The sequence below is a fragment of the Engystomops pustulosus genome, chromosome 3 (genome assembly GCF_040894005.1).
Source record: "Engystomops pustulosus chromosome 3, aEngPut4.maternal, whole genome shotgun sequence".
NCBI lineage: Eukaryota > Metazoa > Chordata > Amphibia > Anura > Leptodactylidae > Engystomops > Engystomops pustulosus.
Genome location: NC_092413.1, coordinates 130,651,961 through 130,724,049, shown reverse-complemented (window position 1 = coordinate 130,724,049; position 72,089 = coordinate 130,651,961). Strand labels below are relative to the sequence as shown.

The 72,089-nt window shown below is 41.8% G+C and overlaps 1 protein-coding gene across 4 annotated transcripts; it reads right to left on the bottom strand.

Moving 5' to 3' along the window:
• Positions 1 to 34,678: 34,678 nt before the first annotated feature.
• On the bottom strand, positions 34,679 to 71,128 carry SLC17A5 (solute carrier family 17 member 5). Of its 4 annotated transcripts, none has more exons than XM_072142124.1 (11): positions 71,014 to 71,128; positions 58,062 to 58,258; positions 56,526 to 56,759; positions 53,547 to 53,634; positions 49,246 to 49,332; positions 48,713 to 48,831; positions 48,179 to 48,337; positions 46,229 to 46,361; positions 36,926 to 37,073; positions 36,106 to 36,196; positions 34,679 to 36,020 (listed from the first exon to the last, which is right to left on the bottom strand). In XM_072142124.1, the coding sequence occupies exons 2-11, from the start codon at positions 58,197 to 58,199 to the stop codon at positions 35,883 to 35,885; spliced, it is 1,335 nt and encodes a 444-aa protein (XP_071998225.1). In that variant the 5' UTR covers positions 58,200 to 58,258; positions 71,014 to 71,128; the 3' UTR covers positions 34,679 to 35,882. The 4 variants fall into 4 exon arrangements, with proteins under 4 accessions (XP_071998225.1, XP_071998222.1, XP_071998224.1 ...); XM_072142121.1 differs by lacking the exon at positions 71,014 to 71,128 and adding an exon at positions 70,626 to 70,969; XM_072142123.1 differs by lacking the exon at positions 71,014 to 71,128 and adding an exon at positions 70,338 to 70,440.
• Positions 71,129 to 72,089: the final 961 nt, after the last annotated feature.

Below are 72,089 nucleotides of genomic sequence, written 5' to 3'. Positions count from 1 at the left end.
AAATAAATACTTTTTAAAAAAATTGCTAATCTGTGATTCCATTTTTAATTGAAAAAATAATAAATCTGTGGAAAATAATTTGCTGTTGGGCTTTCCATGGCAGATTTTGACTGATATCTTCATTTTCTGGCTGAATGTGCTTGGAATATTGGCCATGAACTATATGCTGAAAAAGTCCCTATATGGTCTCCGTTTGATTTTGGCACAGAATTTTCCCCAGGATTCTTGCATCTGATTTTATCCTCACGCTGCATTCACATGTGGCGTTTTGAAAAGCTCCTCCCCTAATCACACATTGAGTTAACATTGTGTTTCCTGAGTGTTTGTGTTCACAATAGTATATAAGATTAGCACCTCTTCACAAAAGAGATGGAAACTTGCATGCTCCAACATTGTCTAATCTCACAATGTTCATGTTGGAATAATTCAGAGCTGCTCCTTCACCCCAGTAATGTGCAGGCAGGGTTATTGTCACTTGTATGACAATGGTTATCCCTGTTGTATTTGCTGTTTGGTTTCAGCATATGCGCATGTGCATATAATATGTGTCCCGCGTTAATAGCAGTGAACAGTGCTTAAGGTGTTGTCTGCCTCAGGGCAATTGTGGATCCTTTTTGAGCTTTGCTCTTATCCATTCAATTTATTAAAACAAAAAAGAATTGTTAATTAGAAACTCGTTAACATGCAGAGGTTACAATAGCAATGTAAATCTAGTCCTACAAAAGGTGGCTAGACATGGTATTTGATTACAACCTAACTAAACAGGGCTCAACATCCCCATCAAGCAGGAAGCTGGGGGGGGGGGAGGGGGTCTTATATTTATGGACAGATTTTGAAAATAATTATTATTAAAAGTTCAATAAATTGTATGTAATTCTCTATCTCCCTCCTCTCCACTGCGGCTCACGTATGCCCATACGTGTCGCTTTATACGGTTATTACTTTTGAACACTTTACTTATCTAAGCGATTTTAAGATTGTTTTTTCATCATATGTTGTACTTCATTTTAATGGTAAATTTAGGGTGATAAGTTTTGTGTTAATAAAAAAAAAGTAAATAAAAATCAGAAGAAAAAAAGTTGCCATTAGTTGCTGAATAACATTACCTGGATGTCTGCTTTACATTTTCATAATTTTTAAAATGTTTGGATTATTTATTTTGATGCCCGCAGCTTCCAAATCAAACATCGGTTTTCTGTAATTTCAAGAAGATTTTAGAATTGACCTTCTTGGGGATCATTACTGTTTTGAATTCATTTTGAAATATGTAATAATAGAAATCCCCTATATATAAACCCATTTTCAAATGTGCTCCCCTCAAACTATCAGAAACAGCTTTTAGGAAGATTGTTAACCCCTTGAGATCTCCATAGTAATTAAATCAAAATGAAGGTGAAATTTAGAATGGTCCGATTTTGACGGTAATACATTCATTGAGCCCTAAAATTTACATGTTCAAAAAAAAAAATCTTAAAATTAGTGTAATGTAATTTCTCCAAGTACCTAGACACCCCACATGTCTGAGTCATTTGTAGGGGTGTACAGTGAGGCGCAGAATGGAAGGAGGGTCATGCATCAGCCAGTTTTGCCTTATAGAATTTAGTGGTTTTTAGTTTGTTCATGGTACATTTTTTTGAGCTATAAAATATTTGTTTTTCCATTGATGTTGCCTTGCAAGGGCTTATTATTTGCCGGATGAGATGCATTTTTCAGTGGTACTATTTTGGGGTGGCTATGCCCTATTGCTGAAAATGTATTAACTTTTTTTGTGGGGGGGTAGTACAAAAAAACATCAATGCTGTAATTTATTGTTTATTTTGTTTGGGGGGGGTGGGGGTGTTCACCGTATACCTTAAGTAATATGTTAAGTGTATTCAAAGGGTCAGTATGACTACCACAGTACCAATTTTCTATATTTTTGCTTACGTTTTACTAATTTTGTGCTGTAAAACCACCTGTGGGGGAAAAAAATCACCATTTTCCAAGTAGCATAAGTCTTTAAATTTTTGGTCTATATAGCTCGATGAGAGCATGTTGTGCCATTTTTGTTTTGATAAGTTTTTTTGATCCTTTTTTATCGCATTTTATGTGGGACAAAATAGGCCAATTTACATTCTTCTTTTGTGGCGTTCGTTGTGCGGATATAATAATGATTTTGTTTTATTGTACGCGTCATTACAGACCTGACGAAACTACATATGTGGGGTTTGTATGGTGATTTTCAGTTTTTTTTATTGTATATGTAAGCATATGTCACAGACCTTTGGGGGCCTTTTTATTAATTTATTAGTTTATTTTTATTTAAAACTTCTTTTTTTTACTTTTTGACTTGTCCCACTATGTGAGGTGAACAAGCAATCTTTTGATTGCTTGTTAATTATAATATGGGTATGCTGATGCATAGGTTGATACTGTGCCTCCAAGGTCCAGTATGTAACAGGAACTTACAGACATTTACTATGGACAGCCCTGGGGTCTTGGTTCTGACCCTGGGGTTGCCATTGCAACAATTGGCGCCCATTCCCATCCCCCCGCCCCTCTGAAACGGCTGAATGAAGCAGGGAATCTCCCTGCAGACATTTAAATGCTGAGGTTGCACTGCGCCATTTAAAAGGTAAACACTTGCGATCGAAGCTCACTCATACCGCGGGTGTTACTCAGGGATGGCAGCGGTAGATTATAACTGACACCCCGCGATGGTGCATATTCAAAAAACATAAAGCCTCATGCACATGAAATTAGTTAAAGGACATGTTCTAGCAGTTGTATCAATAGGTAGCACAAGTCCATGTGAATTTCTATGGGGTCATACACATACCCGTATTTTCCACCCCCCTCAGTATTAGCGGACTGTCCGAGCTGAGAAAACTCAGAGCAGACCCTATGTCTGTGGACCTTACACGGCACTGGCACATGGGCCGCAAACAACGGATTGCATGAGGCCCAAATCCGTTAAAAAAACATGACCCATGAACAAGACAGAAGCATGGACTCACAATGCACTTTCATTATGGAAATGAATGGCTGGCTGAGATCACAGCCTTGGCTGGTATGATTATGTCACATATAATCATTTTACATTTCAGTGGAGCATGTTTATTTCCATTTGTACATTTATTACACTTTATGAATTAATGGGTAAATAAAGAATATGGTATATATATATATATATATATATATATATATATATATATATATATAGATACACATATAGATACACAAGCAGATCATTTAGCTGTAAATCCAGTTTTATATGATGGTGCATTCTACTACTTGTGCAATTGTTTCCATGGGAGGGGAATTATTATTCATTATCAGGACAACAGGTTTTTCTGGTATGAAGCTACAGTCTGAATATTACATATTAGCTTTCTGCCTGCAGAAGGACATGTTTATTTTTCACATTGTAAAAGGAGACATGTAGAATCGTCCTCTGACTGACCAGGCCCAGATAAATGTCAGAGGTCAACAGGGTTAAGAATATCTTATGTCAGTGAAAAAGCCACGTACCAACAAATACATACAAATAATATTCCTATAATATATCATAATAAGCTTCATCCTCCAAGAGTCATCTCATTTTGTGATTCATCAGTATATTCAACATTAGCAAATACAAGATACTAATTTAAAATATCTTATTGACGACATAATTAGTGTAAATGTTAATAACCCATATGCTGCACTCTTCATAGTCATCTAGTCTGATTTGTTGTAGTACATCAGCAATAAAAATCAATAGGAGGGTGACATTATTCAAAGAAATTGGGGCAGATTTATCAAGCTGTCTGAAAGTCAGAATATTTCTAGTTGTCCATGGCAACCAATCAGAGCTCAGGTTTAATTTTATCAGTGCTCATGAATATTTTAGAGGGGAGCTGTGATTGGTTGCCATGGGCAACTAGAAATATTCTGACTTTCAGACACTTGATAAATCTGCCCCATTGTGTGAGTAATGCATTATGTTCTTCTAGAAAATTATTTTACTATTTTAACACATACAGTATGCATGTAATGTCCATTTATGACAGTGTCCAGTCACCAAATATGCACCCAGATTATGAAATGTGAGGGAATATTCCTGATTAATTTACTTCTATTTATCTATCAACGTGTAACCAACTAGTGCTAGTAAAGTTTTATGTTTAATAGTGCTATATAACGGGAATAAAGGTGATGATTTTTACTAGAACTGAGGAGCATGCAGTAACAGATTGTCTTGTGTCGCCACACCATAAGAATAATAATCTTTATTTATATAGTGAGGGGGAAATATACAAATGAAATAAGACAATACAAAGTAAAAATATAGATGGAACAAAATGAGTACAGCCTATTTGGATGAAGGGGTGATTGTATCATGCTCCAGTCATTCTTTATAAAGGAACAGTGTAAAAATAATTTAATAAATAAAGATGCTGCTGCTTGAACCAGCCATCAGCCGCCATCTTATATACAAAGTCCAAGGTTAGTAGAATTGCATGGAAGCCTGTGTCTGGTGTTTGCCAGATAACAGGCAGGAGGAGGACACAGGATTGGTTAGTAAAAAAGAGAGTTGAAGTTTAAAGGGAACCTACCAGCACAGATCTACCTATTGAGGTAGATCGGGTGGTAGGTGCCTCTATTGTACATGAGGATAATCCTTACGTCCCCTGTATCTTTTTCTAACATTAATTGCCCTATGAATTGTGGTTTGAAAAATGTAAAAACTGAAAAGTGAAGCATGCATAAGCAATCATCACCCTGTACTCTAATAACCCTATATAAAATGTTGTGTTTCCAATTGTCTTTTGAGGTCACGTATTTCATTTATTCTCAATATAACTGCGGCTGTGTTGTGAAGGCCTCAGAGGTTTGTTAGAGAACATTAGTGGACAAATCAGGGGCGTAACTACAGCGGTAGCAGCCATAGCAGCCACCATGGGGCCCACAGTGTCAGGGGGCCCCGGCATCTGACCTGACACATTAAAGAATGGAAGACGTGCTCCATTATATACAGCTTATACATTATATACACAATTATACACATTGTACAGCATATTTATCAGTGCATAAATGTATAAATGTTATAAATGTTTGAGTATACAAATGTGTATTTTCTAAGGGTGAATGGGGCCCCATTCAAACATCTGCTATGGGGCCCTGCCTCTCCTAGTTACGCCCCTGGGACAAACCGCTACATAAAAACACACAAGACACAGGTTTAGGTAGCCAGAAATCTGAACATCTCATGGAGTACTCTTGAATCCATTACCTGTAAATAAAAGGAGGATGGTGGAACATGTTAGGGCTCTTTCATATTGGCATTGGTGTTCATCTTCAGTTGCACATCTGTTGCTTTTTGTCTCCGTATTTCTTGCATTTTATCTCCTTAATGCATCAGTTTAGTCCCCGTGTCTGTAAAAAAAAACAAGGTTTAATATTGATTTGAAAAAATAAAACCTGGTTTTTCATCCTTATGAGTGAAAAAACTGATATTTCATTGCCTTCTGTGAGCTGCATCAGTGATAAAAATAGGACGTGTACATCATTTCTTCAACGGACAACGGATCAGTGGAAATACAAGCCAATGTAAAAACACCCATAGTAATAAATAGCTTTGTGAGGAATCCATGGAAATCACTGAACCACAGACGAAAAACAATGTGAATGAGCCCTTAACTTACCAAAACGAACAGCCAAGACAACAAGAGCACTAATTACAAAACAAGAGCCCTAGGGTCACTCTGGAGGATTTGCAGAGATCCATATCTGAGGACGGAGAATCTGACAACTATTCTTCAAGTACTCGACAAATCTGGCCTTTATAAAAGATTGGCCAGAAGAATTACATTTATGAAAGCAAGCCATAAGAAGCCTGGCTTGTAGTTTGCAAAAACTATATTTTGGGCACAGCAAGCATATTGAAGAAAGTATGCTGGTCAGATGAGACCAACATTGAGCTGTTTGACCCCAATGTTGGCCGATAATGCACATCACTGTGAACACACCATCACAACTTTATTAGAGGCTGCAAACCCAATAGGTTTGTAGCTGGCACTGCCAAATATTTTAAAAGTTTGTGGCTGTAACTGTGTAAAATGAAGATAAATTCTAGAAGTAGAAATAATTTTGCAGCCCTCTGAATGTTCTTTGAATTGGTTTTAAACCTCTTTCACACAAACGGATGAAAATGGCCATATGCTAGCCGTACGGTAGCATTTTTATATAGGTAGCATAGAGCCTCATTCATTTACATTTTCAATACAGCCATCCATTTACATGGCCGTATTGTCCACAGTACTGTACCATACCATGAGCTAGACGTAAAAATATATAGTGCATGGCCAATTTCCGTTCTGTATGCCCCATAGAAGTCCCACTTCATATTCTCCCGTATGTACATGCAATATCCAGGAAGACCAGAACCAGTGGGCAGGGTCAGCTCCAGGTTTCAATAGGCCCCTGGACAACAGAGCTTCAGTGGGCCCCCTTACAGTGAACTTACATGGCGCAGTTCTGGCACCAGCCCTGCCAGTGTGAGGTGCCTTCTGTCAGCCAGCCAACAGTCAGCCATCCATGAGGCAGCCATTATTTCCAAGTCCTCTGTGTTGTATACGGATACGGTGCTGATACAGTGACATATGTGCACATACAGATGAAAAACGGCACATAAATACCTGACTGGGGAAAGCAAACATGTGAAATAGGCTTTAGTGTGTGTTTTCTAAAATACAATAAAGCTATGACTATTTTTCTACACATTAGTGTACAATGTATCTTGTTTTTGTTTCCCTATTACAGATGTGGTTTAGTAGCCTGTTGTATAACATGGAAACAAACTAACACTAAGCACTTATGCACTTAGACAATCTTTAATAGAGGTCTTGGTGGCTACATCTGTGTCACCCTATAAATTAGTCCAGGTGTCTGTGAAATGTAGACTAATATCTGATGGTAAAAATGCATAAAAAGGAAAGTCCACAGCAGCACGATGTCCAAAGTTCCCCTACAAGGGGGGTGCAGAAGCCTCATAGTTCGGGTGGGAACCCATGTATGCATAAAATCCAAAAAATGAAGCATCACTCAGAATCCAAGCAGGTAAAAGTGAAGAAGAGTTTATTCCAAAACTGGCGACGTTTCGGTGTGTTACCACCTTTCTCAAGCAATGTGCATTCCATAGTGAACAGGTTTGAATGGCAAATTTGATGGTAAAAATGGCTATAAAAAACATACAATCTTGCAGTGTAACAGAATTCAAGATTTTGCAGCTGTATAATAATCACAATGAGCTCTGTTCACTATCTTTTCCTTTCTTACTCAAAAATCATAGTAGTTGTTTATTTTATTTTTCCTGTTTCACATATATATATATATATATATGTAATAAAAGGGTAATAAAAATAATAAAAAAATGAAGAACACTTGTATGGAGTATTAAGTTGTTTTTATATAATCATTGTTATAGTGTCTGCATTAGTATCTACAGTTGTAACTTCACTTCTCAGAACTTGTTTTCCATGTGACAACAGGAGATTATGCTAATTCAGAATAAATAGAATGACAAGAGGCTTGCATTTGCTGGAAATGCTAATTATGCTAAAGACAATGAAGTGGTAAATGGATAAGTGAGTGGGCCATGGCGGAGGTGGAGTGGATAAAATGCAAATGTAGGTGGGTGAGATGTTCAATACAGATGTGGGATCACAATGTAACAAAAGTTTTTCACTGATTCAGCTGCAGTTGTAGACCATAGTTTTATCAGCTCTTAGGTTTACCATTATTGTCACAATTCTACCCCATGTAAAAAATTGGACACATAAGAGTGAAGAAAGGAGTTTTCTCCTAATTTCTAAAATATTCATTCACATCTCATGTACGGCTGTGACCTTTTGGAAACAACTCACCTGATAATTGTAGTGGACATGATATGGCACCAGAGGACGAGAGGGGAACCAGAAATATGCATGTATAAGTAAGAAGTACATATTAATTGCCATGTGATATTGCTCTGGCAGACTGCCAGGATAGGGGGAGCATAATTATTTATTTATGTATCATCAACCGAATTTGCAGCACACACATCATGGGTTACATATGTGAACAAAATAAAATATTACATATCAATAACCTGGTCAAATGAAACAAAAGGGGTGAGGCCCTGTTTACAACCTATGAGATGAAACTATATACATTATGTTGTCACTGGATCTCATAATATTTGGTGGATGTTGCTTGTGTGTATCAATTTAGTTGCTTCTTCTATGCATAAGGTAATTGCAATTATTCTTCCACTATGCAGTTTGCACATATTATTGAATAACTCGTATCCAAATTTGGACTGACATTATGTTATATTATTTATTCCTCTCTCTGTACAGACATGTGTCATATCTGGCTCTTTAGTTCAAAAGTAAATGTAGCTTCATCATTCTGCAGTTTGTAAAAAGTCCAGTATACTATCATTTGGCAACATATTATGAAAATAATAAAGCATTACTTCTAGGGAAGAATGATTCCTGTAAGGGCACATTCACATGGCTTTCTGCGGGGACGTACATGCGGCCGTCCCCATAGACGGCAATAGCGGCGCTGCACATCAGGCCCGCACACCGCAAAAAGATAGAGCATGCTCTATCTTTCGGCATGTGTGCGGCCGTGCGCCGCTATTCTCTATGGAGGGAGGAGGGGCCGCCTCCTCCTCCTCTCCAGCACACGGTGGTATGCCTGCACGGCGGGCATACCGCTGTGTGAATGTACCCTAAAAGTGTATGTAATGGAACATGGTGGAATTTTGTAAAGGTGTTGTATGTGACAAATTATCTATATATGGAAGATTTGGACTCATTATTATTACTATACAATCAGTATTTGTTGCTTGTTCATTTATGCAACATACATTTTTATAAGTTGAAAACATTTGTCCTTTGGTTTCTTCTAGAAGGTTAACATTTTTAAAATGAATGTAAAGGAAGATAAAACTTTATCAGGGTATTTGTTCATTGAGGAATGTCATGGGATAATAGACCTCTGGTTTTAAGACTTTTAAGACTCCGTCCCAAACAAATGGACTCTCTTGTCTGGTGTTTTGCCTTCCTGTGTTAGAATTACAGAAGATTGTATTGTGTATCTTAGTTGTCCATACATAATGCCTTGTAAATGAAGGGCTTGGAACGCTTTGATCTTCTAAAATGCTGGATCATGTTAGAAAATGCGCATGTTGACCATTATTTTCCAGGTGGCAATTGAGCTGCTTGTGGCATATACTCAAATTAAAGTATAAATTGGTTCATCTGTGATCCTGTACACCTAGTCAATATAGAATCCGAGATTTTCTTATTTATAATGGCCTCATGACTGTAAATTTGTAACTAAAGCATTGAATTGGTATTGGAATTTTATGTATGAATGGTTATCTTCTGCAATGTCTGGAAAGGCAATGCAGAATGTAAGTCTAAGGCTATATTCACATACATGTATGGGGGGCGTATATACGACCGACGCTCATCCCCTCCTCCTCTCCCCGGCGCCGACGTGTGCGGCCGGCACATGTCAGTGTGAATGTAGCCTAAGGCTGCATTCAAACAAATGTATGCGGGCATATGTTCGCCGCAATTTGAGAGGAGGAGGAGGGACCCCTCTCATAGCGATGCATGGGGCACGGCGCCGTAACACGGGGAAAGATAGGACATGTCCTATCTTTTTTACGTGTACAGAGCGGCGCCCTATCACTCCATGTGCCCATTGCTGTCTATGGGTATGACTGCAAGCTTGTGGCCGTACATATGTCCCCCTCCCCCCCGGAAGGTCATGTGAATGCAGCCTTAGTTAATAAGGATGGCAAACGATGAAATTCTATATGTATGGTCCTACTAGTAAAAATATTGTAAATAGAGCACAAATAGTTAATAGTAGTCTGCTGACTTATGAAACTTTATAGTTTGCAGTCAAAATATGTAAAAGATTTATCATTTGAAAAGCCACAACTGGAAAGTGAGATCAAGTACAAATATTACACAGGACCAGGGCCGCCGATAGGGCAGTACAACTGGTACTGCCCTATGGGGCCCGGACTCTAAGACACTAGGGGGGGGGGGGGCCCGGCCGGTGGGCCGCAGACTGTGCGGTCTGTGCTGCACACAGCGTCGGACTGGCCCACCGGAGTACCGGAGAATCCTCCGGTGGGCCCTGACGCGTGCCGAGTCCCGGTGCTCCGATGCGGTCGAGTTCCCAACTCTCCCATGACGGCGCGGCCCCCGGAGCTCTCACCTCTGCGCGGCCCCGGCGCTCTCACCCCTGCGCGGCCCCGGCGCTCTCACCCCTGCGCGGCCCCGGCGCTCTCACCCCTGCGCGGCCCCGGCTCTCTCACGCCTGCACGGCCCCGGAGCTCCCGGCGGTGGCCGCGTGGTCCCGGCGCCCGATGCCTGCTTCCTGCTCCTGTGCTCGCCTGCACCTGAGATGGCGCGTTCCCGCGGCTGCTGAACACGGTAAGGTCCTCTGTGTGTGTGTGTATGTCTGTCGGTCGGTACTGGGGTGGGGGTAGGCCCTATTTCTATCCTGGGGTGGGGGGTGAGGGAGGCCCTATTTCTATCCTGGGGTGGGGGGTGAGGCCCTATTTCTATCCTGGGGTGGGGGATGAGGCCCTATTTCTATCCTGGGGTGGGGGATGAGGCCCTATTTCTATCCTGGGGTGGGGGTAGGCCCTATTTCTATCCTGGGGTGGGGGGTGAGGCCCTATTTCTATCCTTGGGTGGGGGATGAGGCCCTATTTCTATCCTGGGGTGGGGGATGAGGCCCTATTTCTATCCTGGGGTGGGGGATGAGGCCCTATTTCTATCCTAGGGTGGGGGATGAGGCCCTATTTCTATCCTGGGGTGGGGGATGAGGCCCTATTTCTATCCTGGGGTGGGGGATGAGGCCCTATTTCTATCCTGGGGTGGGGGATGAGGCCCTATTTCTATCCTGGGGTGGGGGTAGGCCCTATTTCTATCCTGGGGTGGGGGGTGAGGCCCTATTTCTATCCTAGGGTGGGGGATGAGGCCCTATTTCTATCCTGGGGTGGGGGATGAGGCCCTATTTCTATCCTGGGGTGGGGGATGAGGCCCTATTTCTATCCTAGGGTGGGGGATGAGGCCCTATTTCTATCCTGGGGTGGGGGATGAGGCCCTATTTCTATCCTGGGGTGGGGGATGAGGCCCTATTTCTATCCTGGGGTGGGGGATGAGGCCCTATTTCTATCCTGGGGTGGGGGTAGGCCCTATTTCTATCCTGGGGTGGGGGATGAGGCCCTATTTCTATCCTGGGGTGGGGGATGAGGCCCTATTTCTATCCTGGGGTGGGGGATGAGGCCCTATTTCTATCCTGGGGTGGGGGTAGGCCCTATTTCTATCCTGGGGTGGGGGATGAGGCCCTATTTCTATCCTGGGGTGGGGGATGAGGCCCTATTTCTATCCTGGGGTGGGGGATGAGGCCCTATTTCTATCCTGGGGTGGGGGATGAGGCCCTATTTCTATCCTGGGGTGGGGGATGAGGCCCTTTTTCTATCCTGGGGTGGGGGATGAGGCCCTTTTTCTATCGTGGGGGTGGGGGATGAGGCCCTTTTTCTATCCTGGGGTGGGGGATGAGGCCCTATTTCTATCCTGGGGTGGGGGGGGGAGGCCCTGTCTCTATAGTATATAGTCTTTATACAGCGGCAGTACACAGCCATACATGGAGCTACAGTGTGGTACATGAGTATTTTGTCTTTATATATATCCCTTGTTTAAAGGGAATCGAGCACCAGGTGCACAGCATAGTACCTGAAGGTATCATGCTATGCACCTGATGACCCTGACTTCAGCACTGTAAGTTCCATCAAAATGGCCTCTATGGTTATCCTTTAATGCTTTTATAAAGAATTATGTTAATTACCAGCTTAGGAGCAGTGGGAGTGCTCCAGTGCACCTAAGGGCTCCTTATGTCACCCAGCGGCCAGTCCTGCGGTGATCCGAAATCCCGATACCTGTGCCTGCTCAGCAGCCTCTGTGAATCAGTGTGCAGGTGCAGGGACTTTAGGTTTCCTTGGGGCATGCAATGAACGCTCCTTCTTTTCCTTCCCATTGGTTCTGAGGAAATATGAAGTCCTGACCCTTATGCAGTGATTCACAGAGGTTGCTGAGCAGGCACAGGTACCAGGACTTCAGATTACCTCAGGACTGGTGGCAGGGTGACGTAAAGAGCCCTTAGGTGCACTGGAGCACCCCCACTGGTAATTAACACAATTCTTTATTAAAACATTAAAAGATAGTGGCGGCCCTAGCAATTGCACTTTATAATGTTATATTTGTTATATGTTGTCTGTTAAACACTTTTATATGTTTACTGTTCACCATGCTTTAGTTTTTGATGCCATATTTGCACTATAATAAATATACTTGACCAAAAGTATGACTCCTATTGGCAATCTACCAGAAGAGTGTGCCTTGTCGTAGCAACAGGCCTCAAACCCTGTTTGTGAAAGGTCACTGCGGGGGGCAGGAGGCTTGTTCGGTTTTGGGGTGTGTTGGGGCCCAGACAATTTTGCTGTATGGGGCCCCGAATTTCCTGATGGCTGCCCTGCACAGGACTGCAGCACTTTTAGCACAAAAGTGGCTTATCCGCTGTAAGGATTGTGGTAAAACTGTAGCAGCACCAGGTTATTATGTACAATATGAAGGTATCCTATGGCTTTGGCTTGTTTTGTTTTAATTTGACTAGTTTTTAAGAAGTAGAGCTAATCTGAGTGACATTTCAAATAAGACTAACCAGACTACATAGGAAACTGCCCTGAAGTGGTAAACTGTACTGTATGTCATTTTATTGGGGTTCAACATTGTAGCAAGGCAAACTGAACATATTAAAGGGGTTTTCCCATGAAGAAATGTTACGCCATATCCACAGGATAGGGCCTAACTTGCTCATCAGTGGGGGTCTCAGTGCTGAGACCCCCACAGATCACAAAAACGCGGAGGCCGATGGGGTCCCATATACCTCTGTCGGCCCTTGTCACTCCGTCAGACTAATGGAGCAGATGGCCGCGCATGACCATTTTGCTCCATTAATCTCTATGGAGCTGATGGAGCTGAAGCGGAGTAATTTCCGTCAGCTCCATAGAGATGAATGGAGCAGAACGGTCATGCACGGCCATCTGCGCCATTAGTCTGACGGAGCGACAAGGGGTCCAACGTAGGTACGTGGGACCCCATCAGACTCCTTGTTTTTGTGATCTGTAGGGTCTCAGCAAGTTAGGCTTTATCTTCATGGGAAAACCCCTTTAATTATTACATTTGTTTAATAATATTACAGATACCATTTTGAGATATGTGTTTATTAATCTGAAGAGCACAGAATTTTTTGTATGATTTCATGGACTTTACAAAGTGAACATGTTACAGTTATTTCATATATCCTTAACACAATACAACAGAAAATATACGTCACATTTTAATACATTAGTGTAGGGTAAATGACAATCCCCCCATGCAGTTACGGCAATCACTCCTTTCAGATAAATCAAAGTACAACATTTTGCAACAGTACATTTATTTTTCATTTGGAAACAGTTTTTAATAGTCCAACTTTAAAGGTAACACGTCTTAGTAACCCTTACTGTAGTGTGAGGTCACAACTCTCATTAGACACAATTTTCTACTAGCCAATAGGCGCTTCTGGCAGAGATTACACAAGTCATTGTCTAGCCCTGGCCTTCACTTTATTGCCAGTGTGTGCCCTTATCTAACAGAACAGTGCCTGCAAACTACATCAGCTCTTTACCAGATAACCGCAGTGTCTGTGTTGTTATATTTGCACATTTCTTTGAAAGGAAATCTACCAGCAGAATTAACAAATATAAAGCAGCGTCACTTACACGGTCCTGTGGGCATCCTCTGCCAGCATATACTTTTAATTATATTTTTATGGCTTAGTTTCCGAAAAAATGTGCATCCTGATGACAGGTTCCCTTTAAGGCTGCACTGAGTAGCTGGTGAATATTGTGTGCTTTCCATCCTCTGTAATGATTTCTCTAGCTTTCTTGTTAGCATGAATTATCACAGTCAACTGGGTGTTGGCCGCCCAGAGAACTTCAAGTAGGATGTAATATGAGAAGAACATTTGGAAATTACTCAAGTTTATCTGATGTCACTGGTATCTTTGAAGCATCAGAAATAATGGTACAGTGTTAGTGACCTAACAGCCAAAGCCATATTATCCCTATATAGGGACCTTTATGCCGTATATATGTGTACTGTTTGATACTGACATACTGACGTTTGATACTGTCAGGGATAACATTGTAAACCGTATTCCTTGCTCAATCCCAGATAGTTTATTGCTGTTGGTTTCAATTGAACCACACTGAGAGAATCTCTCTGGATATGGCATGTGTGGTTTTTTTCAACTTAGGGCTTTTACGTTTAACCTGTCAGTGCCTGACAGTGCCTCAATGAGGCCCTTCTGCACTATACATAGCATATTCAGAGATGCACACAAATAAAAGGAAACAAAAATACACCGTATGTGAGACAACATGTGTAATATAGTTATTTTTATATTCTCTCCTAAACATATCCACAGACCACACAACTGCCACGGGGCCTGTAGAACGACTTGAAGGATCAAGTTTCAAGAAGCTGCCATATTCAATTTTATTAACTTTTGAAATTCCAGCTTAAGGCTACATGCCAGGTGCAAAAGCAGGCGAGGGCACAGTGTGGTGAGGGTCACAGGGCTGTGTGCCATGGAGTGCTCACCACACTGTGCCCAGGTGCCGTGGACCACAATGGTGGTATGTCCAGATCATGCCCACCATTACAGTCATGTTCATTGGGTTTTACATTACTGGCTTTTACATGGACACTCTTTTATTTACAAAATTTGAGAAACACTTTCTGCATGTAAACATGTAAATTCCTTTACATACCTCCTCGGGGAGCCGGTGTCCAGCGCCTCTGTTAAGGCGGTCGCACTGGTTTTCGGACGCCATCTTGACTACTGTCCGCCATCTTAGATACAGCGGCCACCTTGGGGGGGGGGGTATGCTTCCCTCTTAGAAGCTATAGAGTTAAATGTTTTAATTCAGCTATTTTTCTCATTTAAACTGTTGTTTGCCTTTTCACAATATCCTTGGCATTTCTTACCGTCCTTCGGGCCTCTGTATTCTTGTTATTTATTTTGGTTATGAAGAAGCTTCTAGGAGCCATTGTGTAGATAAGCATGGCTGTAAACAAGGCCTAGTAATTTTTCCCAGAATGTGCTGGTAAAAAAACATAATGGCCAATAGAATCTAAGTGCCTTATCAACACCCCAAATGCTGATCTTCATGTGCTAAAATATAGCTGTATCTGTTTGAAATAAACAGTTTTGATTTGAGTGCATCGGAAGACCGACTGTGTCTTGCATTTACTCTGTCAGCTTGCTGCCGGCAGCTATCTCATCCTCCCTGAAAGGGTTAATTAGGACTCACCTTACAAAAGTCAAGAGGGCTGTTGGGGCCCTGCATAAAAATCCCTGACAGCCTCTATCCCTTTGTGCTGCACTCCTGTTTGTTTACAGTGCATGGCACCTCAGCACCGCCATCTTCTGGACTTGTCCCCAGTACCAGCGCTGTATCAGGCACTGGTACAAGGGACGGTGGGCACGTCAGGCAGACAGAAGTTGTCAGCACTGAGGTGGCGTGCCACTGTACACAAACAGAAGCATGGCACTGATGATTACCGGCACAGAGTTGGCGCAGGACATCGGCAGAGCCTGAGGAGGAAAGTAAAGAAAGTTTATTGTTTTGTCCAGCTCCCCCGAGCCACCACAAGATTTTGTCTAACCTCAGACAACCTCTTTAATAGCTAATATAATTACCTTGCTGCTTATAAAATACCAACAATAATAGGTAAAATGTAATCATTCAGTTTTCCAGTGTTTAAAGACAAATAGGCCTAATAAAACCTATGTACTAATAATAAATAAATAGTGCACATATGGAGATTGGCAGCTACCAGACACATCTGGCTTTTGAAATCAGATAATATTTTAGGTTTAACTTATTTTTTTTCCTGTTCTCAAAAAGGGGCCAGTACCACATTCTTTGCCGTTCCACAGTCCTGGGTCTGGCTCTGTGTACAGGAGGTTTGTATGTGTTGGTTTTATGTATAGAAAACAGGAAATGAAAGATTTTGTGTTCTGCCCTGGCTGACTGTGTCACTTGGACTTTGATTTTGCACAATGAGCTGTACTACAAAATTCCAACAGGCTTCATTCCAGCTCTGCTGCCATCTGGAGGCCTGAAGTTATGTTGCTGAGTCATAACTCACCATTGCAAAAACAAGTGCATATCAAACCATGAAAACTGAAGAGGCCTCATGTAGTCAGGATAGCTTTCTAGTATACCCTTATAAAGAATGGCTGGACCAGGGAAGATTGTAGCCTTTTTGCTACCTGAGGTGAAAAGGTAAATGCTTCCCTCTCACCCCTCAGTTCGATACATACAGTAGGTTCACCGAATTTATAGACAAGTTTTCAAAAAGCGTCTCCAACCTGATCTAAGTACTCTGGCAAAATTACTAACAATTGATTACTACAGCGGCACAAGCTCACAATCAGAAGGGAACAACTCCCTGGCTCTCTGTGGCTGACACTACACATGCTGAGAGCAGTGTCACACACTAGTAGTCAGTCATTAGACACAGACATTAGTGACATCTAGTACCTTACAGGTGATGATCTGCTCCATCAGAAAGAGAACTTCATTACGATTTCTTCCGGCCAGCTCCATACAGCACATCTTCACACTATGCCCTTAAAAATACCACAGTCACTTACAGTAGATCAATTAAATTAGTTATTGTACATCTTATACAGTATCCCTTATGGCTGGATTCAAATGATGCTTTTATTTTGTGTTTTCAAACACAGTACCAATGCATCAGGCAAAACTCAACAGACCCCTCCTGTAATTTATTTAACCCCTTACCGAATAGTACGGCTCGCGTCTGGTGCAGGTACATGGCATACTACGGCATGGGCACCCCCATCTTGCCGAGGATTGTCTCTCCCCGTGACGTCATCAGGGTCATGGCGATCTGTCGCCATGAGAGCCTCGGTTCTTCCGAAGAAACGAGGTTGTCTCATTTTAACTCTTTCATCACAATGTGCAATCAGCACATTGTACTGAATGAGGAGGATAATCCCCATATATTGCCATATATGGTTGGATTGGTGGTGGGATCGATCAGACAACCTAGGGTTAAAGTACCCTAGTGAGTCTGAAAAATAGTAAAAGTAAAAATAAGTGAAAAAAAAATTATAATGAAAAAAAACTAAATTTCCAAATCACCCCATTTCCCTAGAACTGATATAAATATGAATAAACAGTAAAATTAGGTATTGCTGCATCTGAAAATGTCCACTCTATCAAAATATAATAACGTTTTTTCACTGCATTAAAACCCGCAATGGAAAATAGCTCCCAAAGTCGAAAATGGCACTTTTTTGCCATTTTGCTAAATATAAAAAGTTCTATAAAAAGTTATCGAAAGTCGCCCAAAATGACACCACCCACAGCTCCTCACTCTGAAGTATGAAAAAGTTATTAGCGCCAGAATACAGCAAAATAAAAAATTTGTACAGGGTGTTTTCATTTTTGTAAATGTATGAAAACATTATAAAACCTACACAAATTTGGTATCACCGTGATCGCACCAACCCAAAGAATAAAGTAGACATGTAATTTGGGGCACAGAGGGAAAGCCATAAAATCCAAGCCCACAAGAAAATGACGCAAATGCTTTTTTTTCACCATTTTCACTTCATTTTTTATTCCCGCTTGTTTGCACTATGTGCAATTTGTTAATCAGAAGTCCAAGATGTTATCCTCGGGCTCCCAGGATGTCTCCTCTGACTCGAAGCCCATCCAGTCGACAAACAAATCCTGGGAACCAAGGGTGGTAGAGGTCCACTGGGGGGGGGGGGGGGATGAATTTCAATTGTAGCTTTAAGACACTGGTACAAATGATCACTTTCCAGCTCTTCTTGTTTTCTGCCTCTAGGCTGTGATCGTTGGGAGCGCAGCCAAGAGGCAGAATCCAAAACCAAAACTCACCTTTCCTTGCTCCCCCAAAGCTGCGCTCCCCGCTGTATGCGCAGGTTCCGAAGCCGGCACACATGCTGATGCCATCAGGTGCGATGGCTTCAGCGCCGGCATGTACAGCGGGCACATGACATAGAAAGAAGGCAGCTGCTCTTCAGGGGAGCGAGGAAAGCTGAGTAAATGTTTTTTTTTTCCCAGGGGGGTTTGGCTGAATGAGGACACTGTGGCTTATGGGGGGATGAGGACACTGTGGCTACTGGGGGGGGGGGGGGGGCGTGAGAACACTGTGGCTTCTGGGGGGATGGGGGACACTATGGCTACTGGGGGGCTTATTAGGAGACTGTGGCTACTGGGGGGGGGGGTGAAGTTACTGTGGCTACTGGGGGCACATGAGGGCAGTGTGGCTACCAGGAGGGGGGAGTGGGGGTAAGGAATAAGGGAACTGTGGCTTCCAGGGAGAGGGGACAGTGTGGCTACTGGGGAGGGGACAGTGTGGCTAATGGGGAGGGCAGTGTGGATTATGGGGGGCTGTGTGGTTACCGGGGGGGACGGAGTGCTTATGAGGACCCTTTGGCTACTGGGGGGGGGGTTGAGAACACTGTGGCTCAGTGGGGGATGGGGGACACTATGGCTACTGGGGGGGTGAAGACACTGTGGCTACTGGGGGCTTATGAGGGCAGGGTGGCTTCCGGGGAGAGGGGACAGTGTGGCTACTGGAGGAGGATAGTGTGGGTACTGGAGTAGGTGGGAAGGGACAGTGTGGCTACTGCGGTGGCAGGGGGCAGTGTGGCTACCTTGACAATGTGGCTTCTGGGAGGAGGCAGTGTGGAGCGGGAAGTCAGTTTACTGAAAAGGGCCCCACTAAGGCTCTGTCATCCATGACCTACTTAAACCTGGAGCCGGACCTGATTAGCAGTGTCCCTCGGTGCTGTGGATTCACAGTCTGTTTTACTGTCTCCTCCTTCCCCCTGCTCCCTCTGCACTTTTTTCTCCCACTGCCTGCTGTAGTCTGTTAAAGTGGGACGGGGAAGTGTTCCTGCACAGTGTAAAAGCCTGTGAATCCAGAGCATGAAGGGGCTATAATGACACCCCCAGATCCCCTCTATCTCAAAAGCATAATTTTAAAAGTTGATTTTAAAAGGAAGGGGGCCATCACTGACAAATATAAGAAGATTTACACGGTCACTGTATCTATGATGAAGTGTCGCTGGTTTACCATGCTTTTTTTTCACAATTGCGATTTATCCTGATCAGCAGAATGGGGTACAGGAATTTTCAGCACACCTTACAGGATCTTAATGGAATGTAATCCATGGCATGAAGAGAATCTTTAATAATTTGCTTAATCTGAAAATATACCTCCAGTAGATATTAGGTCATAAACACAGGACTTGTCTCTCTACTTCAGAATTGCCCCATTCACTCTAGTGACGAAAGAACACGCTCTTTTTATTCACAGCTGTCTGACTTGACTTGGATCTGTGAAACATAGTGGTGTATATATAGCCAAAGGCTGTGAAATCACACTCAAATCAAGCCAAAATTATATCTATTTATGAAAATGAGTTATCATCTGCACAGTCGGATCTGCTAATATGTAAGATTCTGCAATATTTACATATCCTTACATATGATGCACTACAGTACACTAGAATCTATAATTGATTGAAGACCATCACTATGAGTCTGAACTTATCTGTTGCTATAGTACTTGTTAGTAACCATCACTTAGTTACTGCAAAGTGAATATTAATGACCTGGTCCTGTATTGTGTGGTTAAAAAAAACTCAGGTCGGCACACTGATTTTCACTATTTTAATTCACAACATAAATTGCCTGCTTTTTTAAAGTCTTTTTTTTATTAATCTAATGCCAGTAATGTCAATAAAATCATAATTTGTGCAGTAGAAACTTGCGATGAAGGTTCCCTGCAACAAACTTTTTATTTGTGTGCTATCCATTGATTCAACGGATTGCATACAGACAATTTAATTTCTACATGTGTATGCACACTTGAGTGAGCCAGCTGCAACATCCCCCACCAGGGCCTAGCCTTTTTCTTGGGGCTTGGAGGCAGCCGGGGCCCAGAATACCGGAGTGGCTGGCGGTTGCGGCCTAGGCACGCTAGTGTCACGGTGCTTGGTATGGGGACCGGATGGATGTCCTACAGCCTGGCAGGTCTCCAGCAGGTGGTGTGTGCAAGAAATATGGAGGGAGAGGATGATGTACTAGTTCTCCCTGGGGCAACCCCTGCATGTCTGTAGTATGAGTCCCTGAAGGATAAATGGGATGCCCTTGATGGTGACAGCCGTAGCAGGGACCAGACGGAGTTAACGTTGTGCAAAAATAACTTACAGTTCTTTATTCGAACCAACAGCAGCAACAGGTCAACCGATTCTGTACAGAGGAAGATTTCTGGGAGTGATCTTGGAGAGGAACCTCAGGAGTTTGGTCACCAGCCTGGTTGCAGATGCAGGGTTGGATGAAGCTGTGTCCAATGCTGGAAGCTGCAGCTTTGTCCTGGATTGGTTGAGCATCAGCCCTGATGGTGGACTGACACAGTATCTCTCACTATGTGCTCTATAGAGGATCTAGATGCTCCTCTGTCAGGATTTGGGTCCCAAGAGCTTGAGCTCTAAGAAGTTTCTCCAACTCAAGATCTTGTGCTCGGTAGCAAAGCTCTGGCCTAAGAGAGCCTGTCTCTTCCTGTCCAGGGGTTTTGTTACTCCCTCTGGTCAGGTGGTGGCTTACTCTCCAATCACACTCCAGTTACAAAGATGGAACATTATTGGATGATAAACATTAACCAGTATTAACCCTTGCCTGTCTAGGCAGTATCTACCACTGCATAATTACCTCTAGGTGTACTGAATGGTACACGGGGTTTATTCGCAACTACTCCTCTGCCTTGCGCATTGGTATGGGTGTTGCACTGCAAAAATGACATGCCAAGAACACACCAGCCCAGGCCCGAGAATTTTTACATGCAGGTTGGGTATTACACTTAATAATTTTAATACAAAGTATTCACTGAGATGCTGATAATCTGATGACTTTGGTAAACAATCCTATATTCTGTATAAACTTGAGTATAAGCCAAATTTTTCAGCACAATTTATGTGGCTCATACTCGAGTCTACAACAAGATAAAGTTAGTACTAACCCTCCGGCACTGTCCCTGGCATCCCCTTCTTCCCGCAGCAGATTTTCAGGTTCTTGGGCGGGCCGGCAGATGCATGTCTACGCGATCTGCCAGCACAAGACTATAACGTGGTAGTGTCGCTGCCTGCTGACGTCATAGTTTCTCCTTGCCCCGCCCGGGCCTCTCTGCTGGCAATTTTATTAAGTGGGGCCTCTATGCTGGGCATTTTATTAAGTGGGGCCACTATGCTGGGCATTTTATTAAGTGGGGCCACACTGCTGGCCATTTTATTAAGGGGGCCACTCTGCTGCGCATTTTATTAAAGGCACCACTACTAGACTACTATTTTTTTAGAGACTAGAGGACACATTTCCCATTCTAAGCTTATACTCGAGTCAATAGGTTTTCCCAGTTTTTTTGTGGTAAAATAAGGTACCTCGGCTTATACACAAGTCGACTTATACTCAAGTTTAACTGTATCTTGGTTTTGGTCAAGTTTAAAAAGACAAAAATAAATATGTACTCAACTTACGGCACCCTCTGGATGCGCTGGATTCAGCTTTAGGCAGGCCCCGACACCCATCCGTACAGCATATACAATGCTGTGAATAGGGATGGGTGGGTGTGGCTGGCCATGGCCGTCCGAAAGATGGGTCCAGTGCTGCTCCTGCGGCACCGGGAGGTAAGTACATGTTTGTTTTTTAAGCAGCCCGCTCCCAGCCACCTTATGTTTTTTAAATAAGTCTCCGACAACCCCTTTAATAAGTACTTTTGGTCAACATTGTAATGCATTTGTCCTATTTATTTATTTGCCTCCTATCTTCTACCTCAGTGAGCTCTATTTCTGAAAGCCTTGTTTAGTCTGTACACAGCAGATAAACTACTTGCATACCTAGAGAATATTTTACTTGATAAATTAGCTCTTTAAAAAGATAAGATTAAGTACTCACTCAGGGTGTATTCAGATGTGGCATTTACGTTGCGTTCACAAACGCGGGGCTTGTTTTGCATGTTTTTGTGTACATGCAAAAGAACGGGAACTGGTTATTCGACTGCATGCATTTTACTGAAAACGCAGATTCAAGCGGTTTGAGTCCCATCCACAGGTGTGTGCATTCCATTTGTAAATGCATGTACCATACCGTGAAAATAATATGCTATTTTTATTCTATAGGTCGCAAAGTTTACTGCAATAACTATTATAACTATTGTAGTATTATACAGTGTCCCCATACTAATATAGGTTCACCTTACACTGTTTAAAATGTAATAGTATATTATCATATTATCCTTTTAAAGTCATTGTAATGCACACATTTAAGCCCCTTCTACACTGGCGTTTTTCACGCGCGAGTTCTGCGCGTGCATTTGACGCGCAGAACTTGCATTGCACTCTGTCCCATTGTATTCAATGGGTCTTTCTTCATTTGCGTTGTTTTGCACGCGCGTGCTTGCGTTCGTTTGCACGCGCGTCAAAATCGCAACATGCTCTATTTTTGCGTTTCACGCGCATTTTTCACGCCCCATTCAAGTCTATGGGGACGTATCAAAAACGCATTGCACTCGCAAACATTGCAAGTGCAATGCGAGTGCAATACGTTTTAAACGTAAGGGTTGCTAGGTGAACAGTATAACAGTATTTCCCCTGCTCGCGAACGATCATTTAATTAAAAAAACACAATGAAGAACAGTGAAGAATAGAATAAAAACAGTGAACACAGTGAACACAGTGACCACAGGATCATTTAAGAGAAAAACACAGTGCAGAACACAATGCAGAATAGATTACAGATGTTCGGCACATCTGCTTACTTGTCGGGAGATACGCGCGGAACGGTGCGAACAAAATAGCATGTGAAGAACAATATATATGTGTGAAGAACACATTGCAGATGTATTTAAACATCTGCAATTTGTTCTTCACACACATATATATTGTTCTTCACATGCTATTTTGTTCGCACCGTTCCGCGCGTATCTCCCGACAAGTAAGCAGATGTGCCGAACATCTGTAATCTATTCTGCACTGTGTTCTGCACTGTGTTTTTCTCTTAAATGATCCTGTGTTCACTGTGTTCACTGTGTTCACTGTTTTTATTCTATTCTTCACTGTTCTTCACATCTGCTAACTTGTCGGGAGATAATATACACGGGGAACAGTGAAGAATAGATCGCAGATGTTTGCAATTTATCAGAAGACATTATTTTTCAATTAAATAACCCATTTTAATCCAAAACCATGGTCCCTTTGAAAAATGCTCGATTCTCCCATTGACTCGCGCGTGAAAAATGCGCCGAAAACGCAAAAAAAACGCTAACAACACGCGCGTGAAAAACGCAAAAACGCTAATTACTCCAAGGAAAAATGGAACAAAAACGCAGCCAAAAACGTCAGTTTTTCACGCATTGCACCCTGACGTGAAACGCAACGCTAGTGTGGAAGAGGCCTTAGAGTTTTGTATATGTACCTTAATAATTATTTATCTACTCTTAGGACATCATTCACATAGCAGACAAGACAAATCAAATAGTGGGCAACCCATAGTACCACAGCTGTTTTTAGTTGTATGCTAGATGTGTCATCTACATATGAGATGTCAGTAACATAAGTGCAGTTGTCCTAGGCAGGGGTGTGAGTCTCTCCATCTGCTGCTCTGGTTCAGATATGTTGTGGTCCCTCATTGTTCCCGAAACATGTAAAAGCTCAGCACAGTGTACTCAGACATCCTTAATCGCTTTTTGTTTCAATGAGCTGAGGGCAGCTGCTCTGGTTCTATGAGGGACAGAATTCTGGTTTGCTACCCAGGGAACAGGAGTTAACTCTTTGTTGCTATTTATTTAGCTGGGTTCTAGATAACTTAACTTGAAATAATTACAGACATATAAAAAACTGCTGCACTCTTAGCCAGCGGAGTACACCTTGGCTTCATTGCGCATACCTCATATCTTTGGTGCATGCACAGTGAAATTGGGTTGCAATACACCAACTTTCTGTAATACCCCATCTAAATTGCCCCCTTTCTTGTTACATTCCCCACCTACAATCATTCTTTCTCTCTAGCTGTAAATACATAAAAAGGTACTCAGCTTTCCCATTCTCCTGAAGTATTCTTCCTCTATAAAGACTGATGGAGAAATGAGGTCATCAAATTGGGTCTGTCAACTTCTGAATTCAACTTCTTTGGGCTCCACCTGCAGCAAGCAGTTAGGTTGCTATGATTGATTGACTGATTATTATTATTATTATTATTATTATTATAGAAGTAGAACTGCAGGCTGCATATGGTTCTTTTTTTGACCACAGTTCAGGCCACCCTACATCCCCTGACTTGGTCACAGTCCCTTAGTCCTGCAGTTAAGGCCTAGTTGATCTACATCCTAGTGGTTGGAGACTTTTGCTTTAGGGGACCCATCCACTGCCTTTACTTGGTATAAGAATTCATTGGGGCACTTATATCTGGCTTTGTCCCTCTGTTTTGTGGGACTTTTCTTGGCTTTCCTGCTGGTCAAATGTATCTTAGCATTTTTTTTAATTGATCCATGTGGAGTTAACTGTTTTATGAATTTGTGACTTTTTAAAACAAAAGATGCAAAATCTCTCCAAAAGTTGCAATCAGTTCCAAGATAATGGGGGTCATTTACTAAGGGCCTGAATCGCATTTTTACGCCGGGTTACCCGAATATTACCGTTTTGCACTGATTTTCCCTGAATTGCCCCGGGATTTTGGCGCACGTGATCGGATTGTGGCACATCAGCGCCGGAATGCACGCGACGGAAATCGGGGGCGTGGCTGTAAGAAAACCTGTCGGATTCGGAGAAACCGCCTTATTTTTTTTAAAAAATGTGTTGCTTGACACGCACTTACCTGCACCCGGCCTGGCTTGGTGAACTTCAGTGCACTCCGATGGAATTCAGCGCAGCAGCGACACCTAGTGGACATGGGGGGAACTACCTTAGTGAATCGCCGGAAGACCCGAATCCTCCACAGAGAATGCGCCGCTGGATCGCGACAGGACTGGGTAGGTAAATCTGCCCCAATGTCTACACCTTGTCAGGGGCAACCTTAGATCTGCTCCAAAATGTGCCACTTTTTTGGCGACTTTTTGAAGAGTTGCATCTTTTACATCTGGACAATGTCGAATTTTGAAGGGTGGCTGTTTTAGGCGCAAAAATAGTCACAAATGAGCACAGGCCCCATGAAAAGTCTCAAAAATTTAAGAAAAAGGCAAGCCAAAAGTATGATACCCTGTCCCATTATGTCATAATTATGTCTCTAATTGCTGGTAGAGATGCTCTGCATATAAATATGCCCAATGGCAGTGCTCCTATGAAGACAATTCCATGTATACTTGCATTATACAGAAATGATGATGTCTTTACAGCTGTGCAGTACCTTTATTTGTATAGACAAGAAAAGATTTAGAAAGAAAGATATATCATCTAGTTTATTTTCAGATGATGGCATCTGCTTATGTTTTCTTGGTACATTTCATATTAAATTGCTTTCCATAACCATGTTATTTATTTAGCCTGTTTAATGATCTTCTTGCTTATTTTATTTGGGAACTTGTCTGCTATGTTGACAGACACTTGACTAATGGTGCAAGTGTCATGGAGTGTTGAATGGTAAGAATGAGGCATGTGGCAGGGGTAGTTGGCCCAGATGGACACATCCCCTCCAACTTCTGGGGGATTTGGCTGTATGCAACGGTGGATAACAAAGTTGATTTTATGGGGAAACAACTGTGAGGGAAACAACTTTTAGCTAAAGTAAAGGAGGTATATAGCTAATAGGGCTCCATGGGAACCTGTCAATAGCTATATTTGTAAAAAATGTGGTGTCAGGTTCCCTTTAAAGGAGTATTCCCATTTCAGCAAATAAATGCTATTGTTTGTTTAAGGAAAAGTTATACAATTCTCCAATATACCTTCTGTATCAATTCCTCAAGTTTTTTTTAGATCTCTGCTTGCTGTTCTTCTATAGAAAGCCCCTATGTTTCCCTGTGGAAAGAAATATGACCATAGTCACACAGGTGCATGGCTTGTTATGACACAGCTCTGATTACTCTCTATGATACTAATGAGTTGTGCACCTGTGTCCACTGGAAGTAAACAATTAAAGGGAACCTGTCACCAGGAGACCCATTTTAGCACTCCCCCAGTCCCCACAGAGCATAGTACATACACAGTGTTTTTGCATAAAAAATATGTTTTACAGAAAAAAAGATATGTTATATAGCACCTTTCAATGCCATGTGCTGTGTGACTAGGCACTCGCCACCCAGGAGTGGCTGGAAAGGAGCAGTCCCCCCCCCACCCTTGGGAAATCACTCCTTCATGTGTCTTTTTCAAATATATCAAAACACCCATCACTTGGCTTAGCGACGCCCCTTGCTCCTCTACAGCCAATCCCGAGTGAGGGGAGTTATTCATTTATATGAAAAGGACACATGGAGGAGCAGTTTCCCAAGGGTGGGGGGGGGGGGGAAAGTGCTTGCTTCCAGCCACTACCAGGGGACAAATGCCTCGTCACACAGCAAATGCTAAATGCTAATGAAAGGTACAATATAACATATCTTTTTTTCTGTAAAACCTAAACACTTTGGCAGTGTATGTACTATGCATTGTGGGGACTGGGGAAGTGCTAAAAATGGGTCTCCTGGTGACAGATTCCCTTTAAGTTTTCTATAGAAGGACAGCAAGCAGAGATCTAGAAAACCATAAGTAATTGATACAAAAAGTATATTGGAGAAACAAATAATTTTTCATCATGCAAACAATAACATTAATTTGTCGAAATCAGAATACCCCTTTAACGGCTTATACCAGATCTTCACAGACTGGGCATTCCTTATTGAAACCTTGGGCTAGGAAAACAATGGAGAGATTCTGGATGCCTGACTATTCACTGACTTTCATGATAATACTACCCATCCCCTTTAAAAATGTCTATTTATTACTAGAAAGAGAAAACAGAGATTCCAAACGGTGTTGGGCAGTTGGCTTGGGTTGCCATTCGCTGCTGTTCCTCAACACCCTGCTTAGTTACATGACTGTGGAGTGGGAATGTTTTAGTTAGTTTTGTTTTGGCTTACTGCTTACTTTTATTTTATCTCTGAATCCTGTTGCCTTATTTGCTCTTGCACTACTCATGTACTATGATGACACCATATACAGTACAAGCCAAAAGTTTGGACACACCTTTTCATTCCGAGTTTTCTGTATTTTCATTACTATAAAAATTGTAGATTTACACTGAAGGCATCAAAACTGTGAATTAACACATGTGGAATTATATACAAGGCGGTCCCCTACTTAAGAACACTCGACTTACATACGAGCCCTAGTTACAAACGGACCTCTGGATATTGGTAATTTATTGTACTTTAGTCCTAGGCTACAATAAACAGCTATAACAGTTATCACAGGTATCTGTAATGAAGCTTTAGTGTTAATATTGATTCTTATGACAACCCAACATTTTTAAAATCCAATTGTCACAGAGACCAAAAAAATTCTGTCTGGGATTACAATGAAAAAAAATTTACAGTTCCGACTTACATACAAATTCAACTTAAGAACAAACCTACAGACCCTATCTTGTATGTAACCCAGGGACAGGCAGTCCCCAGGCTACGTACAAGATTGGTTCTGTAGGTTTGTTCTTAAGTTGAATTCGTGTGTAAGTCAGAACTGTAAATTTTATCATTGTAAGTCCAACTAAAATTTTTTTGGTCTCTGTGACAATTGGATTTTAAAAATGTTGGGTTTATATAAGAACCAGGATTAAAGCTTCATTGCAAACCCCTTTGCTAACTGTTACAGATGATCATTGGAGCCTAAGGCTAAAGTACATTAAATTACTAACATCCGTTTGTAACTTGGGGTCGTCTGTAAGTCAAGTGTTCTTAAGTAGGGGACTGCCTGTATGTCTTATATTCTATGCTCTTCAAAGTTGCCACCTTTTGTTTTGATTACTGCTTTGCACACGCTTGGCATTCTCTTGATCATATTCATGAGGCAGTCTCCTGAAATGGTCTTCCAACAGTGTTATAGGAGTTCCCAGAGATGCTTACCACTTGTTAGCCCTTTTGCCTTCACTCTGCGGTCCAGCTCACCCCAAACCATCTCGATTGGGTTCAGGTCTGGTGACTGTGGAGACCAGGTCATCTTTCATAGCACTCTCCTTCTTGGTCATATAGCCTTTACGCAGCCTGGTGGTGTGTTTGGGGTCATTGTCAAGTCGAAAAATAAATGATGGTCCAACTAAACGCAAACCGGATTGAAAATCATTCTGCTGAAAGATGCTGTGGTAACCATGCTGGTTGAGTATACCTCAATTTTGAATAAATCCCCAACTATGTCACCAGTAAAGCACCCCCAAACCATCACACCTCCTCGTCCATGCCTCACTGTGGGAACCAGGCATGTAGAGTCCATTTGTTCACTTTTTCTGTGTTGCACAAAGACACGGTGGTTGGAACCAAAGATCTCAAGTTTGGACTCATCAGACCAAAGCACAGATTTCAACTGGTCTAATGTCTATTACTTGTGTTCTTTGGCACAAACAAGTCTCTTCTGCTTGTTGCCTGTCCTTAGCAGTGCTTTCCCATGAAGTAAAATACTCACAAAGGCCTTTCCACACATTGAGGAGTTCAATGGTACCCTCCTACCCTGCAGACGTCGACCCCAGAATCTGAGGGACAAATTAATAAAGGCAGATATCGGCTAAAACCTAAAACTGCTCAGACAGCAATTCCTGAGGTCCCCTTGCAGAGGCACATTCCCATGCCTCAATGGTGTACAATGCACGAATGTCCAGGGCTTCTTCCATCCTCATACAGGGAAGGGATTCCCAATTAAGGACTATTTTACATGCCATACCAACTTTGTAGTCTACATTATAAAATGCCCATTTGGACTCTTGTATGTGGGAGAAACCACTCAGAGCATCAAGGAGCGGATAAGACAACACAAGTCCACCATAAGAAATAACAACTTGCTATTACCTTTACCAGCACACTTTCACTTAATGCATCATAACCTGACTTTTGTCTTTTTTTTTCTACAGAGACAATAGAACACCTTTCAAAGTGATGGGTAAGATTCCACACATAGTCCTAGTAGCATTGTAAAGACGATCATGTCCAGTTTTATAATTTTACATACATCTTGCATGCACTACTGAGGTTCCCTCTGGGAACCACATTATTCTCTATACCTAAAAGTGTTTAAACAGTGTATAAGCTGGCCCATAGCGTCATCTAGTCTATGTACGCCTGCACTCTATCTACCTCAGTAGCTTACTACCTTTCCAGGGCGCGTGCTCACAAACATGACGTGCGCCTAATTTGTTGCACTATCCCCCCTCCTTTGCCATTGAGCGTCCGCATAAAATGAGAGCTGCGCCTTTTTCACTCCTCCCCGCCTCCATGGGGAGTGACTTGCAGCTTAAATAGCTGACCCACAGCAGGAGACGCTAGCGCAGCCCTATATCAGACATCTAGCCTTGGTAAGCACTCATCTGTACTTTTTTCTTTTCAGAAACTGCTGTATGCCGCTTCCATGTATGTACCTGCACTACCCTGGACCTATACCTGTTGTACATATACTACTGCTAGGCTATTGGTGTATTTTGTTATACTTGCTGCATCTGATCTACATTTCACAGGACCACTATACTTATGTAGTTACTATATCATCGCTAGTTATCTTGTATATTTTATTTATCATAGCCTCATTCTCTTTCTGTATATACAGTGCCTACAAGTAATATTCAACCCCCTGCACATTTAGCAGGTTTGATAAGAAGCAAATAAGTTAGAGCCTTCAAACAAGAGCAGGATTTATTAACAGATGCATAAATCTTACAAACCAAAAAGTTATGTTGCTCAGTTAAATTTTAATAAATTTTAAACATAAAAGTGTGGGTCAATTATTATTCAACCCCTAGGTTTAATATTTTGTGGAATAACCCTTGTTTGAAATTACAGCTAATAATCGTCTTTTATAAGACCTGATCAGGCCGGCACAGGTCTCTGGAGTTATCTTGGCCCACTCCTCCATGCAGATATTCTCCAAGTTATCTAGGTTCTTTGGGTGTCTCATGTAGACTTTAATCTTGAGCTCCTTCCACAAGTTTTCAATTGGGTTAAGGTCAGGAGACTGACTAGGCCACTGCAACACCTTGATTTTTTTCCCTCTTGAACCAGGCCTTGGTTTTCTTGGCTGTGTGCTCTGGGTCGTTGTCTTGTTGGAAGATGAAATGACAACGCATCTTAAGATCCTTGATGGAGGAGCGGAGGTTCTTGGCCAAAATCTCCAAGTAGGCCGTGCTATCCACCTTCCCATGGATACCGACCAGATGGCCAGGCCCTTGGCTGAGAAGCGGCCCCACAGCATGATGCTGCCACCACCATGCTTAACTGCAGGGATGGTATTCTTGGGGTCGTATGCTGTGCCATCCAGTCTCCAAACGTCACGTGTGTGGGATTCACTGGGATTGGATCCCTGAATCAACAGCACCAACGCAACTAGGTTGTGCAGACTGAACACATTATCCACTGTCTGATACTGAGACAGCACATGCTAATTTTTATCAAGTATTAGTGTCTGATATGGATGATAAATCTGGTAATCGTTCACACTGTTTATGCTACATTTACCTCCTATATAAGTTAGCTTAACCACAAAAAAGTAGCCAAATTTCTTGGGGCATTGCCTTGTTTTGCAAACTACGACCCTTGACTCAACAAAGCACCAAAATTGTCAAAAACAGTAAATGTAACAGTCTTGTAAAGCAAGTAATATAATAGTATTTACCAGTACTGTATAGCAGGTACTCTGGAAGGCTGTAGCACAGCAGAATTTAGCAGTTAATGTGCCTCAATGTTTTATGGATTCAGTTACTATTTAGGTATATTAATACACTGCTAGAAAAGACAGGTATGTGTGCCCTTCCTACTACCAATCTACACTTACCAGCAGAGGTCCTTCTGAGAGAAACAAGGCTGTGATTTACTGTGTAATAATGCTTTAAAGCCGCATTCATTGCACATTCCGATACACGCTAAATAGGCTCTTTGATAGATGCTGCCTAGGGAGTGACTTCTACAGAGGAACAAGTTGTGAGTTTGTAGAATTCCATGTGCAGAAAATGCTTTAGCCTAGAAGAGAGCCTTGTGATAACTATACATACCGTACAGAACACTCAGGTCCCTGTTTCAGAACACCGTGGAACAGTAGTTGTACAATTGCAAATCCATTTAGAAGTCTTCTATGCAATACTATCATATTTTATACTTACGATGCTTCTATGAAAAATATTTCTTAGCCAAAATCAAGAATGCAATAAAGTACTGTATAATGGAAAAATAGGTGTCTCTTGTATTTTTGATACACACCTGTTTTTTTTTTTTTGCTTCTACTTAATACTGAGCAGAAAATTCTATGTATATGTTATAATGTCCCATCCTGTGGTGCTAGGCTGTTCTCTGTAAGTAGCTCCCATATAAATCAATGTACCCTTTGTTTATAGCACATTCATTTCTATGGGAGTTAGGGCAAGCTTGGAAAAAAAAAAGAATACAGTATATCAGCACAAAAAAATGAATTCCAATTGTGAAACATAGTGGTGAAGGGGGAAGTAATTTGGAGAAGAGTTGGGTCATCCGTTTGTTTGCATGCCATAAGAACGCTTTGTATTGGGCATCCGTTAAACAGCTAATGAGGTAGATGATCCCAAATACAACAACAAATCTCCAACAGAATGGCTGAAAAATAAAAGAATCAAAGTGCAATAGCCTAGTCAAAGTCCACGCCTAACCCTAATTGAAATGCTGTGGCGGGACCTTGAAAAGGACCTTCACCAACTATTTCCACCCCATTGATAGGCATTGTTCCAGTGATTCTAACGTAGTTGCAATTGTTCTAATTTCATATAAATATTTTCAGCTCTCTACTGTCCGATGGGTGGAGTCATGTTGCAGGATTCTGGTCAGGACCACCCATTTGACAGTAAACTACTTAGCATAGTTTTAGGGTAGTTTAAGTACCATATTTGATTAGTTACTCTACAGCAAAAGCGTCAAACACAAGTTCGCGGGCCAAATCAGTGTCCATGCACCTATGCTCTGCTTGTCGGGGACACAGCATAGTGGCAGGGCAACTCCGTTACTCACGGTGTTGTGTTTTGACACCCCTTCTCTACAGTGAGTAGTCCTGGGGAAAAGCAGACTGGAACTGCTCACCTGAGCTGATCCAACAAAAATGACAATGATTTCTTAGAAATGGTGGAGGCTAGAGAGAAATTTGACATGGATTATTCTGTTGGTCAGTACTAAGCTAACTAACTTATTTTCAATTATTTCCAGTACATAGCACAGAATATTAAATTGTGCCATAGGGAAAGCAATATGTTGTGCAGAAAACATTTTGCTTTTGAAAGGAAAATGAATATTGAATTCCAGTTCCAACAGGTTATCCTGTATAACTTGCCAATTGGTAGGGATACAGCAGTGGATCCCACACAGAGAATGGCGTTTGTTGTACCCCAAATGAATTGAGTGTGCTGCCACTCCATGGCACCGATGGAAGTAGCCACCAGTTCCATGGATATGAATAAAGCACCAAGATGCAAGTGCAATAATTTGCTCTACAAATTTGGGCATACACCGGACCCATATTCTGGTGATCCATTGATGTACCACCAGGGCCGCTTCTGCCATGAGGCGGGGTTAGGTCCCCGCCTCAGGTGGCAAATTGCGGACCCTTTAAGAGGTGGCATTTTACCACCGGTAGTACGACTCGCCAAGTGCTGGAAAGTCCGTAATACCCGAAAAATCAATTACACTGGCGCCGCACCTGCAAGACACATGCCACATTGTTACACACGCCGGCCTGTATTACTATACACATTCAGCTGCTGGCTGAAGAGGAGCTGCAGGGGAGAACCTGGCTGGAGGTAAGTATTTTTTTATTTTTAAAAGGCGTCAGCTATATATAATAGTACTGTATGTATTTACTGGGGGGGCAGGCTGTATATACTGGGAGGAGAGGCTAACAGTGTGGGCGCCCAGGACATCTCCCCAGCAGAGGTCACCAGAAAGGACTCAAGTCCTCCTGTTCTTCCAGGTCAGTCAAGTCATTCCAAGTTCAGTGCTAAAGTAGAAGTGAGAAGGTGTGGACAGAGCTGAATTATCATTGGAGGTCCTGTTCAGGGAACCATGGAATCTACAATAATCATCAAAATTTCTGGGTGAGGGCTGGCTAGCCGCTGATATTATCGGACAAGTGCTGCACTAGTGCCTTGCTGTTATCTTGTTCTAATTATCCGGAACCCTCATGGAATCAAGACAAAATTCTTTATCAACTAAGGGACAAGTGTGGCAGATGTGGTATGGGTCCTTCCAAAGCGTCGCCTGCCTCCAATAAGCTAGAGGGATTTGCCTGCAGCTCTGCTGTGTCCCCAGAACCCAGAAAACGAGGCATCACATCCCTGACTACCAATATTGATGAAGTAAGAGTTGATGTTGGGTTTCTCTAAAAAGACCTCGAGAATCTCAGTAAGAGGGTATACCATGAATTCCTCTTCCAGTTCCCAATACCCTTAGAGAGCTTTCACTCAAGGTAGATCTTTTTGTGCCTAAAAGCAGACGACTAGAAAACAGGTTTCTGTGTAATAACCTGCACATAGTGGGTCTCCCTGGGTGGGCAGAGGGCCAGTGTCCAGTGGAGTTCATAGAGTGTCAGATTATAGTTTTTGCAGGTTGCCTTGTACTCCTCAGCTTATGCCTTTAACTCTGCACTGGTCGACTCTGCAATACTCCCCAGTCTTAAAATTGCCACTGTTCTGCGGACTCAAAAACAGCAGTCTTCGAGGAGCTTCATTGCAGAGGTTTCTGCGCAGTTGTATGCAATGATTTAATCACCATGCATAATGTTAAGCATTGGATAGAGTGGTGTGAAGCATGAACTGTATAGTGACGAAAAAGGATTTTGAATAAGGAAGGCTATCATTCCATTTTGCAATGCCACGCAATACCCTGTGGACAGCTCTTGATTGGAGCCAATTTCATCAGAACAATGACCTAAAGCACACCTCCAAATTATACATGAACTATTTTAGCTGTTGTGGGAGCAGCTTGACCCTATGGTATGCAAAAAGTGCCCATCAAGCCAATCCAGGGGCTTCTGGAAGCATGGGGTGAAATTTCTCCAGATTACCTCAGCAAATGAACAGCTAGAGGCCAAGGGTCTACAATGCTGGAACTACAGCAAGGGAGCGTTCTCTGATGAAAAAAGTTTGAAGGAGAAAATTATTTCTTCAAATGAGAAAAAGGAATCTCTATTTTCTATTCGTTTTGCAACTCATTTGGAAAATAAAGCGTTAGTGGATATGTGTTTCAAAACCTTTGTCCTTATAAAACCTATTGTCGTATAAAAAAATACGAATGCAAAATGCATCTTTGGAATGTGTTTATTTAACATAGTTTACAAACTGATCAATAGTCAAAAGTAGTTTTTTTCTACATACATGCACCTTTACGAATTCAACAAGGAAGGCACTGATAAGCATGTACGTAGGAAGCGCTGGTTTATACTGCCACCTACTGGTGCTCTGTATAGCTCTTAGCATTACATGTGCCAGATGGAAAGTAGGCACGTCTTGCTAAAGAATTACATGTTTTTAGTATAAATAAGCACAGAATTTTATGTTCACACCATAAATTACTTTACTGTATGAATAATAGTTATGGTGGGATAATTAGGGATTGGTCAATATTATACATTTGTGACTAGTGAACTTTATTGGTTATTTAGATCAAGACAATTTTCTCCAGCCAATGCAGCCTGCTCATAGGTCATCTCCACGTTCACCCAGTAAGTATCTAGTTGCTGTAAAAGACTGACATTGGAAGTATTAATTTCTCTTATCTATTGTTGCTAATATTTGCATAAATTATTCCCCAAAACATGTATATATTATTAAGTCCCTTTTTCCATCATATGATCCATCCAGTGAGTAATGTGACTTCCTCTACATATAAAGTATCTAGCTCATAGTCCAATGCACACAAAAAGTTTTTTCCTAAAGCCACTTTTAACTGAAAGTATGTGTGTGCATGGAATTCCCTTTATTTCAGAAATCCATCCAAGGTCCTTTTACCCAGAAGGATTTTCTGTCTAAGCACCATCAACACCAGTTTGTGTTTAAAACATATTCCCATGTGCAACAGGGATGTGTCGCTGTAAAATGTGTTCAGCGTCTGCAGATCGCAGACGTATTTTAAAAGACAAAACCTCAGGAATTGAAGCTCGCAGAAGCACAATATTACCAAATAATAAATTAGGATTTCATACTTAAGGCACTTAATTTCTACATTAAATACTATATGAGCAAATGCTGTGCTGCAAAGTCATATGTACGTAGTCACAATTCAAACTGACTTAAACTGAGGTGAGGCATCATGTGGCAACAAAGTGAGGTATGAGGCGTCATGCTGAGCACTAGCAGCTTCCCTTATGTACAGTGGTAGTGCTCAGGACAAGCATGTATACATCAAAGTCTTATCCATTCTTTTTGTGGATCAATACAGGCTTTATAGGGTGTTGTCTGAGACAATTGAAGAGGATAATGGTGTATTTGACGGATTCAGCAGCCCTTAGCTTCTCTGGGCTTTCTTGGTTCCTACTGCCCAGTCTTGAACTGAACCACTGGCAAATATTGCAAAGAAGATGGCTCCAAATATATTAATGGCAGCTGCAATGTAGAAGACGACTTGCCATTGTGCCACTGTGTTCTGCAAGAAGAGAACAAGGAGAATAAAATAGTTATATTGTAATACTTTCCCATATTCTAACATTGATTCTATAAAAAACACTTACATCATGAGTTAACGCTTTGCCAATAACTGGCCCAACCATTCCAGGGATTGTACCAAAAGTGTTTGTGATTCCAAGTAGAAGACCAGCAAAACTGTAAATCAAGAAAGGGAAGTTTAAGATGTAAACATTACGGAAACAGCATAGCAAATAAGCCACACTGTTTCTCCTATTTCTCCTCTATGGTAGTTATAGAAATAGTATAGAACAGTTCCATATCACTACTAAATCTATTGCAGGTGGCCACAGACAGACAAGCCCCATCCACATGCAAACCTGCAGAACACCAGAGGCCCGGTCTTACTACTGTAGATCCACACTGGTGGTTTTGGAAAAAAGTTTAGAAGGAAGGGTTCTATATAAACTCCCCAATCCTCTGTGTGCACAAGCTCATATGACTCAATTCAGCTCAATCTACAGGCAGAACGTTATCCAACAAAGTGAACAAAACAGATAGATAAAATGATTTGTAGAAAACATCTGTTAAACTTGTCATTAACTGAACTTTAAAAACTGCTCATTCTGGGTTTAAGGACTTGTACACACAGGCTTGTCTGTTCAAAAAATGGATCAGTTTTGTTACAGTTTATGTCTACACGTGTTTTTTTTTTTTTTTTTTCGTTTTTAGGACAGGCTCTAAATTGTTTTGAACAGACAATGGATCAATTGAAAAACACAGACATGTGAAAAACATTAAAAATCTATTTACCGTAAACTTGATAATTAACCATGCAATGAGATGTTAGAAAACATAGGTATAATTAAAGTTGTTTGTTTTATTGCTGGTAAAAAATTTTTTATTCATACTGGTTACAGTACTTACGATGGTGCAATATCTAGATGATTGATGTTGTATCCAGACATGCTGAACCCTCCTATGGTGGTTGATAGTGTAAGAAATACTACAGCAAGAGTATAGTTGCAACCTGTGTATCCGGCTGCCAACAGAAACACGGCAGGACCAACCATTCCTACAGACGATGGAAGGAAAGACACAGCTTGTTAGAACCAGGCTTCACACAACAAGTCTGGGATGGCAGAAATACTATTTCCAGAAATTGATACTGCAAATCTTCGTGACGTAAAGGCTTGTTTATCACTACAGTGGACCACAACACTTTCCTCAAAGCTTACAAAGACCAATTATACATGGCCATGTGCTTCCGTGACTGGATCCCAGGCACAGCACACAGCCTGGTGGAGAAGGGAGGGGAAATGAGCACTCCTCACCACTCCCCTCTCCATTGAAGGTGAGCGGGCATACCGTAAAACCAGGTAAATATAGGACATTTCCTATATTTTGTGGCGCAACAAGACGCTGTGTGCTCATAGAACCATAACCAAATGCCATAGATTCTTCTGGTATTTGATACGGCCGCAAATTGTGTACCTGTATCAGAGGCCCCCATATGGTCGTGTGCATGAGGCCTTACTAACCATACAATCATAGATAGAGTTCTATGTTTCGTACTTTAGCCTGCAGTATGTGTCATATTGTAATCTAAGCAACTTCATGAAGTCATAACACTAGATTATAATCTGTTCTGCCAGCTTTACGGAGTTTGTTCTGACAAGATTTACCAGACCAAAACTGATGAACTAAATTTGAATATTGGGAGGAATTTATGGTATAATGATATACCGATCCGCTTTGGCAATACAAAAAAAAAATTACAACAATCTGTGTTTGTATAAATTTGTTAAAGGTATTTTGTAGGTTTTTGTAAATTCGTGTATATCAGGGGTAAATATATTTTAAAAAAATAGGTATATGTGGGTGGGTGTGCCTAAGTATGAGAGTTTTATCATTTTTATAGCTCATGCCACGTATACTAATTTTTTTAAAATCCTGGACAATCCCTTTAAGCCAGGCCCCAGACAGGCCACAAACAATGTATTTTTTGTGTCACAGGGCCACAGTTAGTTAGTGTTCCCTCTGGACTGAATGGACTTTATTTGGCAAATAGTTTTATTTTAATCTTCTTTTACAATTTTGGTAGATTACAATAATGAGATTATATTGTTTATTTTGCATTTACCCCTTAAGGACGCAGCCTGTTTGCAGGTTAAGGCTCGCAACTTTTTTTGGAAATTTGACCAGTGTCTCTTCCTGTGGTAATAACTTTTCAACGCTTTAAGATATCTCTGTGATTTTGAGATTGTTTTCTCGTGAGACATTGTAGTTTATGTTAGTAGTGTCATTTCGGTGATCCGTTCCTTTTTTGGGGGGTAAAAATTCAAAAATTTAGGAAAAATTTGAAAAAAATAACTATTTTCAAAGTTTCAAATGTTATAATTTTTAGACAAAAAGTGATACCACAATTTTTTTTTGATAGAAACCTTTTGCCATTGGTCTTCTTTTTATATCCATAATTTGTTTTACGTTTCCATTATTTTTATGGATGTGAGAAGGTTTGAAGTTTTAGTAGCAACTTCTCAGATTTTCTTGAAATTTGAAAAATGCGAACTTTTTGGTGATCAATTCAGTTTGGAAGTGCCCTATAAAGACTTATGTACTATATACCCCCACAAGTAACACCATTTTATGAAACTAACATCTCAACCTATTCAAATCAGCATTTAAGAAGTCTGTTAACCCTTTAATTATTTTTCCGGAAGCATATGAAAATGGAGTGGAAATTTTGAAATTTCAATTTTTGATTTCAATCTTTCCAATTTAGCACTAAAATGGATACATTCAGAAGGAATTTGAGGTAAATATATATTCCTAATTTCTTGCCCTGCTTCTTCCGAGTACGGCAATACCAGACATGTGGATGTCAGCTGCTGTTTCCCCGCACAGCGATGTCCAGAACAGAGTTAGCGATACTGGGAATTTGGAAGGCCAATTTGGCTGCAAATATTTTGTGGTGCCACAGTGTAATTGAAGAGCCCCTGAAGTAAAGTACAATAGAAAACCCCCCAAAATGTCACCATTTCGGAAACTAGACCCCTCAAAGAATTTATCGGTGGTTGTGGTGAGCATTTTAACCCCCGACACGCTGGTCAAAATTGAATGCAAAGTAAATGGTGCAGAGTAAAAATTGCGTTTTTATCTCAAAAATGTCATTTTAGTGCCTCATATACTGTGCCCAACCCATGCCACTTTAGACAAACACCCCAAAAATCATTCTGTGGGTTGTCCCGAGTACGGCAATACCACACATGTGCCAATAATTTACAGACTGGGCACACGGCAGGGGTCAGGAAGAAAGAAGCACAATTTAGGTTTTCAAGCTTCGTTTTCACTAGATTGGTAATGGGGGGTACCCCCGAGGTACCAGTACAATAGAAACCCCCAAGTAGTGAACCCATTTTGGAAAGGGCACCCCTCAAAGAATGTATGTAGGCTTGTATGAGCATTTTAACCCCTAAGGTGCTGGCTCAAATGTAATACAAAGTGAGTAGTGCAGAGAAACAATTGTATTGCAATTTATCAAATATGCCATTGAAGTGACAAAAGTATTTTGCCCAACTCATGCCACTGGGGAAAAACACATCAAAGATCATTCTGCGGGTTACCCCGGTTAGGGCAATACCCCATAGGAGGCAATAATCTGTAGAATGGAGACACGGCAGGGCTCAAAAGGGAATAACTTGTTGGATCACAGACATTGTACTTTTTTTTTTTCTTTTTGGCATCATGAAAGATTTGTAGATGCCAATAGGGGCCAGTACAGTAGAAACCCCTAAGAACTGACCCTATTTTGGAAACTACACCCCTCCATGAATTAATCTAGGGGTATAGTTAGCATTTTAACCCCACAGGTGGACCCCTGAAAAAGTGCATAATGGATAATGCATAATAAAAAATATCCATTATGTCATTTTTTGCCCAGCTGCTGCCATGGGAGACAAACACCCTAAAAATCATGATGCATGTTTTCCCGGGTAAAGCATACGGGGCAGTAATCTACAGGCTGGGCACATGGCAGGGCTTAGAAGGGAAGGTGCGGCATGCGGCATGATGTATAAGCTGTGCGTCAAGGTAACAACAGGGTACTCTAAAAATCCAGGGATGTATGATAAATTCGGAAGCAATCTTTCATACATAACCCTGGTTTTTCTGGGCATGTCTCACAGTGATGAATGGTGTCCTTCCGAATGCCATTTTTGGAGCACACCCTGCACCTCTTTTGTGACCTTCCCTTGCTGGCTGTTTGGGGAACTACTCCTGGAAAGTGCTGCCCTGGTACAATACGTGATGTGGCCTCACTTCCAGATGTGCTAGCACTCCCCCCTTCCTGGTCTCCAAAAAGAAAGTACTTTATTACCTCCTCTTGAAATTCCAGGAAAGTTCCCCTCTGGCCGGCATATCGATGCAGCACATAAGCATTATACAATGCCATCTGCATGATGTGCACGGCCAGCTTCTTGTACCACACCCTCGACTTCCGCATGGCATTGTACGGCTGAAGCACCTGGTCAGACAAGTCCACCCCTCCCATGTATTTATTATAATCTAAAATACAGTCTGGCTTGGGGGTTTCTGTACTGGCACCTCGTACTGGGACAGGGGTGGTGGTGTGCTCATGTATTGTGGTTAATACAAGGACCTCTCACTTGTCCTTGTACTTAACACACAATACAGAGTCGCTGCATAGTGCCCTGCTTTCGTGCCTTTTAAGTTTTTGCCCAAGCAGCGACTTAGGGAGACCTTTCTGATTTCTGCGAACAGTGCCGCATGCCGCAGTATTTCTGGAAGTGAGGCACTTGAACAGGGTGGTGCTGGTGTAGAAATTGTCCAGGTAGAGGTGGTAGCCCTGGTCCAGCAGTGGGTGCACTAAATCCCACACTATCTTCCCTGTAACACCCAGGAAGGGGGGGCATTCTGGGGGCACTATAGTGGAGTCCTTCCCTTCATATACCCTGAACTTGTATGTGTACCCTGATGAACTTTCGCACAGCTTATACATCTTCACACCATACCTTGCCCTCTTATTGGGCAGGTACTGGCGGAAGTGAAGTCTCCCTTTGAATTGTACCAGGGACTCGTCTATGCTCACATGTTTGGCGGGGGTATATGCCTGGGCAAACTTGGCACTAAAATGATCTAATATGGGCCTGACCTTAAATAACCGATCATAACTGGGGTCACCTCTGGGTGGGCACTGTGTGTTGTCAGTGTAGTGCAAAAACTTATGGATGGCTTCAAAGCGCATCCTGCTCATTGCCATGCGGAACATGGGGGTGTGGTACAGTATGTCTGTGCTCCAGTAGTCCCTGATTGAAGGCTTCTTTACTATCCCCATAAGGAGTATTATGCCCCAATACTTGTGCATCTCTGCTGCAGTGACAGGGGTCCACCTGTAGGGTTGTGCATAAAAGGATGTGGGGTTTTGGGCAATATGTTGTGCAGCGTAGAGATTTGTCTGAAATATAATAATATTCAGCAGCTCCTCATCAAAAAGAAACTTAAAAAAGTCCACAGCTCTGAGCCCTGTCGTGTCAAAGTTAATTCCAGGATGGCCCAAAAAGTCAGGGACCTGAGGGGTATAATTATCTGGGGCTACCCATGTGGGTCAGTGGAAGCCCCAGGCGCTTCTCCTGCAGAAGTCCCAGGCACTTCTCCTGCAGAAGTCCCAGGCACTTCTCCTGCAGAAGTCCCAGGCACTTCTCCTGCAGAAGTCCCAGGCACTTCTCCTGCAGAAGTCCCAGGCACTTCTCCTGCAGAAGTCCCAGGCACTTCTCCTGCAGAAGTCCCAGGCACTTCTCCTGCAGAAGTCCCAGGCACTTCTCCTGCAGAAGTCCCAGGCACTTCTCCTGCAGAAGTCCCAGGCACTTCTCCTGCAGAAGTCCCTGGAACCCTACGGCGCCTTCTTGGGGGTCCTTCCAGGTCACTGGAAGATGAGCAGGAGGATGATGATAAGTAAAAGGGACCATCATCCCCACTAGCTGACTCGGTGTCAGAGGCAAGCATGTTATATGCCTCCAACACGGTGTACGTCTTCTGAGACATTGCACACAAAAAAAATATAGAACTAGAAAAATTAGATAATGTGCACCAAACTACACGGATAAACCATCTAGCAGGCACACAAAAAAAAAAATATAATGCACACCAAACTACACGGACAAGCCGCACAGATGGCACACACAAAAAATAATGTGCACTAAACTACACGGACAAGCCGCACAGATAGCACACAAAAAAAAAAAAAAGATAATGCGCACCAAACTACACGGACAAGCCGCACAGATGGCACACACAAAAAATAATGCGCACTAAGCTACACGGACAAGCCGCACAGATAGCACACAAAAAAAAAGATAATGCACACCAAACCACACGGACCAGCCGCACAGATGGCACACAAAAAATAATGCGCACTAAACTACACGGACAAGCCGCACAGATAGCTCACAAAAAAAATAATGCGCACTAAACTACACGGACAAGCCGCACAGATAGCACACACAAAAAAAAAGGTAATGCACACCAAACTACACGGACAAGCCGCACAGATGGCACACACAAAAAATAATGCGCACTAAACTACACGGACAAGCCGCACAGATAGCACACAAAAAAAATAATGCGCACTAAACTACACGGACAAGCCGCACAGATAACACACAAAAAAAAAGATAATGCACACCAAACCACACGGACCAGCCGCACAGATGGCACACACAAAAAGTAGCTACGGGTACACCTACGGCGCTAAAAAAACCTATGTGCACCGCGCAAAAAGGCGCTACAAATGAACCTAGCTTGCCCTAAGACAAACTAACTACCGCTAAGACTGCTAAAAGATTCTGTGCAGCGCTATTCACATGGCGCACTGAAAAGTGCGTCCAGTGAAGAACAACGCTAACACAGCGCACTGAAAAGTGCGTTTGGGTTCAGAAGGGACAGACAGGGAAAAACGGAAGACACGTGGGATCACACAAGGCGATCACACAGGGAACACACAGGACACAGGAAAAAACAGATAGGGATGGGAATTTGTAGGGAACAATAGGGATCAGATAAGGATCAGAACACTATTTATAGTGTAAAAGTGTATTTTGGTGCACACAGTAACGCTCTCTCCTCTCTCCAGCGATACCAAACCAAAATGGTGCCGCTGGAGGAAGAGGAAAGGGCTAAAACCACGTTTTTTAGCCTAAAATCGCCGTAATTGGCCAGTCAGGTTTGACTGGCCAATCACGGCGATCGGCGGGCGGGACCGATTTGATTGGTCGGGTGACAGAGACAGGAACTCCTCCTGCCTCTGTCACCCAAATCTCATCCCGATGTCACCACGTCTCGCGACGTGGTGACAATTCTAAAATAGTATGCGCTCGCGCAGTAGCTGTACTGCGCTGAGCGCTAATCGTCGGAAGCCGCGCAGTACAGCTACGGCGCGGAGCGCTAAGGGGTTAAAGGAAACCTACCATTTGTTTTAATTCATTGTAAACCAAATATACCTCGAGAATGATGTAGCTACACTAATGCAGAAATATATGTTGTTTAATCCCTAAACTGAGTGGTTTTGCGAAAAAAACAATTATAAAAATTATGATAATTAGGCTTTGTCACTCCTGTGGCTGCCCCAGCGCTCTCCTCACCCTAATTATGCACTGCTCCTTGTCCTGCCCATAATAAGTGGAGAATACATCATAACTATGTTGTCCATGGCAGGCAGAAGTAATCTATCGCTGCACCATCCCCTAAACAGCTGTGTGCGAGTCATCCAGCTCTGGTTGATTAGTCCTGCCTGGAAGGTTCAGGAAGCTCATTGTGTAACACGTTTATGGAGGCACTCCAGGTCCTGAATTTTATAATTGTTATTTGAGCAAAACCACTAGGGTCAGGGATTAAACAAGATATGTTTACGCATCAGTGTAGCTACAGCATTCCCAAGGCATTTTTGGTTCACAATGCATAAAATGCATTTCCTTTAATATGACTGCTATATAATATTAAAATTTAATACAGACTAAGTCCTCTCGGATTTACAATGTTGACCCCTTTCTGAATAGCCCGTTTTAGGCTGAAATGTTAAAGAAATTAATTTTTTTTCACCATCCCCCTCTAAAAGCATACATTTATTTAATTTCCGTTATTGTTTTTTGTGGCAGATTGTATTTTAATGGGGCTGTTCTGATGAATTTTACATTTACATGGTTCATTGATCAGTAAAAGGAAAACAATACCTGTACTAGCAGGGGGTAAGGAGCTGGTAAGCAGAAGATTTACACCTAGAGTAGGGTGAACTTAACACTGCTATTTCAGATTCTAAATGGTCTTTTGGCATGTTATTGAGAATGTGAAGAGACAGTTGAGCCAAGTGGTTACTTACCTAATAAATACCGGTAGGTAAGTGTCACTGATATTATGCTACATGCACAAGAAACCTTTTCAAAAGAGAGAAACGTTCATCTAAATGTTTTCCCTGGAAGATTTAAACCTAGGATACCATTGTTTCACCCCTACACACACCAGTACTCAATAGTACATCCTCGTGGGAAGATACTTCCCGCACGGGGACGTACTATAGCATTCCGCTTCTGGCACCGGCTCACGAACGGAGAAGCAGCTATTACAGCTGACACCGCGCTGTAACACCCGTGATCTGAGCCGATCAAGCATGACTGCGGTGTGGATGGGTCTTCCCCCTATGGATCAGATCCCCTGTGACGCTTACCAGGGGATCCAATTCACTTCTGGACAGCCCCGAGGTCTGCCGATTGCCCCGGGGCTGCCCAATCTCCCAGAAGTCAGACCCTTCCGGGTCTGACTGTAAACTGTCTGCACATGCGTCTGAATGCTCAGATAGTTTACACTGCTCTACAATGAATAGGTATTGTAGACTAGTGTATTGTACTTGAATCAGTGATCAGAGCATCGCTGATTCAAGTTGAAGTTTGTAGAAGTTAAAAAAGTAAAAAAAAAAAAAGTAAAGTTTAAACATTAGAATAAATAAAAAATAAATACATAAAATATAAAAGCCCCTAAAATGTCACTTTCCCATAAAACACTTAAAGTATAAAAAACACAAATACACAATACCCCCCACATATTTGGTATTGCCGCGTCCGTAACAATCTGTATCTGTAGAATGGCCGTGTGCCCATACAGCAGTCACCACCACATATAGGGTATCAGTATACTCAGGAGAAATTGGGTATCAAACTTTGTGCAGCCTTTTTTCATTTAATCAATTTCAAATGTTTAATTTTCCACCCAAAATGAGTGTATTGTGAAAAAAATATTACAATTTGTAGACTGCACCTCCATTTTGTTTCTACCCCTAAAAGAAAACCTAAAGGGTTAAAGAAATTTCTTAAAAGTGCTTTCATAATTTGAGGGGTGTAGTTTCCATAATGGAGTAATGTATGAGTCTAGCTATTATTTAGGCCTCTCAGTGTCAATTAGAAGTTGAGCAGGTCCATCTAAATTCGGATTTTACAAAAAATGTGAAAAATGGCACTTAAATGCTAAGCCTCATAACATCCTAGTAAAATATGTGGAATCTTAAAAAACCATGGCAACATAAAGCAGACATTTGGTAAATGTTAGTTATGAATTTATTTGGCTTCTATGACTATCTGCTTCAAAAGTAGAGAATTTAGATTGTTGAAAATAAAGAATTTTTTAAAAATGTTTGCCAAATTTGTTTTTTCATAACTAAACAAAAGATCTCATCCAAATTTTTGAAACTAATTTGAAGTACAATGTGTATCTCCTGGATATCTCATAGCGTTCCAAAGCTATAACCACTTTTAGTGAAAAAGGGCAGATTTGAAAAATGGGACCGGGTCCTAAAGGCCAAAATAGTCCCGAAGGGGTTAAAAAGGCAGAAATGCTAACCAGACACTATACAATAACCACAACCACAATTTGAAGCGGACTTGTCACTAAGAAAATGCTTGGTTTTCTTTGCTGTGAAGAAATGGGGATGGTCCTTCCAGTGACTAGCAACCATCTCTATATACACAACGATACATCGAGGGATGTCAATCACTAAAAAGAAAGACCCCACAACTTTACCCAAATTCAAAAGAAGAAGTTTGATCGTATGAAATATAAGTTTTACATTTCTTTCCACAAACTATATATCAATCTTCCCCTGCTCTATAACATGCAAGCAGATCAGATTGAGGTTTAATGACAGGTTAACATTAAGAAGGAAGTTACCAAAAGTGTTAAATATCTTCCGGACAGCAACAGTCGAGAAATTAAACTTTTCCCTCATGAGATCTGCAACATAACCTGTAATGATCATACAAAGCCAACATCCAAAGTAAGGAAGAGCAGAAAGGAAGCCGTTCTGAAAGTAAACAGAGAAGAGAATAGTTAAACCGTCATGAAACTGGTTGAGAATAAGATGTATACATTATTTCAGGACTTTACAGAGCAGCATATATCAAGGTGACTATAGAGTTAGTATCCAATAGCTCACATGAGATGTTTTCTATGGCTAATGTTGTAGACCGCATTATAAACATTTGTGGCAAATTTGTTGTGCTATAATGTCCAGTAAAATGTTGGTGCATTGTTTTAGATAATGGAAGTAATACTAGGCATGCTTAAACCACAGGTTTATCAAAAAGCATTACAAACTTTGATGAATCTGACGCAGTGCCCAACGCGAACGTATGAAAACAGGCGTATAAACGCGTAGCATACAGCCCTATTCGTTTCAATGGGAAATATGGCAATACATTTCAATTGCTGTACTGTGCTCCGTACCGTTTGAGATGCAAAAAAAAAAAAAAATTATAGATCATGTCCTATTTTCTCATGCATTTCCATTCCGTCTGGAATGTATAAAATAAAGGTTGCATACATGCTGCATATGGCTGTGATCCCATCCAAGGATCTTGGGGTTGAGCACCCACTGTTTTTTTATACAGATACGCTGACATATGTGCACATATGTGATGTCCTACCAGCTATTGACTGCCAAGATCATTGCGGGCACATTTGCAGGAGATAACTGACTAGGATCTGTGGATGAGGGGCAGGAACGCCATGCACCAGCCTAATCTGATGCTGGTTGTGCCCTCCTTCACACCCACATGGTGCGGAGTTGACGTAAAGGAATTGCAATAGGAAATAGCTTGTAAGCCAGAAAAGGGGTGTACAAGGCCTGATAAATGTTCCCCTATATGTCCAAGTCAATATGCAATTAGGGGATAATAAAAATTACATGTTTTTATATGCATTTTAAAATTTTACGGATTAAAGCCCTATGCGCATCAAAAGTGATGCTGTAGGAGGTGATCAGCAGTGGACGGATAGGAGTGGCAAACAGGGGCTCAGCAGTGACGGGCGAACAGGGATAAGATTTTTATTGTCTATATAGATTCCCCAGGCTGATATACAGGTTTTGTAAAGCTAAATCCAATGGTACCCCCCAGGATGAGAGGAAAGGAGGACAGGAATATGCTCAAAAATGTTGCATTAAAAATTAAATCTTTATTGGTACAATATAAACAAACTATAAGGAATATAACACAAGAAGAAGTAAGTTTCCTCATACTGTCCGGGTTCGACTGCATTTCCTCTGTGATTCATCGTTTTATGTCCTCTGTATCTTTGTGGGCACCTTACCCTTGGTGCCTTCTTCTTGTGTTATATTCATTATAGTTTGTTTGTTTATATTGTACCAATAAAGATTCAATTTTTAATTCAACATTTTGAGCATAGCCCTGTCATCCTGGGGGTACCATTGGATTTATCTGTTTCTTTGAGGTGTTAGACTAGGTGTGTTCATCACATTAGGGGTGTCACTACAGTGCAACATCAATGGTACTATCTGTTGCTGTGCCTCTCCCCTGCCTGCATATTCCTAACATTTTGTTTCAATAGGTTTTGTAAGGCCCAGACAACCCCTTTAACTTGTTCTGTAACAATTTATTTGTTAAAAATATTTTGTTACAAAATAGGAATACCAACAAAAGGTTACCAAGAAAGCCTTGTGACAATATTAATATAGAGTTTTCTGTAACCCAGGTAACAATCCTGCATGGAGAGAGACCTGAGCATGGATAACCTAGACACAAGACCTTACAGAACACCTGCTGATGCATTAGAAGTCTGTTCACAGAAATAAGATTAAGCTGTGCTGTATCCTGGACTTACCTCTTGTACATTAAAACGTAAAATTTCTTTCATGTAAGTAGGTAATAAAGTCAGGAGTGTGTAAAAGGTCCAATTGTAAGAGAAATGAGCTACAACAATAGCCCACAGCGGCATGGATTTCAGAATAGCACAAATCGGGACATCTGTATCTTTAGAAAGCTAGAAGAGCAAAAAAAAAAAAAAAAATAATAGTTAGGCATTATATATTGAAAATAGTTTTATTTGTTATTGTGGTTCACACACACAAAAAAAAACATAATGCTTCTCAAGCGGTTTTTATGCATGTGAATTGTTGTAGAATTATTTTAAATACTTGCCACTAGAGGGAGCTTCAGCAGTGTACAGCATCATTGGAGATGGTGCTCTGCCCAGACTCAGGTCTGCACTGTTATAAGTCTATGTACTCTGCCACTGTATTTATCTACCTTAAATCCACACACTGCTCATTTACTCATTGTTGATTGATACAGCTTAGCCCTACAGCAAAAAATTACTTAACCTGACAACAGACCTTAAAATAAGTCTCTCACTTACCTCATGTTTAAGAGTTGACAAAATATATTCTTTCTCAGAGTCTGATATTGTGCGGTGGGATTGTGGAGTATCACTGACTAAAAAGAACCACAATATAAACCATACAACACCCAGTGCTCCTGTTCATGAAGAGAAAGGTAGAAATTAATACACGGGAGACAGATCAATGAGGATTTCTCAGCTTATTATGCATGGAAAATTTAAAAGATAAAAAAGGAAACACTAATAACGCAAATAAAGAAATATCCAGGAAGTTTATATGAAAAACGGGAAAGTTATGAGCAAAATATCCAAGAACTTTAAAAAAAAAAAAAAGTGGACAACATTTCTGGTGGTTTAAGAAAGGGAACAGCATAACATGAGTTTGGTTATATTTCATGTGTAGCATGAAGAATAGAAATAAACGCCTGCCAGTCTAGTATAGACTCAGCCTGTCTTTATGACTGTATATGTAAGACATGCAAAATTACATTCAAAAACAAACTGTACTGTACTGAGACAGGGCAATTACACACAAAGCTTGTATCACCTACCAAATATGTAGAACACATAAATCCAGTCCAAGTAATAGCAAATTAAGCCAGAAACAGGCAGAGATACAACAGTTCCAAGCTGACATCCTAGAATGTACAAAAGGTAGAAAGACAATACATAAAACAAGGAGGTCTGATAATATACTTAGACCTTAAATAAAATTACTTTATTGTATACAGTAAATCTTAAATTAATAATTGTGGTGGTTTCAAAGGACACTGGTGCAACTTGTACACTACTAAATATCCAGACCCCCCCCCGGAGTATGAAAGGTTCTTTATAGAAACCTGCTGAAACTCCCCAAGGGAAAGCCATATGCAAATGAGCCTAGAATAGTCACTTTTAAAGGCAGGAGATTGAGCTTTAGTTCATATACCTCTACCACAAGTATGTCCAGAATAAGATGCTTATTTCTTTATGCACTAACTGGAACAGATTTTAGTGCACAAATCCTTCTAAAAGTATGTAAATTATTCTGCTGACGCCACCCAAGCGCCTTGGTGTTGTGGGGCTTTGATTTGTTTCACCCCTCTGTGATCCTACCTCTCGTTCCCGGCCGGTGACGTCAGAGGGCCGGGTGTGTGCTCTCTCCAACCTCCCCAGCCGGAACAATTACAGCAGGGGTCATGCATAAATTAAAATCTTGCAGTAACGAGAGGCGCTGAGGTGACATCAGCCACCAGGTCATTTACATACCTTTTAAAAGTTATTTCCGTAGCAAATATATTTTTATGCACTAAAAACTGTTACAATTAGTTTATAAAGAAACAAGCATGTCATGCAGGACATCTACCACCAGTGAAACTGTGCGCTTTTGGTGAGTTTTTAAACAAGTTCCCTTTAACAATTTAACCAATGGTATGCATAAGCCCTAACTGTGTAAATGTCTGTCAGTGTCTGTCATGCCTCTATGTAACAGGCATCTCATGCATCTGTCATTGGTGTCATCTCTTTCTATGTGACAATGTTTTAATATAATGTCAGCTAGATGAAAGTGTATATAAACCTGTACCCTGATAATCTAACCACATTGTAAGCTCACAGAACTAGATGGATAATAATGTCTCTGCTAAGATATTCCCCACCCCCACACTCTGGGATTTTGCACTGAGCAGCAAAGGGAATGATAGGAGCTAAAACAGCAATATCACTGAGTAAAATTGTAAATCAAGGAGTTAAAGGAAACCTACCACCATGGAAATACCTATTAAGGTAGATCTGGTGGCAGGTTCCTCTAATGTATAGTAGTATAGCCCTTTTTAGGGCCAATTCTTTCTAGGCCCAGAACTTAGCATTAGCCTTGGGAATTAAAATTCATAAAAGTTCTGGGCCACAAAAGAATTGGCCCTAAAAAGGGCTATACTATTATATATTAGAGGAACCTGCCACCTTAACAGGTAGATCTGTGGTGGTAGGTTTTCTTTAAAAATGATCTTTATTATGTTAACATCACTGATATGTGAGAATTTTCTTTTGTCGGAAAACCCCTTTAAAGGGGTATTGCCATCTGGGCATTTACATTTAATTTTATTCATTTGCCATATGTAAACATTTCTTCAATTGGATGTTATTTAAAAAAAATGTCCCTGTGTGAAGATAATTTCTCATAAATGTAGCCATGTTGTCCCTTAGAAACGAGATGGCTTCCCCACATATGGCCACCTCTGCTGTTCACAGGAACATTTTTTTAATAACATCCAATTGAAGAAATGTTTACATATGGCAAATTAATTCAATTAAATGTAAATGCCCAGATGGGAATACCCCGTTAACCCCTTAAGGACGCAGGGTTTTTCGGCTCATTTCTCGCTCTCCAACTCAAAATCCATAACTTTTTCATTTTTATGTGTACAGACCTGTGTGAGGGCTTATTTTGTGCACAACAAATTTTACTTTCCCGTAATGTTATTTATTTTAACATGCCGTGTACTGCGAAGCTGAAAAAAAATTCCAAATGTGGAAAAATTGAAAAAAAACGCACGTGCGTCACGTTCTTGTGGGCTCAGTTTTTACGACTTTCACTCTTCGCTCCAAATAACATGCCTACTTTATTCTGTGGTTCGGTGCGATCGCGGTGATACCAAATTTATATAGGTTTTATTGTGTTTTAATACATTTTCAAAAATTAAACGAATGTGTACAAAAAAGAAAAAATTTTTTTTGCCATCTTCTGACGCTAATAACTTTTTCATACTTTGGCGCACGGAGATGTGTGAGGGGTCATTTTTTGCGAAATGAGGCGACGTTTTCATTGCTACCATTTTGAGATCTGTGCGACATTTTGATCATTTTTTATTTCATTTTTTATGTTATGTAAAAAGGTGTAAAAGTCGCATTTCTGACATTTGGGCGCCATTTCCTGCCTCGGAGGTCACCGCCGCCCGTAACCGTTTTTATATTTTGATAGATCGGGCATTTTGGGACGCGGCGATATCTAATATGTTTGTGATTTTTACTGTTTATTATGTTTTATATCCGTTCTAGGGAAAGGGGGGTGATTTGAATTTTTAATATTTTATTAATTTTTTAAACTTTTTTTTTCTTTTTCACTATTTTTTAGACCATCTAGGGTACATTAACCCTAGATAGTCAGATCGCTCCTACCATATACTGCAATACTTCTGTATTGCAATATATGGCATTTTTGCAGCACATTCATTACAATGAGCCACTGGCTCATTGTAACGAATCTGCAGAAGCCATGTAGCCTTGTGTCAAAAGAAGACCCGAGGCTACCATGGCAACTGATGGCGATCGCATTAAAGATGGCGGCGTCCGCGTGCCACCCGTTTTTTTAAACGCCGACGGCGGCAATCACATGGTTAATAGCCGCGATCGGTGCAAGCATAGAGTGAAAGAAGCGACATTTAGAGCAGATTTGTACGGTCACATACACATCATTTTTTTAGAAACATATGAGAGATGAGACTATTAAACTATGAACAGAAAGAATCATCAGTTTTTGTTTTGAATTTTTAGCACTATTTTTTAGATTTATTGTACAGATTGTTACAAACAGGGTGACACCAATTCTGAACCAGGGGGGAATCCTCCTTTCACGCCGTGGTCATGCTTAATCACAGGTGTAGGTGTTAGTAGCGGGTCTGAGATGTGCTAACAGAAGGAGTAACCTTAGGGTGCAGTCACGCGTGGCGCTAGCCTTGGGGAAAATCCCTCACACATGCAATCGGTAAACAATCACATTCGCTGGAAAAGCTAATGACATCGGGCCTAGGCACGGCCCCTGCGATTGGAAACGCAGTGCTTTCACTGCGCATCCGCAATGTGTGTCCACCGTAAAGAGTCAATATGGTGGTCATTAAAGGGGTTTTGCCACAAAGGAAAGGGTGCTGAGACCCCTGCAGATCGCGAAAAAGAGGGGTCCGTTGGACCATCAGATTAATGGCGCAGACGGCCGTGTATGACGGTGCATTCCAAGGGTGAGGTAAAATGTACTGCATTGACTCAGTTTAGAAATGAAATCAAAGCGTGCATGGAACCGTATGTGATTTCTAACCAGAACCCGTGTCTTGCATTTGAGTGCGGTCACATGTAGTGCTGCGTTTTTAAGCGCAGCACTAGCGCAATGGGGCCTTGAAAGCATTTGCTGTGAAACATATGAGTTTCACTGGAAACACTAATCAGATCGGATCCAGGAACGGCCCCCTGTCCCAGCACAGTGTGTGACAGTACCCTCAACAATACAAGACACTTATCGCATAAAAATGCTTATGCCACAGGGCCATGGCACGCACCCATGCATAGTGATTACGTTTCTAATCTTAGTCAAAGCACGTACACGTTTGACCGCCCCCCTTTACAATCAGTTATAGGCTTTTCCTTAGGGTCCCTATGTGTCTCTGACAGCTTTGGATCCATTTTACTGCAGCTAATTTGCAGAAGTTTGAAACCTACAATGTACTTTTATGTACACTTTGACCACTGAGAAGGGTGTAGGCCTCATGCCCAAGACGGTGTCTGCATGCAGACCGCGAAGACAAAAGGCCGTGGTGTGCCATTGTTTGAGAACTTGCTGACATTGGCAATACCCCACTGTTGTCAATTAAAAAAAAAGACTAGCAGGAATAGAACCTGCTCTATAATTTGCAGTGTGGCCGATTGGCACATTCACAGCACAGGGAAACATGGTGCATGTACCGTGTCCAACTACACCCAGTAGTAGTCTATGCGCTAGCTCACAGCCTCTGTATGTGGCCTGAGGCTGATGTCCAGATCACATACATGTGTGGCACTTTATTATTATTGCTGGGTTAATAACTGATAATTTTACTATACGCACCTGCATAAGACAGACTTAAAAGCCTGCTACGCTCAAGAGGAGGAGCCCAAGATGACCACATTGCATGCATGGCTGGAAAGGTCACACCCTAAAAAGACATTAAAACCCATTACTATTGTTCAGACATTCAGAATTAAATGCTCACATGTTGAATTTTTGGATGTGCTTTGGCTGCACTGGAAAACACAGTCAAAAAGCATGTGTGTTTCCATCACCACACGTTCTGGAATGAGCACAATGGGGGAGGTGTATCAACTTTAGACCAGTGCAGAGTAGTAGTGGACAGTTCTCTGCTGAGCCAGATTAATCTTAGTGTCTGGTGCTGGGTGATTAATCTGGTGCAGAATAAACGCAGACAAAGCCGCACCCACCAAGACGGGGCCCGATCGCATTGGCGTTTCTATGGAAACGCCTGCGATCGGGAACGAGCCGCCGGTGTTTTGCATTAAATTAACACAAAACACCGGCGGCTCGTTTCCGATCACAGGCGTTTCCATAAAAACGCAGATGCGATCGGGCCGCGCTCCGCCCTGGTGGGTGCGGCTTTGTCTGCATTTGCAAACGCAGACAAAGCGTTACGTGTGGCACCAGCCTAAGGGTGAAGACACACATGGCGTTTTTGGGCCGTTTTTTCATTGCGCAATTGCGGAAAAACGGACAAAAACGCCAGCATTTTCAAAAAACGCATGCGTTTTTAAAAACGCATGCGTTTTTTACAATCTGAAAACGCACTTAGTAAAAACGGCCCAAAAACGCCATGTGTGTCTTCACCCTAAGGGTGGATCCACATTGGCTTTTTTTTTTTCCCATGAACGATTTATCACTGAACCCATTTTGGCTTATGGACACAGATTGGTTTTCTCTTCCAGGCTTTAGTGATTTTTGAATGGCCTTTTTTCCACACTTCGGCCGGCGCCACACAGGGCGCTTTGTCTGCGCTTGCGAACGCAGACAAAGTCGCGCCCACCGGGGCGGGCCATGGCTTGATCGCATCGGCGTTTCTATGGAAACGCCTGCGATCGGGAACGAGCTGCCGGTGTTTTGCGCCCGGTGGGCGCGACTTTGTCTGCGTTTGCAAGCGCAGACAAAGCGCCCTGTGTGGCGCCGGCCTTCGTTTTGTGTTCACTGACAACAGTGGAGAAGTGTAAATAAACTGAACAGGTTCTAAACTGACAACTGAAAAAAACTGAAGTGTGAAAAAGCCCATTGAAAAGAATGGTTGAGTGAGGGTGATGCCACACGTTTGAACGCGTCGAAAAACTATGGGTTTTTTGAAAACGCATCCGTTTTTGACAGGTTCGACCAATGATCTTAATTAAAACTGGTCAAAAAAGGGATGTGTTTTCAAAAAATGCATACTTTTTTTAGGGCATGCGTTTTTGGAGACGGCTTAAAAACGGACCAAAAACGGGTTCAAAGGGCGATGCCACACATGGTGTTTTGAAACCGTTTTTGGTCCGTTTTTAAGCAGTCCGTTAAAAAACGCATGCGTTCAACGCATGCGTTTTTTAAAAAGCATCCGTTTTTGTATTGTGCAAATTCGGAAAACCTGTCAAAAACAGATGAGTTTTCATTTTTTAAAAAACTGATACGTTTTTTTAACAAATTGCTTATAAACTGACCAAAAATGGTTTCAAAACGCCATGTGTGGCATCACCCTTAGGGTGAAGACACACGTGGCGTTTTTAGGCCGTTTTTGGGTCGTTTTTACTAAGAGCGTTTTCAGATCTTAAAAAACGCATGCGGTTTTCAGAAAACGCATGCGGTTTTTTAGCACATGCGTTTTTTACGATCTGAAAACTAAAAACGTCCCAAAACCGCCACGTGTGTCTTCACCCTTAGGCATCAGTGAAAAATCACTGAAGTCCGGGAGAGGAAAACCAATCTGTAAGTGTCTATTGGCCAAAATAGCTTCAGTTGAAAAACACTCCAATGTAATACCAAGGATGCTGTCTCACGGTGCTTTCTTAAAACATTGTTAAATGCACTGAAAACGCATGCATTTTTGTATGTTTACCATGCTTTTGGTTGGTATCAGTTATACAGTGGCTTACACTTCCAGAAATGAAGGAAAAAAATGGATTCAAACCAGCCAAACGCATGGTAAACATACAAAAACGCATGAGTTTCAGTACATTTAAAAGCAGTCCAAAAACGGACCGTGTGACAGCACCCTAAGGGTGATACCACACATGGCGTTTTTTAAAGCATGGGTTTTCGATTCTACACCTCAAACAGCAGAACTGTTGCAGAGTTTCTACATTGTAATCAGCAAGTACATCAAGGATCTGGGGCTCAATGTGAAAAAACTAGCTAGTCTTAACCTCAAGCTCTGAGAAAACGGAGAATCAAGCCTGTTGCGCAGACAAACCTGCTCCCTGCATTTGTGAGAGAATAATCACTGGACAGAACTCAAGTCAGTTCAGTAGTTCTAGTTGTGGGCCAGTACTTTGGAACAATCTTACTCATGGAAAGTCTGTAAATTATATAACTATAAAAAAAAAAAGAGTTTATCTGACCGGAAGTCCAAATTCGTAATTTTTTTTCTTGTCAGTACGATTTCCTTCAAATAGTATTCCAAACACAACCCAGACACAAAGTAAAAATGTGCATATCAAATCCATATGAGGACACCATTATCGTGTGCCCAGGGCATGGGATACTGATGTCATTATTTTGATATGCACATTTTTACTATGCGTTTACGAGTACATTTTAATAATCAATCTTTGGATGGTTAGAACGTATTACGCTACGTGTATACGAATTCCCTCTACATAGCAATCTAGTGTGAATACTGGTGAAGGTGGACTAGTATTTGAAGGAAATCATAGTGACAAGCTACTTCCATCCATAGAATTGTTCTTTATTACTGTCCGTAACACTTGCAGTAAAAGCCATATTAATAAGTCCATCTAGAAGTTATTTTAGGACTCCTCATTTACACACAATGCATGCTTTAAGTCTTCATAGACTTACCTCTCCGAATCCTTCCAATGCTCTGACAGCTATAAGATACCCAGCTCCCAAATCCGCAGCCAAAGGTGTTAGTAAAGTGAATATTGCAGTGCCTAGAATGCCAAATCCTAGTAGCAGTTTGCCACCAAATCTGCCAGCTATGTGTCCACCAGGGATTTGAGTGAGGATGTATCCAAAGAAAAACGAACAAAGTATCCAACCTTGGGTATCTGCATCCCAGTCATACTTCTTGCCCTTTTAAAAGTTAAAAAACAAAAAGTAAATATCAGTCTCTTCTAATTTATACAAATCAATATTACACTGGAAGTAACAAAAAGAAATCTAACCAACTCTGGACAACAGGACTTGTGACTACATGTGTGGCACCGTGCTACCATTGCGACCGCATATACATCCCCACAGACGGCTGTCTGAATGAGCTCTTAGGGAGCGATTATGAATACGGATTTGTTTAGAAATAGAATCAAAACGCGCACAGGTATTTTAGGTGGGGTGGATTTATATGGGACTGCCTAGGATAGCCTAGTGCTGTCCACCTCTATTCCCCAGGGTGCGTTCACCCGTGGCATGCCGATTGCGTCAGGACGCATGTGTTTTCAAATGTTACAATGCTGGAAGTGTAGTCAGCTGTGAAAATGTGACTGCACCCTAAAACATAAATTTAGCTGCTCTGATGTTCCCTGAACGCTTGTGGCTTAACCCCTTAAATACCTGGCCCTTTTTCACGTCAAACATCCATAACTTTTTATTATAGAAACTGTATGAGGGATTATTATCTGTGAGATATAATTATTATTCCTTGTGACAATATTTTATATTTCATGCAATGTCCTGGAAAGCTGGAAAAAAAATTCCAAAGACAGTACAAGTGTCAAAACTTACTTTATTGGATAAAGCTGTATTTTTTTTGTGGGATGTTCTCATTTCTACCATTTGGAGAGTGTACAACATTTTTATCACTTTCTATTAACATTTTTATGTTTTATGAAATGAAGAAAAAGTGGCGATTCAGATTTTCTCAATTATTTTAGGTCCAAACACTTTTACAATATACTACAACACTACTGCAGTGTATATTGCAGTTTGCACTGGCAGCCCTGGGAGTCTCAGAGACAATAATAGTGTGCTGCTACTTGTTAAGGGTGATGCCACACATGGCATTTTTGGTCCGTTTTTCCCAATTATCTTAATAGATAAACAGGTTGTAAGCAGCCAAATGAATGGTAAACAGCCAAAAACGGACTGAATGATGAAGGGATGTTTAAAAATGGACCAAAAACGCCATGTGTGGCATCACCCTAAGGAATAAAGTCTGAGCTAAAAATGTAGAATAATACTGGTTGTTTAGCAAAAAATATTGCTGTGCTCCACCAAAATACTATAGGGAATATTTGTGAAGAATCACGTTGAGGCTATAGAGCAGCAGAGTGTATGCTGCTGTTTGTTTCAGTAGGGTTCTTAGCAATGAGAGGCTTGCCAACCATTATTAGTGTTACCATTTTCTTATGTTATCACACAAAGTATACATTTCCTTACCGTGGTATTTCTAGGCACCTGGGGTGAAGCTGAATGATCTGGACACACACTGGCACTGCTGTTAACTTGTTGACTCGATGTTGAATTTACCATGTCCACCAGTGCTACACTTAAATTGACACGTAGCGCGTACAACATGAAGAAACCAAATAATGCCAATACTGCCAGATTGTAGCGAGCAGAACAACACGCAGGCACTGAAACACAAAGAGACATCGTGAGAGAGACACCTTCATGGAGAAGAAAGGCAGACAGTGCAGCAGGTCTTCCGCATCGGATACTATTGACTTTTATTATTCTATTTACTCAGCAGGTTGATTGTGTGTGCAAAGCGCGGTGGAAAGACGGATGTAACTGACAGAGTATAAAAGCTAAAAGGCATGACAAGGACTCAGCGGACCCTGATAGACTTGCTATAGGTTCTTATCTGCTCTAGACAACCAGAGCATCTTATACAATATACCAGCCAAGAGCATTTATCACTTATCCGCCGAACAAAGTGACCTTAAAGGGAACCTGTGCCCAGCAAGCTACCAGCACCAGGGTATCAAATGTCCTTTCGTCAATTCCCTCTTTCAGAGTGTGTTCACAAGTGTCGTTTGCATTGTGTTTACAGTGCATGCAATTGCATGCGAACAGTAACCAGCACCCAGTGTTTCACAATGTGTACATGCAAAACGCTGAGTGCCTGAATTGAGCTTATAGACACCACGAGTGGCATCACCCTTAGGAAATTGTGTGTTCTAGGTAAGTAGCGTTTTTTTAACCTAAGGGTGCAGTCACATTCACAGTAAAAAAGGCATTGCAACAGCTGAAGAGAGATTTTCCTAATTAAACAGCTGTTAATGCTTGCGTTCACACATGTTAACATTGTGTTAACACACTGTTAACATATGTGTCTATAATGCGTTAACGGTTGCGTTTTGTAAACACATTTTAACAGCTGTTTAATAAGGCAAATATCTCTTTAACTGTTGCAGTGCGTTTTTAAACGCATCGTTAAACGAGACTTGTGATTGCACCTTAAATGTCAAGGTCATATATGTGCATATATCGTAACATTACATTGTTAACCAGCCCCCCACCCCCGTGTCTTGCATTTAAACAATTGCATGCGCTTCCATGTTATAAGCCCAAAACACTAGTGGCACGGGTGACCGCGGCCAAAGATTTGTACATGTTAAGTAAGTGCGACCACCCCTGGCTATGGTTCAAAATAAGGGCGCTCACACGGTCCGCTAGTGTCGCGTTCATAACAGAGAGACGCATGCGATTGGGTTATCAATCGCTTGTGTTTCCTGGGAAACGCATATGCGATTGGCCCGAGCCCCGCCCCCTGTGCGCTAGCGGAACCCGTGACTGCGGCCTAACTGTAAAAAACTGACCTGACTGGACCCAAATACATATAAAATCAAGACAAGAAAGTCACGTAAAATATACACTATATTATATTATACATTATATTTCCATAAGACACAGGTCATCTACATAATCAAAATCTAATTTGAGAAATTACTGCATGGCTCTAGGCTATGAAAAATAAATATCACTCGATATACAAGTACAAAAAAATATCAGACAATTTTTTTTGGTCACATTTGCTCTTAATTCCCAGGTAACCCCTATTTACACTGCAGTAGAGCCATGGGTTGCAGCCTACGTTTTTTTCTGCATGATCTAGAAGATACATTTTGACTTACTTTCCTAGTCCTTACACACATACGATGTACACAAGCACACGTCTTCTCCCATGAGTATTTCAAAGAACTCACTTCCCTTGTTTCTACTTAGTGATGGGCTGGATATCGCTAATTGAAGTAGGAGCTTGCAGATCTGGTTTTTCATGAGGGATAATTAAAGGGCACCTACCACCACAAATCTACCTATAAAGGTAGATTGGGTGGTAGGTGCATCAATGGGACGTGAGGATAGCCCTTTTAAGGGCTAATCCTCACGTCCCCTCACTTTTTTGGTAACTTTTATTCCATATATATTTAAATTTACTTATGTGGCTACCGGGGCGTGGAGTAGCCGCATATGAGATTACATGAGGCGGCTACTCCACGCCCCGGTACCCACTTTACCCCTCCTACTCACCCATCTTCGGCGCGCAGCTCCGCGTAGCTGCGCGCCCTCGTCCGGAGACCCTGCCGTCTGCGCATGCGCAGAAGAGCAGGCCCGCGCCTGTTTCGGAGCAGTGACCGCGCAGGCGCGGGCCTGCTCTTCTGTGCATGCGCAGACGGCAGGGTCAACGGACGAGGGCGCGCAGCTACGCGGAGCTGCGCGCCGAAGATGGGTGAGTAGGAGGGGTAAAGTGGGTACCGGGGCGTGGAGTAGCCGCCTCGTGTAATCTCATATGCGGCTACTCCACGCCCCGGTAGCCACATAAGTAAATTTAAATATATATGGAATAAAAGTTACCAAAAAAGTGAGGGGACGTGAGGATTAGCCCTTAAAAGGTCTATCCTCACGTCCCATTGATGCACCTACCACCCAATCTACCTTTATAGGTAGATTTGTGGTGGTAGGTTTCCTTTAAATACAGGCATGTCAGTTAAAAGGGAACCTGTCACCAGATTTTCACAAATACGGTACATCCATTGACAGGTTCTAACTAACTGACAACCTTATTTTAGCCAAAAATTATTTCCATTACATCCCCATAAATCCTAAGGGTGAAGACACACGTTTTTAGGCCGTTTTTGACAGGTTTGACCAATTATCTTAATTCAAACTGCTCAAAAACGCATGCTTTTTTTTCGATCTAAAAAAACGCTCTACTAAAAACGGCCCAAAAATGACCTAAAAACGCCACGTGTGTCTTCACCCTTAGGGCGCGTTCACACGTTGCGTTTTGACCTGCATTTTCATTGCGTTTGAAACGCATATACAACAGCTGAGGAGAGGCGATTTGCCTAATTACATCACTGTTAACATTTCAGTTTACAAAACGCATCGTAAACGTGATGTTAACGCATGCGTTAACATTGCTTTTACAAACGTAAACGGTAATGTAATTAGACAAATCACATCTCATCAGCTGTTGTATATGCGTTTCAAACGCAATGAAAACGCGACCAAAACGCAACGTGTGAACGCCCCCTAAGGGTGAAGACACATGTGGCGTTTTTAGGTCATTTTTGGGCCGTTTTTAGTCTCAGAGAGGTGGTCTTCTGGAAAGGTTTCAGGGTGCGTTCACATTTGGCAGTAACTCATCAGAACAGCTGAGAAGAGGAGATTTGTCTGATTACATAGCTGTTAACATTGTGTTTACATTGTGTTGCATTTATCATAGCTTGTATGGCCAGGAATCGCAGCTTTTTTCCCTTCTACGCCTCCAGTCAATGCACTAACTTTTCATGTTCTAATTTGCAATGCCACAGTTTAACAATGACATCCTTTCACTCATTTCCAAGCTTTGCTGATAGGAAAAATGTAATTATTATGGGTCATCAGTGACATGAAAACAACACTAGAGTCTCAATACTTTTTTTCCTTTCAAAGTCCTTCATCAAATAGAAAGAAAAGAAAATTGTAAAGCTAGTGTGCAGCATAGCCAGGAGGCGGATAATGCCTGTGGCCTCATCGATTGTGTCAGCAGACCACATTTACATAAATAATCATCATCTGATCCACAGGATTCATGTTTGCTTTTATTCTTAAAAGGAACCTTTTAGCTAGTGACAGGTTCCCATAGGGCCCTATTTACTAAATGAAAAGCCACAAAAAGAACAGAGGCAAATAACATCTTTATTAATAGAAAAATACACCACAAAACATGCTTAGAAACCTTTAAAAATGGTGAACAAAGTCACAAATGAGGAAGCTACCACGAGGTAGCGATACGCATGGGGCATCTATCCCCAGCACCCCGCTCTCATGGCCTGACCATTTAGGTATACAACTTTCTTATTTGTACCTGGTTTTGTGCTGATACTTGAATTGTGTGTCCATCCATTATTGTGTTTCACCGCTTTTTGTTGTTATTCTGCATTTGTATGGACTTGTCAAAAGATTTGATTGGCTCACCATTTATAATATTTATTTCTGTACATTGTTGTATACTATATTGTGGCCAGTAGGGGGAGCTGGAGTTCCGGGAACAGTGCACATTATCATGTGTCGAACACTTTCCTGAGGATGTCATTCATTTGTGACTTTGTTCACAATTTTTAAAGGTTTTTAAGCATGTTTTGTGGTGTATTTTTCTATTAATAAAGATATTATTTGCTTGATCTATTTTTCATGATAATTTTTTATGGTATATTTATTTTGGGTAGGTTAATTTAAATGGCAGGTTTCCTTTAAGGCATTGTGCTAAATGGAAGAAAGGGAAAGATTATGAGAAACTACAGGGTACTTCATTGTATTTGCTGATGACAAAGAAAACTAGTGATGTGAGCTGCAGGAAATAATTCCCTTCCAGAGGCCAGACGTGATTATGCATGTGTAATACCTGAACATAGGAAAATGGAGAAAGTGGATGTTCTTATTACACGGGAACAAAGATTTTCTACAGACCTGTCTGTAAATAGCATCTGTAAACATATTGTATAAATAGGAGAACCCGATACAAAGTTTGTCTCTTCTCCTCTTACAGTAGCAGAGGGTTAAAGATCCTTACCCTAGACCAGCGATGGTGAAAGTTTTAGAGGCAGAGTTACCAATCTACAACCAAAACCCCACATATTTATCACAAAATGCAGACACAACAGTTTAATCAGCAACTTATTGCACCCTGCTCTGTCACAGCTCTCAAATTGTATAGGCGTCCTGAGGACATCAATATCACTGTAAGAGGAGAAATTTGGATTATCATTGTAGCTTCCATCCAGGGACCTCCTCAACAGGAAGAATCATGGGGTAGCAGCTCCAATGATAATCCAGCCCTGTCCATCAGCCGGGTTCGTCAGTCATAGTACACCCTGTAGGTTGAAATTTCTGAGGAGACGGAAACAAAAGGGCGTGCCCCTTATTTAATGTACTATTTAAAATGGCTAGAATTGTCTCATTTGGCTATTTAAGCACAGAAAACAAGGGGTGTAACAATTTCTTGTACAAATAGAAGTCTATGAAACACCGTAGATAGTACTGAAAATTTTACTCCTCCTCAACTAAAAATACTCCTCAAAATTTGTGAGGAGTATTGCTACCCTTCTGCAAACTCTGATCCTGTTATGTCTCACGGGCGATGAATAAAGGTTCAGAGGGGCTTACACAGTGGGGAAACTTGAAGCTGATGGGTCCCAGTGCAAAGCCTTTGCCAGCCCCTCTCCCCTTGACTATAATGTATGGTTTTCTCATATGGGAAGGTGATAATATGGGCCCCCGAATTATCTTGTGCCTGGTTGCAACCGCACCTGCAGCCCCCCCCCCCCATTAGTTTCGCCCCTGACGAACCCTAATCCTTGCAATAGGATTACAATATCCATCCAGACACCTAAATGCTATTGCCCGTTTCTCACACACTGCACAATTCAAGCATAGCACCTCATGTATTGCATTGGGGAGGAGTTTCTCCCGAAGACATACATACTTAAACCGAAAAACTTGTCATCAGGAAAGAGGATCACGTGTTTTGTATTGTTTACATACCCCTTAAGGATGCAGCCATTTTGTAGGTTAAGGCTCAGCCCGATTTTTTTGGATTCTGACTTGCGTCGCTTTATATGGTTATAACACTATTACTTATCTTAACGATTCTGAAATGTTTTTTCCCCACATGTTGTACTTCATTTTAGTGGTAAATTTTGGCTGATTTTTTTTGTAAATAAATGCAAAACTTAATTTTTTCTTATGATTTTTTTGAAAAGTTTGCCGTTTTCGAAAATCATTGCGTTTTCACGTAGATAGATTTACCACCTAAATAACTTGCAGAATAACATTTCCCATTTGTCTACTTTACATTTTCATAATTTTTGAAATGTCTGGATAATTTATTTTGACGTCACGCGGCTTACAAATTGAATATCGCTTTTCCGGATTTTCAGAATTGACTATTTTGGGGATAAATACAGTTTTGAAGGAAATTTTACATATTTAGCATCAAAACCCCCTACATAACCAACCCATTTTCAAATCTGCACCTTTCAAACTATCAGAAACAGCTTTTAGGAAGATCGTTAACCCCTTAAGATCTTCATAGTAATTCAATTAAAATGGAGGTGAAATTTAGAACGGTCAAATTTTGTCAGTTATACGTTCATTTAGCCCTAAAATTTACACATTTCCAAAAGATAAAAACAGAAAACCCACCATACAATTTGTTCTATAATTTCTCCCGAGTACAGAGACCCCCACATGTAATTGTTTGTTTTATGGGGGCACAGTGAGACACAGAAAGGAAGGAGCGCCCTGCAGCTGCCAGGATTTTAGTTTCCTCATTGGTTCCTCATTGGTCCCTTTTGTGGCCATGTGATGCCATTTTTTCTGCGGGATGAGATGCTTTTTCCAGTGTTACCATTTTGGGGTTGTCCGATGTTCTTGACAGTCAGACCCCGTCCGGGTCTGACTGTAAACTGCATCTGCATGCTCAGACAGACAGTTTACACTGTTCTACAAAGAATAAGTATTGTGGAGCAGTGTATTGGACTTGAGCCAGAGATCAGAGCAGAGTCAAGTTCAAGTTCGTAGAAGTAAAAAAAATAAAAAGTGAAAAACACTAAAGTTTACACATTAGAATAAAAAATACAAACATAAAAATATAAGCCCCTAAAATGTCACTTTCCCATAATCCAGATTTTAAAACTAATTTGAAGCACATTGTGTCACGAGAGAACAATCTCAAAATCCCCTGGATATCTCATAGCGTTCCAAAGCTATAACCACTTATAGTGACACAGGACCGATTTGAAAAATGAGGCCGTGTCCTAAAGGCCAAAATAGAGTCCCGAAGGGGTTAAGGTTTTATTGTTATCAATGATCGAAGTCAAAAAAAAGGGTCCTGTCACCCCATTCAATACCTATGGGAAATAGTTCGGCACACCCATTCATAGATATAGAATGGAGAAGCAGGACGAATGTACATCCCGCTGCTCCATCAATTAGTGAGAGTAGGATCCCCTTCTTACCATTGGTGGAGGTTCTAGGGGTTGGGTCCTCCAATGAGATAGTTATCCCTTTTCATGTAGATAAATGCCAATAAACTTGCATAACCCCCTTAATGTGCACCATTGTATACGGAGGAATTATCTCCTAGACATAGAAATAAATAGCACAAAAAAAAGCACATTTAAAGTGCGGTCACAAGCGCAACACAAGTGCCCTTTGGGGCTGGCCTTGGCTTTACCGCATATGCGTTTCCATGGAACCAAACGTGATCAGTAGCCAGCACCCAGTGTTTTGCACAACTAAATGCTAAAATGTCTAAATGCAAGTGTTTCCATGCGATCGGAGCATGGCCAGCTCCAAGACACTTGAACTGAGTTTTAAATGCATTCTATCGCTATGTGTGACATATACCCCATAGTATGTAATAATATACAATGTATACAGTGTACCGAAATACTTTTAAATAGTTATCTGCGAGATCTGTGTGATACATACAAGTGAAAGAATCGAAAGACAGATATATGGTATTTTACCACATTTATCATCTTTTAGACCAGAAACAAAAATCTGTAAATTCTATGTAATATGCAACAGCTCCTTTCTGGCATACATACGCACAGACCCTACCAAAGGGGTGAGCAGAATGCATGACACGGGTTGTACTTTGTTGGTAGCCATGTTCATTTAGGGTCATGAAGACCAGGATTTTGCTACCTGCTCCAATTCCTGTGATCAGCAAAATCTTCCGGAGCAGACTGACTGCATACATACTGTTCATTCTAGTGGTGTCTTTATTTCTGCTTATTATGGCTGAAGTAGGATAGAAACTTACATAGTCCTACTTTTTGGAACATATTTTATTTGACTTTGGTTGTTTACATACTGAAACCTGCTTGCATAAGAGAACATTTTGCACTAACATGACAACCCCTCCCCCCCCCAAACAGGCTACATTTTTATAGGCAATACATTCAGTATGAATTATATTTACATAATAAAATTAACACCCAAGGGTCCAATCTTTGTCTCATCAGACCAGAGAATCTTATTTGTTCTTCGGGAGGCAGCCATCCAGAAACAGCTAATGGGTGCCAGTGGTTGCCTCCTGTAATTCCATTGGCGCACTGCAAAGTGGGTACCAAGATGTTCCGTAGCCGTGGAGGTCACGTGGTGTTTCATGAGCGTGCACATGCTGTACCTCAGAATTTTCTACGATGCCGTGTGCTACCAGGCAGCTTCAGTCATTCTCTTGCCGCAGGCAAAAAAAGGCTGAGAGAGATTTATACTTCTTCCTCATCGTCAGAGGAAGAAGTACTTAAGCGTAAAAGAAGAAAGAAGGTGGTCGTGTCAAACACCTTCCAGTCTGAGCTTAAGGACAGGGCGACTTGCAGCTATGTCACCTCTGGTTGGAATGACAGAGGTGCAAATACATCCTCCGTGTTTAACACCATTAATAAAGCTGCAGCTCCTGGTAGTTCGGCTCGTTCCAGCGACATAAACTATAATTTCTATGAGGTGTTGAGCTCACCATACATGGAGAACTCCCTGGAGAAGTAGATTGGGAGTCAGAGACAGTCACTAGGTCCGCTGTGTCCTCTGAGACAGGGAAGCCCAGTGAGATGACCAGAGTGGGGCGAGCAGGAAAATCCCCTCCTAATAAATTATTCAACCAGCGCTGGGCCATAGCAGAATCCTCAGACGTCCGAGATTTTGCTAGTCTAGCATTCAGAGCCATGCTAGTTAAAGAATATGACCTGGTGCTGCATAACCATAGCAGTATCCCTGACATACAAGAGCTCATTGCACCAGATATTGATCCAGCTTTGTTGTCCATTGCTGAAACCTCAAATACGCCAGAGAGCCCAAATTCCATTTTATACACTATTCAGTTCTTTTAGTGGGGCAGTCATTTAATATTGTCACTAACATTAGGAGAGCTAAGTGGCTCACAACTCCGGAGATGTTAGATTTAGCCCAGAAGGCACATGAGTTTCCAAACTTGGAAACAGCTAATCTTAAAGGCCCAGAATTCATTCAAGTAGTTAAGGGAAGATACAGGGCTAAGAAATCATTTGGACGTCCGAAAAAAAAAAACAGCTTCAAACGGCCCTTTCGTGCAATGGTCAACCATACAATTCCCAGGGACAGACCGTGACCTTAACCCAGGACTGCATAGAAGGGAGTTTACGAAAGGAAGAGGAATCTCTACAGTCAGGGTTCTTTCTACAGACCAGGAACCTAACGGAGAGATCAGACAGGTAAATTTTAATACTGTCCTCCCCAGTTCTCTGCCTGGGAGGAGTTCAATATGGACCCACTGGCTGTCACTGGTCACAAAGGATGATCTAACTCATGGTGGCTTAGTGGTTAGCACTACAGCCTTGCAGCGCTGGGGACCTGTGTTCAAGTCCCAGGGTCAACATCTGCAAAGAGTTTGTATGTTCTCTTCATGTTTGTGTGGGTTTCCTTCGAGTCTTCCCACACTAATACATATGGTAGGTTGATTAGATTGTGAGCCCCATTGGGGATATGGACTGATTTGGCAAGTTCTGTGCAGCGCTCCGTAATCTGTGTGCGCTATATAAATAAAGGAATTATTATTAACTCTTTCTTTGGAAAAATTTCCTTTCCAAATCAGAATACCCTGCTTTTCCAGCAGACTAAACAGAGTGCTAGATTTAGCACTGAGAGCGGGGAAAATTTCAAAGGCAGCGATAGGTCAGAAAGGCTGGGTAAGTCACATGTTCCCAGTAGTGAAGTCAGACAGGTCTTTAACCCCTTAAGGAAGCGATTCTGAGATAGTTTTTTTCCACATGTTGTATTTCATTTTAGTGGTAAATGTTGGCTGATAAGTTTTGCGTTTATTTTCCAAAAACAGAAAAAAAATTATGAATTGTTTGAGAAATTTTACTTTTTGGAAATTCGAAATCATTACATTTTCAGGCAGATAGATTTACCAACTAAATAAGTTGTTGAGTAACATTTTCCATTTGTCTACTTTACATTTTCATCATTGTTAAAGGAAACCTACCACTTCTGAAGGTAGGTATGAGATGCAAACACCGGGCACCAGCTCAGGGTGAGCTGGTGCCGGTGCTTAGTCTCGTTAGTGTTAAAACCGCGGTATCGCGGTTTTAACACTTTTTAAACTTTCTAGCAGAAACTGCTTCGGCGCTGCGTGCGCAGCAGCGCCGAAGCAGTTTCTACTATAAAGTTTAAAAAGTGTTAAAACCGCGATACCGCGGTTTTAACACTAACGAGACTAAGCACCGGCACCAGCTCACCCTGAGCTGGTGCCCGGTGTTTGCATCTCATACCTACCTTCAGAAGTGGTAGGTTTCCTTTAAATGTCTGGATAATTTATTTTGATGTCTCGCGGCTTACAAATCGAGTAGCGATTTTCCGTATTATCAGAATTTACTCTTTTGCGGATAAATACTGTTTTGAATGAAATTTTACATATTTAGCAAACCCCCATATATAACCAACCCATTTTCAAATCTGCACCCCTCAAACTATCAGAAACAGCTTTTAGGAAGATTGTTAACCCCTTGAGATCTTCATAGTAATTGAATCAAAATGGAGGTGAAATTTAGAACGGTCAAATTGTGTCGGTTATACGTTCATTTAGCCCCAAAATTTACACATTTCCAAAAGATAAAAATAGAAAACCCACCATATAATTTGTTCAGCAGTTTCTCCCAAGTACAGAGACCCTCCACATAAGGATGTCACTTGTTTTATGGGCGCACAGCGAGGCCCAGAAGGGAAGGAGCGCCCTGCAGCTGCCAGGATTTTAGTTTTCTCGTTGCCTCCTTTTGTAGGCTATAAAATTTTTGCTTTTTCGTTATTGGGGCCATGTGACGGCATTTTTTTTTGCGGGATGAGATGCTTTTTCCAGTGTTGCCATTTTGGGGTTGGTATCACCTATTGTTGAAAATTTAGGAACTCGTTTTTGAGGGCAGGAGTAGAAAAGCATCAATTCTGTGCTGGATTTTTGAATTTTTTTTTTTTCGTGTTCACCGTTTAGCCTAATAATCATGTTATCTTTATTCTATGGGTCGATACGATTACGGGGATACCAGACACGAATATATTTTCTACCATTTTACTAAATTTGTCAAATAAAACTGTAATGTGGGGAAAAATCTATCATTTTTGCGTTGCTGTCTTCCAAGTGGCATAACATTGTTACTTTTTTGGCTACGGAGCTGGTTGATGGCTTGTTTTTGTGGGACATGTTGTACTTTGCTGCACCAGTATCATTCTGGAGTACATATGGTTTTTTGATCACTTTTTATTGCATTTTTTTGTAAGAGTGAATAGGTAAAAATGATAATTTTTGATGGGTTTTCAACAGTTTTTTTAAACGGCGTTCATCATACAGGTTCAATAATTATTTAATGTTATTCTACGGGTTGTGAAGGACGTGGTGATACTATATATGTGGGGTTTTTGTTATGATTGAGGGCGCGTTCACACGTTCAGCTATCGTCGCGTTCATAAAGCGACGCTAGCGCACAGTGGGCGGGGCTCGGGCCGATCGCATATGCGTTTCCCGTGAAACGCATGCATTAATAACCCCGATCGCATGCGTTTCTCTGGAAACGCATATGCGATCGCCCCAAACTCCGCCCCCTGTGCACCAGCGTCGCGTTATGAACGCGGCGCTAGCGGAACATGTGAACGCAGCCTTAGACTTTTTTTGGGTTATATGTCTCTTTATATGTTATGGGGCATTTTTATTGATTTATTACTTTAATTTTTATTGAATAACATTTTTTTTTTACTTTTTCCACCATGGGACATGAACAAGCAATCATTGTGGGGGAAAGATTCCCCAGAGGCATGTTAGATGCCGCGGTCGCGCTGACTGTGGCATTTAACGGGTTACACACCCGCAATCTGAGCGCACTCCGAGCCCAATGCAATTTGAACTGCAACGTACCGCACCCTGAGGTCGTGTTCAGACATTGCGTTTTGGCCAGTTTTTTTCCATTACGTTTGAAACTCATTACAACAGCTGAGAGATGACTTGCCTAATTACATCACTGTTTACATTTGTTAACACAATGCTAATACTATGTGTTTTGTAAACACATGTTAACAGTAATGTAATTAGGCAAATAACCTCTCCTCAGCTGTTGAAATTTATTTACAAACACAACCAAAATGCAACGTGTGAACGTGGCCTGAGGGGAAACCTGTTTATTAAATTGGATTCACCTGTTCAGTCAACCTGTTAGATTTAGAACCACATCATGACAGATAAGGAAGCCGTCATTAGGAATCCCGCGGTCTGTGCACTGAGGAGCTCAGTCCCAACCACCGACATACATCACAAAGAGGTAGAAGAGGACGGTTATCGGCCAATCACGATGAGGGAGGCTGCCGGTCACGTGACCCAGTCAGCTGACAGCCATCACCTCCGTCTCTGCACAAGAGACCCCCATTTAATGCGGAGCCCGCACTTTCCTGACGAGTAGCGGTAACGCACCGCAGCCGCACACTTACCTTTATCTGGGATGCGGTACTGTATATTGCCCTGGGCCACATCCTGCTCCCCCAGCAGAGGGCTCCTGTCCTCCTCCTCCTCCACCTCGCTATCACTGTCCCACGTCCTCATGGTGCTGAGCGGCCGGCAGCTGTGAGTACATCCGCAGCTCTGCGCTAGCCGGGTCCCGTGCTCGGAAGCACCATGTCTGAGTCAGCAGCCTGCAAACACCGGAGACTCCTCCTCGTGTCTGCTGATCCCTCCTTCCGGGACACTTCCTCATAAAGCTCGGCAACACTCTGCCTCCTGACCTGAGGAGACCGGCCAGACAGCTGTGTGTACAGCGCTCACCGCATCCTCACATCAGTAGAGAGAGGACTAGCACGTAGGCCCCCTAGAGGCGCTCACCTGTAATGACACCGCTGTGCTGGTCTCGCTGCACTCTCTGGGGATGTAGTGAATTGGGTAAAAAAGTTTTTAGATCAGTTTGGAAGGACACCTCATGATTAGGCAGGGGGTGCGACCGTGCTCCGGGACGGTAGTTGCTCGAGCCACAGCAGTCAAATTCGCGGCCCGGGCCCTCGTAAAAGATATACTTGCCGCCGGCGATAGCTGATGCTGTGTATATGTGCTGTGCATATACTGGATATGTGTATAAAAGTATGACTGTGTAGACAGGTGTGATTTTATAAATGTGTATATTTTTTTAAGGGGGCCTAGTCTCTGCTGGTTACTCTCCTGTGTTTTGTACATTTGTAGTGGATGTGTGCTTATGTCTGTGAGTGTATATATGAAATTTGGGGCTGGTGTGGGGCTGGCAGCGAGGGTTTAGGTATATGGGGGCCCCTGTTTCTAAGTTTGCATCGGGCCCACTGGGGTCTTGTTACACCACTGTGTTTAGGTTTTTAGATGCATTCATTTACACCTAAACTGATTGTGGATGGAAATAGAAGAAGGGAGGGCCATCTATCCTTGAGGCCGCGGTCACGCGTACCGCTAGGCGTCCGTCATAACGCGACGCTAGCGCACAGGGGGAGGTCCTCGGCCCGAACGCACACACGTTTCCAGGGAAACGCATGCAATAAGCCGATCGCATGCATTTCTCTGGAAATGCATGTGCGTTCGGGCTCGGCGCAGTCGCATATGCGTTTCCGGAGAACGCACCTTTATAGGTAGATTCGTGGTGGTAGGTTCCCTTTCACAACCTATGACGAAAATGCATGTCACAGGTCGGCCGCGGGCGCAGGGAGAGGGCTCAAGGGCTGAGCCCTCTCTATAGCCGGTAAGTCCTTGCTGCATATCGCAGGAAAGACTTACCGGTAACACCCACGATGTTGGGTGTGAACCCGCACATTGCCGCCGGCTTCAAAAAGATGGCAGCGCATGGGCACCGCCATCTTGCCGAGAATCGTCACCCACCCTCCGCCCGTGACGTCATCAGCACATGGTAATGAGTGAGGAGGAAAATCCCTCAGTAGTATGGT

What these genes read in the sequence shown, in the direction of transcription:
- SLC17A5 (XM_072142121.1), bottom strand. Translation starts at nt 70,737, where the DNA reads ATGAGGACGTGGGACAGTGATAGCGAGGTGGAGGAGGAGGAGGACAGG. An exon ending in CATTGGAAGGATTCGGAGAG is followed by an intron (nt 53,635 to 56,525) that starts GTAAGTCTATGA and finishes ATGTCTTTTTAG; the next exon opens with GGTGTGACCTTTCCAGCCAT. An exon ending in GAAGATATTTAACACTTTTG is followed by an intron (nt 37,074 to 46,228) that starts GTAACTTCCTTC and finishes CATCGTCTGTAG; the next exon opens with GAATGGTTGGTCCTGCCGTG.